The 72,089-nt window shown below is 45.2% G+C and overlaps 1 protein-coding gene and 1 long non-coding RNA gene across 9 annotated transcripts; both read left to right on the top strand.

Annotated features, from left to right (window-relative positions):
• The first annotated feature begins 3,176 nt into the window (after window positions 1-3,176).
• Window positions 3,177-32,589, top strand: LOC142590946 (uncharacterized). 4 transcript variants are annotated; one of them, XM_075703325.1, is made up of 4 exons: window positions 3,177-3,355; window positions 11,469-11,582; window positions 29,944-30,046; window positions 32,412-32,589. In XM_075703325.1, the coding sequence occupies exons 1-4, from the start codon at window positions 3,293-3,295 to the stop codon at window positions 32,444-32,446; spliced, it is 315 nt and encodes a 104-aa protein (XP_075559440.1). In that variant the 5' UTR covers window positions 3,177-3,292; the 3' UTR covers window positions 32,447-32,589. The 4 variants fall into 4 exon arrangements, 1 of the variants encoding a protein (XP_075559440.1); XR_012830283.1 differs by lacking the exon at window positions 29,944-30,046; XR_012830282.1 differs by lacking the exons at window positions 29,944-30,046; window positions 32,412-32,589 and adding an exon at window positions 14,353-14,664.
• Window positions 32,590-45,806: 13,217 nt separating this feature from the next.
• Window positions 45,807-70,365, top strand: LOC142589805 (uncharacterized). 5 transcript variants are annotated; one of them, XR_012829964.1, is made up of 3 exons: window positions 45,807-46,254; window positions 55,819-55,934; window positions 70,347-70,365. It is a non-coding gene; the product is annotated as an uncharacterized LOC142589805 (long non-coding RNA). The 5 variants fall into 5 exon arrangements; XR_012829963.1 differs by lacking the exon at window positions 70,347-70,365 and adding an exon at window positions 60,857-60,875; XR_012829962.1 differs by lacking the exon at window positions 70,347-70,365 and adding an exon at window positions 56,973-56,991.
• Window positions 70,366-72,089: the final 1,724 nt, after the last annotated feature.

Genomic DNA, 72,089 nt, shown 5'->3' on the forward strand with positions numbered 1-72,089 from the left:
TGGACATAAACATTGAGCATGTCCACTGGCACAGCGCTGTCTCCTTGTCCGTAGAGCGGGGATTGCGTCCATGGGCGGATTGTGTCACGAGCATGTCATTGGTGTAGAGCCGATGACTCAGCGCCGGTATCCACAAGCGCCAGCAGGTCGCCTATTCCTTGCACGAAGACCGGTAACACAGGAGATTGGTAGTCCTGGTAATGGATGCGGAATTTTGGCGGCTGGGGCCAATCCTTGGCATTGTAACCAATACCACCCCAAGAGAAGCAGCTGCGTCCTGTGGAAACTGTCAGCGAGGGTCCAGCCTCCGGCATACCTGGAGTAATACGACGACGAGTGCTATGCTCCAGTTCAGCAGCCTTTCAACAGAGGGGATGTTCCGGAGGCTGAGCAGGGAACATGGCAGCATGGGTAGTGTTGAGCAACCCGTCGATCTCACACAGGCGAGCGGCAGGAGATGGCCAGTTGATGCCCCAGTCCTCAAAAAGGTGGACCTTGTCAGACACGTAGAGTGCTCATCGGTTAGTGTATGCCGGCGGCCACGCATGCGCATGAAACGATCGTCATAGGTAAAAGAGAGCTGGCGGAAAACAGTCACTAAAACCGCTCTCCGTTCGGCCGAGGAAGCATACGCGCAGCTGCCATATCTGTGCCGCGTGTTGGTGGCATCACGAAGCCGGCTTTTGGCGAGTGGCATCTTCACGTCCTCCGGTTAGGATGTCGACGGGTCAATTAATTTACTGCCTTTACCCTCAACACTGGATCATGGTCGAAGCCATGGAACTCTAGAACTTCCATGGCAGATGGTACAGCGAGTGCGCTACGGGCAAGGGCGGTAGCGACGCAAGGCATGGCGTCTTCCAGGCACTTCGCCAGCACTGCTATTGCATGTGAGACCATAGCCAAGTCGCTAGATGCCGCAGTATAGTGGTTATGGACAGCGTCCACCGGCGATGCAGCAGGCGCTTGGGTCGTGGATGCAATATCCACGTCCTCGTCCAAGCGTGCCTGTATGGCGTCCATTGGCGGTAAAGCGTTATAGATAGAAACGGGAGGGGAATTCATGCCCTGAGGAGTTGGAATGCGTGAGCGATGTGGCTGGCGCTAGAGCACATGCTGCAGGATGCCGAAGGATGCGCCCGCTGCGCGACAGTCTGCGAGGCGAGGTCATCGAGCAAAGGTTCGTTTAGCGGCTGCGCCACGGTAATGAGATATTGAAGCAGACAATCGGCCGTCCACCAAACCACCTGGTTTATTTCTACCTCTGCCTATATGTATATATATATGCTAATGGCCTATCTCCTACCTGCGTCAGATGAGCAAATTTTTTAACACTTCCAGAAAAAGCATTTCACCACGCTGAGTGTAAATCCAGGTGCGGAGTGCTAGGCGGTAAAACGAAGCGTCGTTTGGGATGGATGTGGCAATGACGATATCTGCAACAACGCGGGTGAATATGATTGTCAGCATTTTGAGTTTAGAAATGGTTACTGTTATCATATGAAATAAAATGCTTAGTACAAGTAACTGGGCCATCAAAAATATCAATGGTGTAGTCGCATTAACACGCCTATTTCTTTTGAGTGAATACAAGCAATAAACGTGTCCAAAATTCATAGTATCGAAGTCTCGGAATTCACTGTAAATAATGTTTCAAGATTTTTTTCGGCTTAATAAAGGTTACCATAATGTTCATAACAATTAAAATAATAAAAAGTGGTCTTAAATTTGGTGCCGACTCTTCTATGAACAGTTATTTATTCATTGTTAAAGCACTGCTACAGGCTACACATTCCAATGCACTGAAATGAGTTCATCGACCACAGTTGCGGGCAAGTGCGCTCCCAAGCATACGTCACTAAACTGTCCCGTCTGGCCGTTAGCAAATGACACTGCCGCTCACACGCTCACGCTGGACGTGTCACTAAATTTGTCCGTCTAACTGGGGTCCTAGATGGGTTTTCAGAGCCACAACACAGAAGTTGGCAATGAATGGTGTATACTATTCGAGGAACATTGCCCTTAAGAATGTCCAAATGCAGCTGAATGGGACTGTTTTGAATGGCGTTAACTGGCATTGCTTGTGTTAATAGAATAATAAAGATTGCGGTGATCTTTTCTAAGCAATTATTTATTTCTTGAACATCTTTATTTTTTCGCTACTGAAGATTCATGAGACAACTCTCTCCTGCTGCAGACGTAAATAAACTGAACATATTTATGACAAATCGATCGATTTTGTAAGCACTAGTGGCCACAGGGAGTTCTGTGCTTCAATGGTGAGTCGCGAACCACCGTGAATTATCTGATGGTGGTGCCATTAGTGCAGAGGACGGCGACAAAACGCGAGTTACTTTTAGCATCAGCCAAAAATTGACTAAACTCTGCGAAATTCACACAACGCCTGGCACCCATGTGGAGCTCAAGTGCAAGCATGCAGTATCTTGCAGCGTACTGTAGACCTAAGGTGCAAGAAATACACAAAGGGAAGTAAATGCTTAAATTGGTGCGGCAAATAAGTACACACAGCCCAGGGAGGCGAGCAGTTTGATGAGGCTTACAGGAACCTTCGATGTATGGTTGCATGTCTCCTGAAAGAGTGAAATCGCGGTGCATTCGTATACTTCACATGAACAAGTTCGGTGAGATTAGCAGCTGTGTTGTACGTAATAGTTCTTTTTTATCTTGGTTAGCCACCTGGCATAACGCCATTATGAAGTTAAATAGAAGGATACAGGTCCGCTCCATAGAGACACTTCAAGAATGTGAAAAGCCAATACACCACTTTCATTTTTGTCGGCATAGCAAAAAGTATTTTCTATTATAATGCGCTGCACTATTGCAGTAAGCGCTTTTGTATTCTAAGGCGTTTGCAACACTATATGATGCTCAAGAAATTATGCCTGCTACGGCAAATATTCTTTTGCGAATATACTGCGTCATAACGATTTCTTCTCAGTTAGCGGTGCAAGCATACGGCCTTAGCGCTTAATGTATACATCATTCGACAATCTAGAAAAAGTAAATTATTCATCGTGGAGCTGTTTCGCTAGCGAAAATGACACAGAAAAAAGAAATACAAATATCAAAAGGAACCTTTTTTTATCAACGTGCATTGTAACACTAGGGTATAAATACGTGCTACTTATGCTTCTAAATATTAAGGTTCTCAACCTGTGAGCTGTGAAGATGGTCGGCCGCAAAAGCATTTTATTTATTCTAGTCGTATTTTGCGCTTTACTCGCGGTACAAATTGGCCCTCCAACATGTGGTTTTGCCAGTGCCAATCCATATGGGGGTCTCGAGAGACGAAATGCCGTTAAAAGACCTTCAACTACTAGACGAACTACTACAAGTACGTATTTTTGTACCATTCGAATGCATATATGACATCGCTCTGACTACAAGTCTCAATAGGCAAGCTTTGTTTAGAAGGAAGAAAACCGCTAATAAGGCACACAAGGACATTAAGAGTCCTTCTCGCTTTGCCACTGCAGTGTGTTTATCACCAGTGATAAGGCGTTTTCTAATAAAGTGGAAGTCGCTTTGGTTTTAGCTTCCGGCAGCTTGCGACCTTCCTTGACTAGGTGCAGGTGGCCCTGACTATATGCATATTGCTATTCTCATTTAGCATGTTCTTGCCTTTACGAGAATATTTCCATGTAAAAACACTAACTTCGAAAAGCAAGTGAACGAACATGAACTTGCGGGGATCAGGGTGCCTTCCCGCCCTCTTCCCCCAGCTCACGCGTTGTGCTTAGCTCGATCTCCATCTGGGAACTGCCGCCGTTAACGACAACATGGCGGACACGGCTAGCACGCGAGAGCTAATTTCTCGGGCAAACCGCGCTTATTAGTCCCGGTGTCCAATGGCCGCGCGAGCAAGTGTCACCGGGACGCGCCCTGATCGGCCTTTCGAGGGGCGGCCCCTGGGCGCCCTCTCCACCCGAGCTCTCTTGCACTAAGCGATTTATCGCCGCGGCAGACGCTCGCAGGCCCGCAAGGAGTTGGTTATGTAATACCTTTGCCCCCGCGACTTCTCGTTCTCGCGCTTGGTAGACCTAAGGTCCGTCAAGGTGGACCGCTTCCCAGTAGCCATAGCGCAGCGGGCGCGCGTACTCGATCAGTCTAGCGGTGAGCCTTTGCCCGCAAGCGCCGTGACTGTCGCAATGTCATGTACATTGGATGAAAAAACGCGTGTCTATTGGTGATCTGCCTATGGAGCCTCCTCTGCACCGTGTCGGAGAGTCGACGAACCTTACTGTAGGGCCTCTGTGCGTTGAGGAGTGGGGGAGCGCCGTGCCCTTTCCTGACCATCGCTCGTGGAGTAAGTCTAGTGCAAACCCATCTCCACAAACGTGTTGTTAAAACAAAATTAAATTCAAACCAAATAACTCAAACACATAACAGGCCGCATGAATACTGATGGATACTGAGAAGACGAAGTGTGCCACCGCCGGACGGAAGCTCCTCAAGGACCCGCGTTTTCATCTTAATTGGTGAGCTGCTTCCTTGAACTCGGCACTCCGTTGCCGAAATTTCGTCGAAGGCCTTCACGCCGTACCGGCGGCTCGCATGACAACCGAAGGAGTTCACGAAGAACGGACTCAGTTACTCCCAGTGCTTGCCTGATGAAGGTGGAGAGGTGAATGATGTCGCAGAACAGCAAACACCCGCTGTACCGGCGGCTGGCAATGGCCACTTCAAACCGACTGCGACGACGAATGCTGACTTCGAGATGAGCTCTTCTAAGAGGGCGCGTAGCGACGACCACGAGCCGTACAGTGATGCAGCAACATGGAAGTCGACGAATCTTTCATCATGGTGGCATACAAGAAATCATGCCCAGCGGGAATAACAGTGATTTTCAAGCTAAATAATGCGGAAGGGTCGTTCTGGCAAGTGAATTGGAAGACTTTGGCTAGGAAGATTATTACCACGGCAGGAGAGAAGGTACAATAATTTCTTGCAACAAGAGAAGGTTTTTTTTCCTCAAATGTGCCTTTTCTTGCGGCCTAGGCTATACGAGAGTGCTTGAGTTGACTACTGTTGCAGGCCTTGTAGTGGATCTGTACGTACCACCATCGTACACGAACAATCTAGAAAAAACAAGACATCTACCATGTCAAAATGCTGAAGACCAACTACTTTAGTACTTGCAAGATAACAGCGTCAATTCTCTCAAGAGGCAGACCAGATGGCCCCAGCAAGAAGATGGATCAGTGGAACTAGAGGCACTTGGGACCGTCATCCTACAATTTTTGCTGACAAACCCTTGCCAACACGCGTTCTACTTTTATTCACAATTCATTCAGTAGAAGAATATTTATTACCTGCAGTTCGGTGCTATAATTTTCATCAATTTGGCCATATTTCTAAGTTCTGCGATGACCAAGTTCGATGCAGAATGTTCGCTGGAGAGCATGATTATAAAGCCTACACCTCTAGCAGTCAATCAAAGAGCGCCAACTACAACAGAGACCATGGAACTGCATACGCTGGATGTTCCAAGCATCAAGCAGGTTCATTATTCAGGTAAGAAGAAATATTACGAGGTCAGACCCCGAAGCAATGGTCGGCTCCTCGGAACTTGGATGCTGTCAACCAAGTGAAAGCAGCTCCTCCATTACAATGAGCAGAGCGCAAGAAAACATATTCGATGGCGACTAATGGTATACAGGAGATTGAAGGCAGTCCGAGCGGGAAAGACAGCCAAGGAAGGAGGTCACCAAGTGTTCTTGGCCGCCAACAAGAGTCTCAGCAGGCATTGATCCTTTTGAGGACACAAGCACCCACTCATGTCTCACGGAATTATCTAAACAGCATATGGTTGTGCCTTTCGTCTTTGTTGCGTTAATAGCAATTTAGCGGGCGTTTCCTATGGCGGACAGCCTTTCAGTGAGCGCTGTTCTTTTCTTAGAACCGCTGCTGCTGCAGATGTAGCTTACAACACAGCATAGTGGCTCGCCAGCTGGACAACTGCATTCTAAACACAACCATATTTCAATGGACTGCATATTGCATTCGATGTAAGATTGCAGACTTCAGGAATCTTGTTTTGCAATAGAGGTACTCCGTTGTGTGCCGTAGCATAGCTGGTGCAGACCGCGATTTTCGACTATGGAACTATGTACTGTACTCATCTTCACGAACTCCGAGCTCTAAGCGAACTATGTTATGCGTCAGACGTGGTCTACCTTCATCTCTTGTCCTCACCTCGGACTCCGATGTGCCTCAATTCGTTGCTTGTAAGTTTTAGTTCACAAATCTCCTGGTGACGGTTGTTCGCGTTGATATGCAACCAGCATCGCGAATCAATTAGCCAAATTTCGCGCGTTTCTTTCAAATAATTCAATGACCGGTCCCATGGTGCGGTGACTTCAATATTCGTAACGTGAATTTGAGAGAGTAGGCACAGTCATTCAAGAGGCAGATTTTTTGAAAATGCTATAGACGCATGCGGCGTTGTTGTGTTAAATTATGAATAAATTACACTTTTAAGAGGCTACAATTATGCTAGTCATCTTGATCTTACTATAGCCTGCTCCGACCTTACGCGCAGTATTTTGTGGTGCACAGACTATCAGACACGATGAAGTGGCATTAACCAATTCTCATAACGTATCCCCTTATGCATCAGGCAAGATCCCCTAGAGTCACTAAACTTACTAATTGGCGACTATTTCGAGAATAAAATTCTACGTCCTGAATCAAATAAAAGAGTTGCGCACGTTCATGTCGTCGGTAATTAGCAATTACTCCAGGGCCACACGATACGCAACTCTTCCGGAAATCCATTGCATTGTCCACGTAGAGTCTGAATGACTCCGAGAAGTTCGGTGGACATCAGAGCAACGCTTTTGTATTTTCGGATGGCTTGAAGATTATCAATAGAGTCAAGCTGCATACCGAAAACGTAGTCGGGCCATGCGAAGACTGGGACCGCAGCGTTGGCGTGAATTCTACACATGACTTGGCTCCTTCACCCCCTTACCAAAAATGTCGAGGTTAATAAATGCACTTGGCCTTCCTGTATCACGATCTATTCCCCTTAAATGCCTTGCTACAGCTCCAAAATCATGCATGGGGTGACAGATGGAATGGCCAACTCTGGTGCAAAGGTTAGGAACAGGGATGAGGTGCCTCAAAAAGGCTGCCTGCAGCTCTTGGTACATCTGCACGCGAAATTGTGAACACATTCGGCGCAGCAATGGTAAATTTCGCACAGCCTGTCTCAGTTGAAGATGAATCTATCTTGTCGGTGCCGCAACAGATTGAAGATGATTGCAATTTAACCCATGTTCAGTTGGATAGTCGGTTCTCTCTAGAGGAACTGCTGAATGCTCTCTCGAAGATACGCCAATGAAGCGCGGCAGGCTCTCCCAACATACCGCATTGCACCTTGAAAAACCTAGGCCTAACAGGCATGCTACATATCTTCAAGAAGATGTGGGAAGAAGCTGATGTTCCTGTGAGTTCGAGGGTTGCCGGCATGATACCATTCCTGAAACATGGGAAATGCAGCTGTCTCTTCAGTCCTTCAGCCCTGTCAGTTTAATCGGTTGTTTCTGGGGTGATGGAAAAGGTGATCGATATTAGACTGCAATGCTTGATAGAATCCAGATGTCTACCAGACCAAATGATTGGTTTCAGGAAATACAAATGTTCGACTAACTGCATATTTGACTTGGTAATATTTGGTGACCCTAACATTAGGTGTGGAAATATTGCTGTTGCTTTGTTTATTGTTTATTGATGCTAAGAAGGCGTTCGACTTGGTCAGTCACCTTTATGTTGCACTTGAATTCTCAATGTTAAGAGTGCGTGGCTGCGTTCCCACATGAATGACAGATCGTGAAAGAGAGCAATATATATATATATACTTACACGAAAACAAAGGGGGTTAACCGAGGACCCCGATTTTTATTAGTCATATCAGAAGAAGCCAACAAACACTGACACCAAGGAGAACATAGGGAGAAATTGCTTAATTGTGCTTAATAAATGAAATAAAGAAACGATAAATTAATGGAAATGACAGCGGATGAGAAAAGCAGCTTGCCGCAGTTAGGGAACGATCCGACAACCTTCGCATGCAAAAGTTGTGGGATCAGCTGGATGTAGCATTTTCAAAAAGTACCAAGACACTATTTCACCGACTGCGCCTTGGGATAGACTAGACCAAACATTTCCCTAATCGCAGAAAACACGCTTCTTCTTCGGCTTCCTCCTGGCCACGACCTTAGGATATTCGCCATCTATTCCTCGAATGCCCCATATACGCCATGCAAAGACGGCAGCTAGAACGAGAGCTACACTAGCGAAATGACTGGGCCTATGGCCTTCGAAAATAGCACAGGGAGAAGCTGAGCGAGGTTGAAGACACTTACGAAGACACAGGCATCGTTACCAAGTACTAGATACTGCAAGGAATAGTCACACGATATAACTAGAACTTGCTTCTATTATTTGCAATTATTAGCGCTTGTATATTATGCGTTATACTTTTTTGTATTCTGTGCGCAAAATATTGAACTGCGCCTAATTCCTCATCTATCCATGTGCTCATCGCAGTTCTACATCACAGCCGCATTTGTGTGTTCATGACTGTTCACAAACTCATTGTGGTGCGACTTGTATCTGCCTTTTATATTGATATTTGCATGGGCGTATAGAACTGTGTGATGTGAATTTCTGGCCCTATGTCTCAGTTTCTCTTCATTTTCTTACCACATATATCTTTATATTGTTTTTTCTGCTATGAAAAAATGAATAGCCGTCACAAGTGTCAGTTAGCATCCGTTTCTTTTATTTTCATTTTAATGAATAAAATCTGAATACTTTTTGAATAATTTTAGTACTCTGTGCCCAAAAAGAAAACTAATTAAGTTCCCTGATCATTTTCTAACTTTAACCTATCTCTTTCTACTCACCGAGAGTGAACGCCAGGTTAACATATAGTACAGACTAATATAGCCTATCTCAGTAAGACAACTTCAGAGTAGGTGTGTATGGCGCAAAATACAACATACGACCTGGCCGCACTTGCGCATGATGCAACGGTTTACCAACAGGAAGAGAGGACTCAATAATCAGGACCTGAGGCTACTAGTGCAGGCTCTGATTGTGAGATGCATTGCGTACTCGCCACCATACTTAAATTTCAGAATAAGGAAGTGTACGTATTCGACCGGCTCATCAGCGAGGCGCGTAAGCAAGCACTCGGATTCCCACCCGGAACGGATACTTTTGGCCTCGAGCAGACAAGGGTGTACGACAATGCGCGAGAGCTTATAGAGGCCCACCTGGTAAGCCAGAAGGAAAGGCTAGAACACACAATAGCGTGACGCTGAGTCTTCAAGCGCCTTGGATATTCTGTACGGAAGACCAGCGCACTGACAAAGTCCCAACACAAATACAAGCACATATTCACGTCTGACCGGTCCCGAGGAACATGCACCCGAACAGCAAAGCACTTAAGGCCTTGAGTGCCGAAACCCGTCTGGACCACTGTTCTACAACTTTTTCTTCCACGAAAAGGCGATTGTCCATTTTTTCAAGCGTGGTCACGAGCACTTTTCTTGGCATATTGCAACGGGGATGTTCTCGATCGTCTCTCGTCAGCCGCAGGTGTCGCAAGTAGGGCTGTCGGTCATTTCAATGCGGGAGGAATACGAGTTCGTGAATGCCACGCCGAGCCCCAGGTGGCACAGAAGCGTTGCTTCCGCTCGTAGTAACCCTGGTGGAAGACACAGTTGCAAACAGGGATCCAATGTGTGGGGACGTGCGTTCGTGAATTCATCGGTGTACCACCGAGTCTGCGTAAGCTCGCGTGCGAGTGAGCGAAGACTTGCGGCTGTATCTGTTCTTGAGAGTGGTATTGGTGTAATATGGGCACCATCGTAGGTTAATCGGACAGTGTCATCTGCATTCTGATTTGCCAAAATGTCGCAGTGACCCGGTATCCACTGGTAGATGAGGTGCCCCTTGTCGCTTGCATGACGGTGCGGTGGTCGCATGTCCCCGACTAATTGAACATTTGGTCCGTGGTTGAAAGGGGCGATACTGGAGAGCTGACTTCGAGTCACAAAATATGTACGATGAATATGATGAGTTCCGATTTCCACACTGTGAGCAATGCGCGACGCTTTACCACAATGTATGAGCTTGCGCAAGCACACCACAGCTCACACCCATAACACACCCCACCTAACGGCAATGGCAGGCAGCGCTGTCCAGTTCCGATCCGGAGAATCAGCTGAACCTGGTCAACCGAGCGAGAACGGCATCTAAGGCCACTGGACTGAGCGGACCACCCGTTGCGAAGCCGAGGAGCTACCTAAGCTAGTGTGCTCTTTTTTTTATGAAGTTTCTGTCACTCTCAAAGTATGTATCCGTATTCCAGGGCGGGGAGGTTTCAGATATACAGGGTGTCCCACATAACTCTAGTCAAAGTTTTAAAAATGAAAACCACTCCGCACGTGAGTCAAACCGAATGCATAATGCTGGGACTGGCCTAGAGTTACTCAGGCTATTTTTCTTTTTCGCTTAACTAAAGCATTAGTTGTGGTTAAATAATGAAATTTTTAGGTATTGACTGCCGACCTCAGGTGTGATACCCAAAGTTGTACAGCACCTTTAGAAACCTCCCAATAAGTTGTTTCCAACAGGATATCCCTCACGTGATCCTTTTTTCCTCGCGAAAGCTCGCGAAATATGAAAAAGATGCCATGGGACGGGGCGCTTGCGCACTGTTAATGTGCTGCTTTCAAGCATCCGACTCATAAACAAGGTCGGCTGAAGCGAGACTGGCCCGCCACAGGGCGTTATGCCTGGCGTAGGTATCTGGGCATGTGGTTCTTATCGCAGCGGAGGAAGCGCATATACTGTCAATGTTATTCCGTTTAGTAATAAGAAGAATTTCCCAGGCCCAACGTTGTCATGACTTGGTTCCCTGCATCGGCCGCTCCGGATACAGAAGAATTAAGGTGACCGCTGGACAGTGCCAGTAATGAATCGGGAGTCGAAACTCTAAACGCATGCGAGCAGCCACATTTTTTTCGTTATGAAACCACTGAAGCGAAAGCTAACAATGACTTAGGCGACGTGAGGCATAGGAGAAAATAACAGTTTTTTATGGTCACCTTAAAGCGTCCGAAAACATGCAAATAAAAGTGTGCAAAACATGGCTGGCTTGCCAGCTGAGCCCTCATCTAGCCATCTCAAAACGTTATTTCATCACTGAAATATTGAGAGTTCATTTTTATATATTATGTAATGGGTTGTATAAAGTATATAAGGTCAAAATTACGAGTAAGCGCTCTCTTGATGTATTACAGTGTGTTGCCGTAATGTCATGATGAAAACCTCAGGTCTTTTAATTGCTAGTCCTTTTAGTGACAGATATGTTTCTTGTTACCAAAATACTTCGATAGAAGCCCTGACAACTAAATGTTTTTGTACCACAGCTGCCCGAAGGCAATACGGATGCTTGGGATAAGACAAGTCAACTACTCAAAATATTCGGTTGCGGAACGCTTGAAGTGTGGCTGTGGAAAATAAAGATATTTCGAACATTGCTGGTATGTATTTTATGTTCATTTCGTAGGTTATATCTCGGTTATAGCACGGGCACAGCGTTTATTGCGATGACGTCGCCGTGTGAGACCTCAACGCGCTAATGGCGCGTTATATTTACTAACACACCCGCCGTGGTTGCTCAGTGGCTATGGTTTTGGGCTACTGAGCACGAGGTCGCGGGATCGAATCTCGGCTATGGCGGCCGCATTTCGATACGGGCGAAATGCGAAAACACCCCTGTACTTGAATTTAGGTGCAGGTTAACGATCCCCAGGTGGTCGGAATTGCCGGGGTCATTCACTACGGCGTGCCTCATAATCAGAAAGGGGTTCTGGCACGTGAAACCGCATAATTTAATTTTTAATGCTATTAACAAAGCATGTTGTAACGGTTAAGTTTCAGCGAATGATGTTTCTGCTGGGTTCAATTTAGCATAATCACACCGAAAACAATGAATCCTGATGATACTGAAGTTTTCTATAGCTTGCTAAACTAATGATGCAACTTTGTCTGATGGTTCATATCTACATAAAGAATCTAAAACAGTTGGCATACAACTCCTTGTTACCCCGATATGGTTATTCGAACAATTCCGTTGGTATTGACGTTAAACTGCGTCTCGCCATCGTCCGAACAGAAGGGGCCCGAAATTTTCACTTAACCCTGCGTTCAGTCTGCACGGAATCCGTCTTACCTTTAGCGAATTTCACTCCTTTTTTTACTAAGAACGTTGAAAATTCTGCCACTCTCGGCATAGGCCCAGAGCGCTGCATTTTGTTATGTTAGTGTACACGTGCGATAGACACGTCGTTGCCCGATATATGGCTTGTCATATCAGGATGTTCTTGCAGCTCTAATTTTCCGATCATAAGTCAACACTGAAAAGCTGTTATATTACACACGTGAGAAACGATCAGTGTAGTAGGCTAAACAACGTGAGTGCTAATCTAGAACGTGCAATTTCACCACTTCAGTCAGGCATCAACATGACTCGTTTTTCATTGTATTGGACAACGGACGAAGGGCCCTGCCGATTACCCCAGTTTACGTATATAGTGAACACTGTGCTTCAACTCTGGGAAATGCTTTTTCAAATGCTCAGTAACTTTACAACAAAAAATACTGTATCGGTATCTTCCATCGGCAACATCGTACCAACAGGTCTTAAGTAATTGATTCACTTTAAAGCAGATGCTTCAAAAAAGGAATTACTTCTATAGAATTGCCAACTAGCACACCTACTCTACATTAAACTGCATACACCGCACGTTCTCTTCAGTTCACCGCTTTGAATATATATTTTATATTGTTACCAAGCACTGCCAGAGACCAAGTTGGGGACAGTATGGGAGACGACGGCGCTCACTGATGTCGCGCGCACTGCCTTCAAGCTTTCATGCCTTGTATGCCAGTGGACGCGTTGCAAATATCCCGTCAATCTATTTAAAACGTCACTTCTCCCCATAACAATATGCCACTGATCTTTTCGTATAAAGTTTTTCACTGCTTTTAATATAACCAGAATGTTTTACAAACACTTTTGTACTCTTTCTTATCCTGTTACTTGTGCTCAAGGTAACAATCGATTATATATTTTATCAGCGTATATTCTATCGCTTACACCGTTACAAGTTTACTTGCCTAACAATATTTATGTAACTTTTCAGTCTCGAAGTGTTTTATACTTATTCCGGTTTGTTCAATTCTTTTTCCGATTGCTGTTTTCACTTTGGGAACTGCTCTATTGTATTACTTTCGCCATGCATGTTGGAATGATTTGTAAATAAAATGGAAGTGAAATAATGAATGACATAGTGATACAGCGTAGTCCAATGATCAATACGACTCGCAATATGGCAGCCCGCGTGTCGTAATTTCGAACAATATAGAATATCCACGAATGGCCCGAAATTCCTGCAAGAAATATCGAAAAGCACGCCAGTCCCCTACACCTACGGCGTGTGGACGACGAGGCACTGGGGATAAACGAAGCGGCGCATACAAGCCGGGCATTCAAGCCGGGCATTCCTGCCATAGGGATTCCGAAAGCTGACGTGGTCCGATGATATTCTCAATTAGTATATGGATATCCTGCGGCATCACAAATCTGAAAGAAGGGTGTACGCCAAACTAGCCACAAAAGAGACAATCGGTCTGCGGCGTCTCCAAATGCCTATGTACACTCGGCCGCAAAATATTACGGACCATGAAATCTGAGAATAAGCTGAATATATCCGCAGCCTCGCAACGCAGCTTAGCATTTGGGTTTCAGGCCTCGACTAGAATATGTTAACAACAATGTCGTATACAGTTTGACTGGCTACTGCTACAGGCTGCTCTGGAATTGAACGTTTTCTGAGATCCCGTAGTCTGCAATGTTTTGTAGCCGGGTATACATGGTTTTATAATGAACAGAATGCACCCAACTCTATTCCGATACATCCCATACATTTTCCGGTTCTGTGGGGCACCGGGCAACCTTCGTCACATGGTGATGCAGCGTCCTAACCTGTCAAAACCAAATAACCAATGAAATGAATGCAAGCACGATGAACTGAAGATGCAATCGCAGATGAAGACCGCCACGAAGCGTGGGACACCATGCTCGCGGCACGGATGTGGAGTATCAGCGCAAGTTGGTGAAGCAAGCCAAGGAAGCAGCCAAGGTCAATTCCTGCCTCGACTCAGAAGACCAACCCCTCACGGTGAAGAAGAAGCCCTGTTTCTTACTGATTTGTACTAATAAATGTTTATTCTCTCTCTCTTTCTCAGACGAATGCCGGTCTCTTCGCCCAAGCGTCAGTAAAGTCATTTTGTTCACCAACGTGGTTCTAGTTAGTTCATCAATACTTTTTTGGGTATAGTTGGTTTATCTTGAAACATATGGGTAACAGCGCAAACAGACGACCACAAGGAGGGAAACACGTACATACAAGCGCAGACTAACAAGGTGTGAAAACGGGCTGGTTGGTATTCTTTGCTGATGTAATCAGTGCAAGAATGGACACGGGACAGTAGTAAGGCGACAAGGACAAGCGCTGACGGCCAATTGGCGTTTATTACCAAAAAAACATGCATATATAAGCTCGCGCCTGTTGGCGTGGATTAAGGGACCGTGCGGTTCCTACAATATAAACAGCCAATTTAGTGTTTTGGGGGTAATAGAATAATTTCGAACACACAATCAGCAATTCAATTATCTTTTGAATTATTGATGTCGAGAATTAACAGGGTGTCCTTCTTGTGTCACATAGTCGCAAATGGCCTCGCAGATTTTGCTTTGGTTAAAGCCCAATGAAGAAACCCCGATGGAGAGGATATTTTGATTACCCAATTTTTGGAATGATCACTCTAGTTCCTTTCTCTGATTTCTATACCGGCGGCATAATAGTAGAAGTTTTCGGGTTCCAGGGAGATAGGGCGCAGAGGGGACGGCGCGAGAATAGACCTGGATAGGTAAAAATTTATGGATAGCATGCGGCATCGCAATATTGTTATAGAGATTTCTAATGTACGAGTGGGACACCATTTATGGCTCCATGAAAAGGACAAATGATTAAATTCCGACCTTTGGATTTTCAGTTCTGTGAACTTTCCAAAAAAAAAAGAAAATTTTCTAAACCTAGCCGCCGTGACATAAGCCAAAGTATGCATAACGGACATTGATGATGGACCATCCCCGCAAGTGTGTCTGCCATTTCATTAAAGAATATACCAAGATGGCCTGGCCCCCATAGAAGCCGCACCATGTTTAAGTTTGGGGGGTTAACGATTTAAATATGTCGGATACAGTAGCATATGAAGATGAAGTGGAAGGCGCGGCACTTTTCTTCTTTGGCGGTGGCGTGGGCTCCACTTTACACGCACATACAAACACAGAAAAAAAACCGTCACTCGACCAACAAAAACAAAACGCTTCCTAGAGTGTCCACTGTGAAAATAAAAAGTTCTACAAAACATTTGAACATATTATACTAACGACGAATAAAAAGATGTAAGGCCAAATAAACACGCAGAAATGAAAAAGAAAAAGAAAATGAATAGGCTTTCAAATTATACAGAAAAAGAGCAGCGAGCAATATGGCGGTGACTCTAGCACTGCGACAGCGCCATGAACACAGGCGCGTTGCTGTTGTCGAAAATATGTGCAGTTCGCATGTTCCAAGTGGCAAAACTCTTCAATAAATAAATAGTAACACCCATATATACTACATTTTAGAGCAATTTGGTTTGATTTTTTCTGCCCAATCGTAAGTTTGATAACAGAACAGCTCGATTTTAACGAGAGCAGCTCGCTTTTAAACAATATGCGATTCCAAAGAATGCCACGCACAATATGACAATCTCTCCTCTTTCGTTGTTCTTGTAGTGCACTTTTACCCGAATAAAGGGCCCGCTGACACACTCATGTGCATGCCAGTGCCTCCTCTTCAGAATCTTTCTCTCTATCGTTGCTGAAACAATGGCTCGCTGCTTGCGTTTTCCACGCCTACCTTGTTTCGCCAAATAGTGGCAATATTAGTAGAAAAGTTTGTGTTGTTTTGTTTTGTAATGAACACGAGAGGGTGCAGCCCTCAGACCCGGGCCAAATTTGCTGCTGCTATCCAGCTGGCCTTATCGATCAGGTATCACTGGTCGTCCAAAGCTGTGCTGAAAAGAGCGGCTTGCCACTGGGATGCGGAGGCGTTGGGTATTCTAGGAAGGCCGGGTGGTTTCGAGCATTGCACCATACACGCTCTAGCCTGCGTCCCAACTGCGAATCCGTGAGGGCTACGTTTCGTCCGCCATAGTTCAGTGCACCGGTAATAAAAAAGTTGGGCCAGCAACTCCCCACTGGCGAAATGTCATACAGCGCTTAGCATTCTTTGTAACCCTTACTTAGAAATCTTAATAGTCTTCCCTACAAGCGAAGCGATTCGTATATTAAGCGATAAGCAATCAGAAAAATACTATTCTAATTGTGAAGATCTTCTTTCTTTCGTGAATGGTCCCTGTTGTTGTAGTGCTTTTTGTCTTGCATAATTGGTCGCCGTCCCTCCCCTCTGCGTTCTAACGCGTCCTATTCAGAAGGTGCTGGTGGCGAAAACTTTTATTCAACAAATAGGGTGGAGCTCATCAGCTTCACTAAACTAGGTGTCGTCCGTGTCCGGGACGTCATTGGTCGAAACCACCGCTCGTGTCCGATGGACCAGAGCTCGTTGATGCTCTAGTCCGGAGCTCCTAAGCAGGGTCGCCTCACAGTCCTCTCCAGTGGGGTGGAGAATAGTGCTTAGCTTGGGATTCTGTTGGCAGGCCCATACCATTTGATATATATCTGCCAAATTACTACAGTCCTGGAATTGTCCATTGACTTTTGTATCAAAATGTTTAACTATAGCTTGGCAGAGCGACGTATTAGTTTGTAGGCGCATAGGATGCGTTTTTTCTGTTTTCAATAGGTCTTTCGCCGGAGGGGGATACAGCCGGCGCCACTCGTTGAAGTAATCTCGGATAACACTATACCGCAGTAGAGGGGTAGGAAATTCAGGCTGTTTAGGGCACAGGGATGATTCCGGGGCTTGAGAGCGCAGGCCGCTTCATGTGCAGCTTCATTACCTCGGAGGCCCTGATTGCCTGGAGTCCAGATTATTTGTTTTGACGCGGGATCCCGGTCCCTGATGTAGAGTGTCGGAGTTTTGTTGACTAGCGGATAGATTTACCCTGCCAGGTAGAGTTCACAGGAACTTCGAGAGTATGTGAGTATGTCTTGGAATTGTGGGTCTGTAGCCACTGAGGCGATAGCGACTTCCTCTGCTTGGATTGTATTTGTGGCTCTAAATGAGAGTCCATGCGCCTGAATTCCCTGATGTACAACCGCCGCCGTGTAATATCTTCTGGACGATGGTGCGCCTGCATCAACATAGTAAACTCCAGAACGGCAGCCGAGCTCTCTTTCTCGCAACTTGGTACGCGCCTGTTTTCTTCCTTCATCTGTTTCCTTCGTCATAATACGAGCGAGGGGAGCATCCAGAGTTTAGTACGACAAAGCTCTCGGATGCGGTGCGTGTTCATGTTCGCAATCGTGTTGAATGCACAGGTGGCCCAGCAGGCAACGCCCCGGGGTGGTCTGCATAACACATGTGTAACGACGTAGCCCATCACGTTTTTTTTTTTGAGGCTCGGCGGATCATACTCCTACATGTTGCCCAACTTTGCGTAACTTGTACAACGTAGTTACGTTTTTGGTTCTGTTTTGTGTGAAAGACCCAAGATTCGGATCTCAGAGACCACCCGGATGGGCTCCCTGATGTAGTCAAATCCAGGGTTGTCCAGTTTTTTTTAAAGTTATCCGGCTGATGTTGGAGTTCGGATTTAGCTGGAGCACACTTCAATCCGCATACAGTTCCATACGCGTCCACAATGGAGGCGGCCTGCTGGAGATGGTCTTCTATTTCCCCTATACTGCCATAATTTGCCTCATTTGTGACGTTATCGACGTACAATGCACGATGTACCCGCTCCACCTCTCCCAAGGCCCGCGGGAACTTCATCATGGCTATGTTAAATAGTAGCGTGGAGAGGACTGCCCCTTGCGGCGTCCCTGGCGCGCCCTTATTTAATGGACCATGTTCCTCATCGTCTATGCAGAGGATCATCAGCCTATGTGAGAGGCAGTCTCTAATCTATGCAAAGGTTTTCCTACCGCAATGAGTGTCGCCTAAGTTGGACAGAATGCTCTCATGTTTAACATTATCGAACGCGCCTTTAAGGTCGACAGGAAGAATTGCCCTGTCATTCTGGCTCAAATAGATGGGATGGTTGATGTCACAATTTAGTTGAAGGAAGACGTCTTGTGCAGGCATATGCGACCTGAAACCAAACATGGTAACCGCGAAGTATCCCTTACTTTCGAGGTATGAAGAGAAGTGATCTCTAACCATGGTTTCCATGAGTTTCCTTACAAGCGAAGTGAGGGATATGAGTCTGAGTTTGGTCTGTGTTAATTTGCTTGCCGGGTTTTGGGATGAAGGAGTAATGGTGTTTTCCAATTGACTGGAAGCGGTTGGCCGTCCCAGATTGCGTTAATGTATATTGGCATCATCCGACAGATTTACTGGAAGGTTTACGATGACATGATTACGGCCAGGGGTGGTGCCCCTGGGCATCTTGGCCAGCGCCGCTTTCAGATCATGCATGGCTAATGGCGCATCGATCTGATAGTTTTGCCGGCCTGCCTATTCGTATAGAGTCATGTCTGGGTTCAGCGGGAGGCATATGTATTTATCACAAAGAGCATCAGCTAGCTAGGAGTTGGTTCTATGAAAGCCATGCGAGGCCCTGCAGAGCTGTTTTTGTGGTTCGCACTGGTTTGCGTGGGATTGATGAGATTGCGAAAGAGGCACCATGCTACCTTCGACTTCATCTGCCTATCTACCGCAGTGCATCGTTCTGTCCAGTTTGAGCCGTTGAGTTGCGCCGCGTATTCCGTCGCTTGCATACTCAGCTTAGCTATTCGAAGTTGGAGCTTGCGGTTGAGGTTGTTTTTCCGCCAGCGTTTGCTTTAGCTCCTGCGGCCCTGATAAAGGTGGAGGAAGTGGTTGTCTATTGCAGGAATGTCTGCCGCGGTCTGTACAATTCTGAGACACTTTCAATTTGTTGTAGTGAGCTGTTTCGACAATGCTGTGTATCCTCCCACTTCCAAAACGCAGTGGATTGTCTGACAGCAAAAAGTTCTCCAATCTGTGAGCTTGGCTTGGCTCTAGGTTCTGCGGGCTGCTTTAGCACAAGTAGGGATTTTGAGGAGACAGTGATGGACATCGAGCATCTCATCAAATTTTTTCCGCGTTGCATAAGATATATTTTTAACCAATATTAGATCCGGGCATGTATGTCGGTTACTGAATATCCAACTCCAGTAGGTTGCATCGGGTCTGCAAGGAGCGATAGATCGAGATTGTAGATGTGTTCTGTTAATTTGCGAACTTTGGGGATTTCGCGGGGGTAACTACAGTGGTAGCTGGGGGCCGTAAATCCAGCCACAGTCGCTAGTGCGTACTTAGCCGCTTCTTTAACTGCTTTGTGAAAGATTTTGTTGAAAACACTTCACTCGGATTTGGGGGGAACTGTAAATAATAAGAATGTATTGGCTATGGTCTCGCCTTCTATAAGGTAGAGTGTTGAGCATCGTGTTTTTATGCCGCTCCGAGAGATTGAGGTCTCTCTCACGAGCCGTACACTTCTTATGTACGAGAATACAGGTGGACGTTGCCCTCAAATGAGGCAGTTTCACCTGAAGTCCGGCTTCTTGTAACAATACCACCGCCGACATTGAATTTAGTGTCTCCAGATAGAAATGGAAAGTGGCCCTCTTTTCCCATCTTTAAAGAGCCTCTGCAGTGCCAGTGGATACTCTGTAATTTCTCTTGTTTTGACTTTTTATTATTGTCTTTAGAAATGCCTGCTATCATGACTTTATTGTTTAAGGGGTGGCATCATCACCACTGGGGCCTGTGTGGAAACCTGAGGGGGCATGGAGGTCTCGATTTAATATGCAATGGGTTGCTCCATAGTGCCTTCGGACTCAGAGTTTGGGGGTTACAATGAACAATGTTGTGTCGGCGTTGTACCGACATGCTAATGGTAGCTTTGATTTACTCCCATTGGAGAGTAAGACAATTTTTTACGGTCTCAAGTACGCTGGCCATGAATATCGGCAGGAGACTCTGCTTCAGGTCATGTATCGCCACCTGTACTGCACGGATTACGTTTCAGGGAATGTATTCCACTGTGAGTTCGCTTTGTTTATCAGATTGCTCGGTTCCTGAAATTCTGTTTCCAGCCTGCTAAGGCGTGTCTCTATGTCCTTTGAGGTGGCCACTATGTTTTGCAAGACGGTAGTAGAGCCTCATAGAATAATAATAATAATAATAATCTTTATTTCACTCATGAAGTGAGGGAGTGCGGGAAAAAAAGCTGACAAGTCAGCTTGACTAGTTCCCAGCTCCCCGGAGAACAAAATAGAAGAAACAGAAACACTTTTTCGCATGGCAACATAAAAATCACAAACAAATAAATACTAATGCAGCAATAACTTGTCGATAACATTGACAATAAGGTACTATAGAAATAAAAAGTTTGTTAACTGCGTGATAGACCAATGTTAAACAAAAACGTACAAACATAAAAACTGCAAGTAAAAAGCGCTACATAATGAAGGAAAAAACAAAAAATAAAACGGCACACATTGGTGTAGTATGAAACAGTACATTGCAATGCGTGTAGCGTACATGCGCAGAGATGAAAGAACCACATGAAATTCTGTCATGGGAAAGGAGCTTTGTCACAGAAGAACAATTTCAGTTTCTGGTTCGATGCTGTTTCGGGAGTGAAACCGTTTTTATGGCAGAAATTTAGCAAATGCGGTAGGGTTCTGTTTACCATTTGTTGTCCGTATCCGGTTCTGCACGTTTTGATTAGCCATGGCTGTGTATTTCGATTCTCATAAGGTGTGGTCCTTTTAGAAAGCGATGCCAACCGTAGTAGGGAATAGCTGTTATTTTTTACTTCAAGCTTATAACGTGAACACAGGCAATGCGGATATAGCTCGTCTATTTTCATTACACAGTACTTCAAGAACAGAGGGTGGGAAGGGTGACTCATGGGGACGTTTTCAATATTTCGTAACATTTTTTTCTGTAATATCATGATTCTTTGCAAATTACCTTTTGTTGTGTTCCCCCAAACTAATTGGCAATATTTCATATGTGAGTGGAATAACGCATTGTACAGCAGAAGCTTAACCTTTGACGGTAGAATGTATCTGTTGGCGTATGTCAATCCAACGATGCGAGACAGTTTTGACACAACGTGGTCGATATGAGTGTCCCAGGTCATATTTTCGCTGAAATACACTCCAAGTATTTTAAATGCGCTTACTAGTTCTACTTTTGAGTTTCGCAGCTTAATGTCTGAGGTAATGTTAATTTTCTTGTTTTTCGCACGGTATATGACAGCCTTCGTTTTACTAACGTTTATTTTCAATTTGTTAAGTTGCGCCCATGTGTCTAATTTCACAAGCGTTCTGTTTGCTCTCAGAATCAACTCATCCGTACTTTCTGCAGAGAATAACAGTGTCACATCATCAGCATATATAACAAATTTCACCATAGGATCGACGTTAACAATGTCATTCAAATATAAGTTAAACAAAAATGGGCCCAGAATACTCCCTTGAGGTACGCCGGCAGAAATTGGTAATATATTAGAAGAGCAGCCATTTAAATACACGTACTGCTTGCGCTCACTAAGGTAGGACGTCAGTAGTGACAGAACCGTCCCCCGGAATCCGTACATATCAAGTTTCTTTAGCAGGATAGAGTGATTTAAATAATCGAAAGCTTTCGTGAAATCTACGTATATTCCAAGGGCTACTTCTTTATCTTCAAGCGATTGCAGGATAAATTCTTTTTGTTCTAACAGTGCCATTTCTGTTGATCGATATTTCCGGAAGCCATACTGCGCGCCATAAATGATATTGCATTGTTCGCTAAAATTTGTCATTCTAGTAAGAACTATTTTTTCAAAGCCTTTTGAGAAAACGGGTAATATAGATACTGGTCGAAAATTTGTAAAATCATTCTTACTACCTTTTTTGTGCAGTACGCTCACTTTGGCGAGTTGCATTTGCCCCGGAAATGTTCCTTGAGATAAGCAAAGGTTATATATGTGAGCTAAGCACTCTGCTATGTCTCCTATCACAAACTTCACCGGTTTTATCACAATTCCGTCTGCGTCACAACATTTGCTATTTTTTAGCCCCATGAAAACAGACATGACCTCTGATACTGATGTTGGTGTTAGGAACATTGACTTCTCGTTTCTTACATGAAGAGTATTTGAACCAACGAATTCACTAGTTATCTCTGTGAAGTATCTGTTGAATGCGTTTGCTAAATCAGTGCCTGTGAGTTCTTTATCTTGAGTATGAATTTTTGTTACTGGGTTTGGGCCTGTAGATCTGTTTAGAAGCTCATTTAATTTCCTCCATAATTCATCCGACTTATTCATCGAGCAGCAGAACTGGTTACAGAGATATTGATCACGTGCTCTGCGTATATCCGCCGTCAGTTTATTTCTGAACATTTTAAAAGCCTTAAGCCTATCCGGGTCTCGAGTTTTTTCAAACTTCTTGTATAGCCTATCCTTTTTGTAAATTTTCTTCAGCAATTCAGGTGTGATCCATGGCTTCCTTATGTTCCCTCGTTCCTGTGCATGTTTATAAGGGAAGCACTCGCTGTATATACACAAAAAAGCCGTTAAAAACAAAACATAAGCCTTTTCGGCACTTGTTTCCTCAAGAACATTTCTCCAGTCATGATTACGAACTTTCTCTTTGAAATTGTTCAGGTTTTTTGTCGACATATCTTGACATAACTTTGGTATCTTTTTTGAATTTGGAAATTTGCTTTTCGGAACGCACATAAAAACGCCGCGGTGGTCACTGATATCAGTATTTATTACGCCTGCTTTCAGAATAGGCATGTGCATATTGGTTATAAGTAGATCAAGTAGTGATTCAGTCTGCAATGTAACACGTGTAGGATCGCATATCACGTTTAAGAGGGCAAAAGAATTTAATAGATTTTGGAATTCTTTTTTTGTGGGGTTATCTGCAAGGAGGTTAATATTGAAATCACCTCCTAAAATGACATCGTATTTGTTTTCACTTATGAAAGACAAAAAAAGGTCAAGAAAATCGAAGAAGGATTTCAAATTTCCGCTTGGAGGGCGATATACGACCGCCACGACCTTATTTTCGATAACAAGGGACAGAATTTCATAATCAGAGTTTATGACAGAAAATTCAGGTAACACATCACACTGAAAGTGCTTTTTTACCATCAATAGTACGCCACCACCGCGACTATTCGTGCGATTTAAAACAAATGTATCATACAAAGGAAGCTTGAATATACTGCTATGTTCACCATACCAGGTTTCGGTCAACATGACCACATCAAAAGCAAAACCCAGTTGCGTAAAAAGCAACTCGAGATCAGCTGTTTTAGATACCGCAGACCGAGCATTTAAATGAAATACGCTGAAAGATTGCACTGTCTGAGATCTAGAAAGATCCAAAAAATCACGTGGCATTACACAGCAAGAAGCATTTACCGCCATGTGCAACAAAGAAAGTGCACTTTCCATTGTAACTTGTGAAAAACTAACAAAACGAGACACAAGGAAAGAAAACTATACTATATTATTCAAATCCGCTGTGCAAGCAATGTGAACTGCATTTGTTCCGTCTCGCTGTCTCACAAAAATTCTCCCATTTCTGTGCCACACATACTTAAAGTTGCTGTTTTTCGCCCAGTTCTTTGCATCTTTGAGCAACTCCTTGTTCCTCTTTGTCAAATTTTCGAGCATAAAGCAGTTTGTTTTCAGTTTATTCAGTTCTCCCTTCTTGCTCAAGAACAGATCTTTCTGCGACTGTCTTGCGAATCGGACAATAATTGCTGGGACCTTATGTTTAGGCGCTGGCAGCCGATGCACAGCGGCCACATCATTCACAGTTAGCACGGGAAGGTTCACCCTGCTCGTTACAGCATTAAGCTTCGACAGCAGGTCCTCATCCTTGCTTTCCGGAATGCCATGGAATTCAAGGTTTAATTTCCTGCTTTGCCACTCCAGGTCATTGATATCCTTTGCTATCTGTTCAGAGTCAAGTGAACGTTCCCTACTCTCAATGATGTCCACTCGATTCCTTAGCTCGGCTATATCCTTATCTTGGCGGGTAATGTGCTTAAGAATTGTGTCGTACTGATCAGACATTGTCTGCACTGACTGTTCAATGCCTTCCACCGTGCTTTTTAGTGTCATCAGCTGTGCCAGCTTGTCATTTATGCTCAATATCAAGCTGGCATAATCAGTGTCTTGTTCAGAGTTCGACCTGCCACTCTGGCGGCTCTTTGTGCTTGCGGTCCGACATGTTGGACAGCACCATGCTTTACGCCATGTCTCGCCTTTTGACCTGAATGTCGATTCTGCAACTCCTGAACACTTTCCGAAGTGATATACGTAAGTACAACTCACACACGCAAAACCCTCCTCATCTTGACAATCCTTATTGCAGGCAGGACACACCTCCGGAGCCATAACAAGGTAAGGCTAGGCACAAGTTCACACGCGTTTCCCTCTCTTCCCTTTCCCTAGGAACGCACAATGAGAAAAAAAAAAAGAAACAGAGCGGCGGCAGCAGCAGCAGCAGCAAAGGTAACCAATTCAAGCAAAATATTCCAAGGAAATTTCCAACTGACCTGCAAAAAGTGCAGCAGAAATATTGTTCAGAGTCGGTCGATCAAGCTGCTGCCGCCGCTGCTGCCAAAATGCCTCCCCGAAGGCGGTTCCGTCTTCTTATACCCTTGGCGGCGACATGCTTCGTCACGTTGACGTCACGATGCCTTGAAGGATGCTGCGCAGATGCAAGGAACTGCTCGGACAGAGTCGGCGAAGTCGACTTCCGTCTTGTCAGCAGTTCAGAAGTTGATCACTGGCACATCGACGCACACTTCTGTTGGCCCTGCAAAAAGTGCAGCAGAAATATTGTTCAGAGTCGGTCGATCAAGCTGCTGCCGCCGCTGCTGCCAAAATGCCTCCCCGAAGGCGGTTCCGTCTTCTTATACCCTTGGCGGCGACATGCTTCGTCACGTTGACGTCACGATGCCTTGAAGGATGCTGCGCAGATGCAAGGAACTGCTCGGACAGAGTCGGCGAAGTCGACTTCCGTCTTGTCAGCAGTTCAGAAGTTGATCACTGGCACATCGACGCACACTTCTGTTGGCCCTGCAAAAAGTGCAGCAGAAATATTGTTCAGAGTCGGTCGATCAAGCTGCTGCCGCCGCTGCTGCCAAGGTCCGGCCCATACTAGTGCTCCTCGTCTAAGCTGGTCCAGGTCTGCATAGACTCCGGCTGCGTTCGTGGTGGAGCCTGCGTCACCTTCAGCGCCTGGTTGTCGCGTTCTGGAGTGGCAATTCGTTTTTTCATGGATTCTAGCTGTTTGGTAATTTCGATTTCTGAAGAGAAGGGGGAGGTGTAAATGGTAGACTGAGAGGCGACTCCTGATCAACTGCTCACCTGTTGCTGCTGGCTTTCTAGTGGGGGGAAATGCCGGGCCTGAAAGGTAGGGGGCTTAGACATTAGGCCGGCCTGTACGTTGATCAGTTTGGGCTGTCTAGCCCTTACACCAGCCTTGGGAGGTGTTGTGGGTCCTCATCGCTTGCGTTGTCTCGATGGTCTGTGTTTGAGGTGGCGTGGAGCGGGATTCCAAGCCGTTTTGTATTTTCCCACGGACTCGGCAGAGGCGATGAAGTGGTTTTCGTCGCGAATGAGGCACCTGGGTTGGTACACGTGCTCCGCTGCGCCACCCGGGCTGACGTCTACGTCGCACCGCAGTTAATTCACCTCTGATTGTCTAGGTTGGGGCATGCATCTGGTCTGTCGACCACCGTACCACACCGGCAGCATGCTGGAATCGTCTTCTTATAGTAACGCATTCGCACGATTCTGAACAGTAGTGAATGAACCTTGGAACGCGACGTTCCTTGAAAGTCATCCCTGTAACGTTAGATGTTCCTAGTTTCTGCACGTACAGGATTTCGCCGTCGATCCATTCGAGCGTGTGCTGAAGGTATTGCGAAGTTTCATTGTCTGCAACGTTGACGACGCCTTTGCAGGTTTCTCCAGCCAATTTTAAATGTGCGTCAGAGCGATCGTCTGCGTGACGTCACCGATCAGCGTTGAACCAAGGTTTCTGTCTTCACACCCACGACAACGATATTCTGAGCTCATACCGGCCGCACCGAGACACCGGCGCCCACGGTACTGCTGGTGAGGCCTTGACCACCGTGCCGATACCACCTGGGTCGAATGCAGCGCGGTCATCTATGGTAATTCTTGGCTTGAGCAGAATCACCAACTCATCCCGCTGGATCCGAGGTGTGTGTGGCGGCTTCTACAGCGCCAGCTGCCCTCATCACATCGGGGAGTCAGACGCGGTGCCAGCGGAACTAGCAAATCCTCGTTTGTGAGTCGGTTGCTGGGAGGCGGGCGCCAAGCCTCCTCAATTCGTCCTAGCGAGCTTCCCTCGCATTTGGAAAACCATGATCTGAAGGTATTCATCTTCTTTGGGTATAGGCTCCCGCCGTGCTTCTGCGGCTTCAAGTTTCGTCCACTGCATCGTGCTGGGGCCATCGTCTGCCTTCGCAGCCACGCCACGGCTGAGGAGCCTCGCCGTTCGCCTCGCCGGCGCCTTGCCGGCAATAGGCTTAGTTGGGATCGGCCGTGGCGTGAGGTCACTCAGTTGTAAATTACCGAAAAAAGACCCCACCTGGACAATTCCCGTATCCAGAGGTTCCTGACGACTGGACGGAGACACTTAGACAGGTATCCGTTGGATATCGGACGAATTTCCGACAGAGATGCCGTAACATGCGTCTGACCACCGTGTCCTCTCAAGATCCTGCTTCACTCTTCTCTCTATTTTGCAGAAGTAATTGTCTTATTGCTGGCGTTTTTAGATCCTACCTTGCCCGCGCAAGCTCTCGCCAGCGCTCTAACTGCGTCTGCCTAAGGACTACGTTTTGTCCTCCGATGTTGAGTGGCCGGGTGTCGGGGTCGAAGAAATTCTAACAATAGTTTGGGCTTTGGCTTACAGTTCATTAAACTAATAACTAGAGGAGAATTTCGTGCTACGATTGTTCAGCCACCATGGGAATCTTGATTATACGTGGATGGGTCTAGTAGGCAGCTTGCGTGCTTGTCGCTTCACACATTAGGTCGGCTTTGTTCATTATACTTTGTCGGTCTCCATCACCATGAATTTCAAAGCAATCTATACTTATCTAAGTGCGGAAGGCTCCGCGAACACACATAATTGCTACTACTTGCAACGGTCCAACCTGTCGAGATCGCCAAATTGAAATCGCGCCAAGCGTCCTAACGTGCTAACTTGCCCGCAATAAATTCATGAGGGTGGTCCGTGACGCCTGTCATTGCATGCGTTCGGGGCGTAATGGTTTCAACATCGGTCTTCTTTGCTGGAGATCCTGTGTTCGAAACGTGTCATCGGCCTAAATTTCATAGCACAGTACTCCGTTGAAAATGATGAGTTTACAAAGTCATGAGGCCATTTGAAGCCGGAAGGACGAAGTTTAAGCAAATTCATGTACTAATTAATCACAACACTGGACTATGTATGACGTCATGAAACATAGACGCAAGCAATTAATCAGTGAAGTCATAATGCTTTTGCATTCAGATCACATAAGGACACATAGGTGACTGTCAATTTCGCATGAAACTGTTTGGGTAGATATTTACGGGCGCTTGACGACTTTCTTACAAAATATCGCGTTGGAGGTTCCTGCGCCAACAAGTAGTGGCGGTAAGCGCACAAATATTGCTGTATTCATGGAAATTCACCTATTGAAGCCTAGATGGCGCTATGGGTGTTTTTGGACACGTAAGGGAGGCACGAACAGATCAGAAAATGATCCCGGGCACCTAGCAAGAATGCTGCGTATTGACAGACGTGCATATCTGCCTGAGGAATAGAACCTCTGCCTTTGATTGCAGTAGCCCGATGCTCTACCCACAACGCCGCGATTGCAGGCATACTATCGTATCAAAGCCAACTGCTGTTCGAGACTTCTGACGCTTTCGTCACGCGCCAGTTTCTCGTATTCTTTCTTCATGACACCTTGCGCTTTCATAAGCTTTCTCACACTGCACCGTCTCCAAGATCGACAAGTATGGCCTAGCATTACCCGCTTCGTACATAAAACTGCGTAGAATCTGTGCAACGCTGTGCCCTCGTCCTGATTAGCCAAGGCAAAGCAGGTGTTAAGGTTTCGTCGCTTGAGCGCAAATGCCGTTGATGCCACATAATGCACCGCGTAACGGGGTCATAAAGGTGTGCGATTGCATATAACGCGTAGTCACCAGTCACGTCACAACCCGTGCTTGTCTCTATTAGGCTCTTATAGCATCCATCTATATCCTAACAATTCGTGTGTGAAGTCACGTCATACGGACGGTGAAATCATCTTTATGACGTCACACAATGTCATCACTGCTGTTTTGCTCCTGTCCTTTAACAGATGCTGGCTTCCGACTTACAGATGTTCATCTGATGCAAACAGATTTCTCTACCTAGTGACAATTTGAGCACCCGCAAATGATGTTTGGTTTTAGTATGAAGTTACCATCACAATGTTTTGCTAAACATCCATTTTCATAGCGCATTGGTTCTGCTTTGTTTTTAGCTCGTTGTAATATGTGCTTTTTGTTTATCTTTTATTGGGGTTGCGTTGGGTATTTTTTATTTGGTTTTATTGCTCATTTTTGTCGGTCTCTTGTCCGGTGCTCTATTACTTCGCACTACCGTTTTCGCCGAGTAAATGGAGAAGAAAAGCAGCGAAACACTGGCATGTGTTAGAGTTCATGTAACCTCGAAAGCCAGTCCGCTTGCGTTTCTTGTATTTTTTTTTTACGCTGAAAGCATATTCTTATGGCGCGTTCAAACCAACAAAGTTTCTATCGCGCGTGGAGCCTCGCGATTGTCGGCGTATAAATTGGCCTGTTCACATTGAATGTCTCGTCGTGCTCGATGAAATGGTCGCCATGCCCGCCAACTCACACGAGTAGCGATTGAACTCGCCAGGCCACTACTCACTGGTCGGCTCCAAACTCACGGTTAGTGCAAGCGTATTTTGTATGCACCTGAAAAAAAAAATAACGAAATACTGTGCACATGCAACAATCGCCGGCATTGCATTACATGGGCAAATACGGCGACGAACATTCATATGAATATGAATATAAATAGCGTCTCGTTTCGCCAAGTGCTGCATTAGCATCGCGAAAACTCGCAAGGTAGCTACAACGATGATATGCTAGCCAGAGATCCAGCGCATGTCCGGTTATTCGGTATGTAGGGCAAGACTTCGTTCCTGCTCACCAGATGAATTGCACTATACGTACACATACACACAGTGCAGGATAAATCATGTTCCTAATCACAGACGAATGAATGTTGCAACGGGCTTGAATAATCACGTTTTGTGCATCGAAACAGCCCAGGGAAGAATAGTAGACAGCCACTAATGTACCCTTACGTGATTTGAAGGGAAAAGCACTTAAATAAAAACTCCACCTTAACCCACTTTGCTCTAATATGCGCCAACCTTAATTCACCTCGCTCTCATTTGTGCGGACCTTCATTTACCTCCGTCAACTTTCATCCGCCTTAATCTACATGACCCCACTTTAATCAAACCTGATTAATTCGCCTTCATTCACTTTACATCCTTTGAGATTTCGCAGTGGGAGGCGCAGCAGGTTCAGCACAAGGAACGCGACGCTCATCTGTATTTTCGTATCATGGGACGAGAACACCGGATGGACACCGGGTTTTTCGCTTCATGGGGTAAGGTTCTTGCCATAAATATAACGTACTCCGGGCACAAGCCCGATTCAATTCGTACCAGCATGAGAAGCATTTAAACGCGCTTATTCCACAGTTCTTTTAGTGCAGATCACATCCATATATTACACAAAACACTTATCTTGGAGGCTTCACCTCAGACGAGGCACGACACAAATGCACAAAATACCAGCAAACATGCTTTCAAGAAACGATGTGACAGGCTATCACAACACCACTTGTAACATTGCTAACCGAATGCACGGTGTAGGAAGGTCGGTGCTTCGACACCGCGCCATGTCGATTGGCACTTCTCATAGTGATCTGCGGCTTTGTTGCTTTTCTTGGAGTTCCCCGCAAAAACGGCGGAGTAAAAGACCAAAATATGTAATGCCGCATACAGCAAGCTTTCACATAATCAAGCATTTCTTAGACCGGCCGCCCACGCTCGCCGGAGCACTTGCATGTTTTCCACAGGGACCGTTATCCGCGCCTATCCCATCCGTTCGATAGCAATCTCGCGTTCTAATTTGCTTGCGACAGGCGGTGCTTGTTTTTCTCAGCGAGAAAAAATCGGCAGCGTAATCGGCAGCACAAATCGGTATTGGACCGATTAGTGCGACGATGGCCTTTTTCTGTCGCACGACAAAAAATCGCTATCAGACCGATCAGTGGAACGATGGCCTTCTCCTGTGGCACAAAACGTAGCGTGGTATTTATTTCCGGTTGCCCTTGTTGTCGCCCAAAAGAAATTTTCGCGTGTTACCAGGATATTACAGCTTCGCGAAAATAACTGCTCCTTTGCCTCTACTCAAGATACACTTGAAGAGGTCCCATTCCAACTACTAACCAACTATACCATACTAGACATACTATAGTAGACCAACTATGTAGGCCAGGAAGTATTATCATGTGTATTGGCATGGCTTGGTGTTGCTGATATTGGTCACATTGATGGGCTTGTATGCCAGCTGTGCTGACAGTATAAGGTTCCGTTCATTGCCTAACGGTGAAACCCCACCAGAGGGGCAACAGGAATGGACGGCCTACACAAGGGATCTGGCTTCTCCGACTGTCCCTTCACTGATATCGGGAACTATCTGCAACGAGTCAAACCAAACCAATGCAACTCGCCGAGACAGCATCGATTGATGCTTGCCCCTACCAGTGAATCTAGTTTTGGCGTATGTATCGGACTTCGGAAACCACAAGTGGCTCCCAGCCCACTAACCCTCGGACGAGGAAATGTCCTGAAACTTTCGTAGCTATTCTGTAGCACTCGCGCCGACGCACTACAGAAGAAATACTACAGCGACCAATCCAACACTCTGTACTCGGACGCCTCCGCTCACACCCGTTCATCGCGAAGAGATAGCGATCATTATCGACTGCAGCCTCCGAGAAATGGCTTCGGTCTTGTTTGCTCACATTTACGTCACAGAGGGCGAAGGCGCTGTCATTGCCCTAACCATTGTTTGGCGCACAAATCAAGACTACACTACCGTCATCTGAAATTTGCAGGCCAGTGAGATTGGCCTGCAATTTCGTAAGAGGTCCCATCAGTGCCAATGCCCACCGCATAATCTACCGTGCTCCCTCCCTTTCCACGGAAACAGACTTATCCTGGGCTCCTGGTCAGCAGTGTTTTTCGTGGGAATCAGCATGCTCATGATGCCACCCGAGCAGATAAAATCGGGGTGACGTACCGAGAAGAACATAATCCTGAGGAGAAGTCGATAAGATCCGGTGCAAAGCACTCCTCCAACGCTGCATCGTCGCTCCCGCCAGCCATACCCCCTTCCCCGGAATGCCCTCAGTAGGGATGAAGCTGTTGCCTGGCGCCAGCTTCAGGCCAACACCTTTCCGCATCTAAGTATTTACCAACAATTTGATTTGGGCAAGCTCATTGATCTCAAGTAAAACTTGAAGCAGCGCAAAAAAGAAAAAAAATTGTAGAACCTTACTACATTGCCAAAGCAGGAGATAACTGCGTCAGTACAGCGTCACTCAGGCAAACAAAAGTTGAGATAAATTTGCTAGATAAGCAACTATACTTGTAGGCAGTATACATGCCTCTCAACCTTTTGGTTTTTGTTTGTGTTCAGACAAGTTATAAAAGCTGGTTGACCTTTCTATAACATTTCTAGTAGGCAGTACCGCGCCCTTCCTGTTGCGTGTGTTTTAAATTTTTCTCCTCGTCTTGTTCGCACTGCTTCAAGTTTTACTCAAATATATATCATGCAATGTATACTTACCTGTAAAGGTACAAATGTCTCCTTGGTGGTGAGTAGGCGTTGCTGTACAACTCCGCTAGGGCATGCCTTCGCACAATTAATATCGCCCTCTCCCCAATCCCACCCCTCAACAGTGGAAGACCGTACTGTCCCCTTCGGATTCGCGTGACCTAAGGCAACTTGGATGCGGAGCCCAACAGGCAGCTAGGCCGTACGTATCCTAAACTAAGGACTTCACCCGCTGGCTCAAGCCCCAGGAGTGGAGAAGATGACTACCATTGCCCGTCCTTTTCTTTAATAAAGTTTATTCCTCCTCTTCGTCGTTGTCTAGCCATGCCAAAAATGACTTTTGTTTCACAAGAAATACACAATTTATTTCTAAATACTCGATAATCTATCGGAAACTCTGATAACTTTCTGCGGTTGCAGCTACTTTGGTAACCTTATTGGATTCCTAAATCAAACACTGTGTCCTTTTTTTAATTTTACACAGTCGTTATATAAAGCAGCTAGCCGTCTTCGTTTAGAGAATTACCCATCCTATGAGCCATGAAATCTATGTGTAATCTACGTGTTCAGGAACTCGTCGAGCATTTGTTATTCATTGAAAAATTTATTGGCTGATGTGGCGAATGTCACTATTAACAAAAGAACTCCTTCAGCATTTGTTCCAGCAGTACCATTAACCAAATAAAACAACAATATTTGCCTCATTGGCGTCTATACGAAGTTCAGTAGTTTAAGCTGACACTACAGCCAACTGAATTCCGCTGCTCTAGTGATTTCTATGCACAAGTGCAAATGCTCATAGGAATTATTCTGAGTTCTTGGAAAAATTATTTGCACAGTCGACTTATACAGGACTTAAGAAATAGGGCACCTTTTCGCAGCCGGCCAATGTCATATGCTACTGAGTTTGTCGACCTTATGTCGACTAGGACTGTAATCACAATTGTTCATGAAAAGTCGGTTGGGTCTTGCGATTCGTCACGTTTGTTTCCGACACATTCGCAGGCCTGTTGACAATAGCATAGTAAAATAAAGAAAACATGGAGGATATCCAACGAACACTTTTATTGTCTCTTTTCGATTGCCTCCGTGCTCTGTCCTATTGTGTGGAATGCCAATTCCCCGGTAGAAGTGAAATGCTAACGTCCCTTCATTTTAGTCTTACTTAAGACGGCTCTAACATCTGTGGCATTGCAAGCGTAGCAATACAGGTTTCACGCTAGAATTGGAATAATTTACGATGTTATTATTACGTTGCCCCCTATCTAGATACACGTGGATGAATGCACATTTCGCAAATGTTTTCATTACTCATGTCAAATACAGCTACGTAAGAGCTAAGCATATTACAGAATGTGGTTCGAAACGTACCTTAGTCATTCGTGAAGGTTCAGCTTAATTCTACTGTGAAATAGCACTTGACATTTCTTTCCTGCAGACTGCACTTTTCCCGTGGGGTACCAGCATCACTTAACAACGTTTCCACAAACACACGTGTTAAAATGTCAGATTCATCAGGAATTCTTTCAGAACCAAAATTTATGCATTGACATATATGGACACAATTTGTGTCCACAGAGCATGACAGCAGGGGAAAGGCAGCACAGTGGAACTGCTCGCAGAATAGGTTTAATTGCTTTCTCTAATTACCAGGAATATTCTTTTTACTGCAATGCAATTTGAGAAGTATGTTCCTGCTGAATACTCAATTTGCAAGATCACTTATTCTGAAGCTGTATATACATCGGGCCCTACTCTCTTTATAAGCTCATCATTTGGAGAAAAAAAGAAATGTAGACATGGGTGATATTGAAGAAAACTGGCGGTTATGTAAAATTAGTTCATTCTTAAAGAAACACAAAAGTGCAAAGGGGGACTGGGGTGCAACTTTAATTTTTTACTGAGCACGAAGGGAAGTTAGTACCGATAACTGTTACTATAGAGACAACGCTTCATGGTCTGCAAGGCCATGACTTCAACATGCCTTGCGAATGCCGCTTTCTCCGATTTTGCATTCAAAATTAAGGAACCTATAAAATTGGGACAGTACCAATGTGGTCTACATGCTCCAGTGTGACGTCGGTGACCAGTAGTTTATATGCCAGACTGGGCTGCGTTCAGACTCCGTCTAAGTAGCCACACAACTCACGTCCGCGCGCTAACACATCTCCCAGTTTCAAAAGATCTGAGTCTGCCAGGGCAGTCATTTGACAAAACACGTGTCACCATTCTCCAGTCAGGCTTCTGGTCTTTTTGTGAACGTGTACAGAAGAGTCGTAGTTTTTTCATTAATTTCGAACAATCACGAACGCTATAAATGAACACATTGGAAACCTCTCATTTCTGAGTTCAAGTATTTCTTTTCTTTCTTTTTCTACAATGCCTTTTCGCGCGTATTTCTTTGTTTTTCGCCTTTTTTTCCCTCCACCAATTCTTAGCATTCTCCATAACTTACTCTGCTCCTTGCCTCTTTTGTCCTGTTTTCGTATTATTGAATTATTTGATTATTTTAACATAGAGAAAATGAAAAATTGTATTTATTATTAATAGTATTTTACTCATTCTACTCCTTTAGCAACGCCCTTGTTCGATCAGAACACCACAAATTGACTTGCGTGTTCGTCTACAATGTATAAGCAAGCGTAGATAATTGATTGTCTTATGCCTCTCACCCCCGACCCATTGATAGCCATCATATTAAATGTGTCAAATACCTGAACACTACCAATGACAAGGGGAGTGAACTCAAGAATGCACCGTCAATAACCCCGTTACCATCGAGTAAGCCCTTTAGCCGTCGCGTTTTTTTCTTTTTTATTTTTAACATTCTTCTCAATTTGATAAGCACACCACAATATGGCTGAGTGTTCGTCGATCATGTTGAAGCACGCTTAACGGGGATCGTGTAAATGACCACTGCCAATGATGAGGGGAGTTACGAATTCGCCATGAAAACCTGCTAGCTTCGTGCCGGGGACGCTTGGAGCGCTCGTTGGTACGTGTCCAGAAACGCTGTATATGAACGTTCCACAAGCTAACCCTCTAGAGTGAACTGAGCTTAGCAGGACTATTCGAGGAACTATCAAACATTGGTGGGATATTATTCACCCTAATTAGTTCGAAAGAACTGGTGAGGCTTCTACAGTGCTGACTAACGGCCAAGTCCTCTGGTACAGAAGACCAGAGTGGATAATTGGGCTAGTTGGAAACTGCAAAAGCGCACAAAGACGAGAACGAAGAGAGGCGCTTCTTCATGTCTTCTCGCCTCGTTCTAGCCTTTGTGCACATTTTTACTCTCAACTAGAGAGCACTCAGTGTACTGTAGTTACGGGCGACTTCAATGCAAAAATGGGGAAAAGCTAAGCCAGTGAACAAGCAATTGGCAACTGCGGCACCGCCTCTATGACTAATAGAGGAGAGTCGTTGTTAGAATTCGCAGGAAAGAATAAGCTTTGAATAATGAATACCTTCCTGAGGAAGTGTAACAACAGGAAGGGGAACAGCAAGAGGTCTAATGGAGAAACAAGAAATGAAATAGAATTTGTACTCTCTGCCAATCCCCGTATGGTGCAGCTTGTAGAGTGGTGGGTAGGGTAATATACAATGATCATAGGTTGGTGAGGTCTAGGACTACCCTTAATAAGAAGAGAGGAGTAAAATTTCCCAAGAACAAACAGCCCAACTTAGACGCAGTAACGGCAAACGCAGACCAATTCAGCCCTGTGCTTGCAAACAAATATGCAGCCTTAGAACCGAGAGATGAATAAGATTTAGTGGTTGGTGGAACTAGGCTGATTTCAGGAGCAGCAATTAAAGCTCCAAGGCAACCGGAAGTTGAGGTCTCTCAAGTAACGAAGGACCTAATTAAGAAACCGCAAATCACGAAATTGTCCTACTCAATAGATCAGATATAATTCGCGGGACTGTAGAAACTAATCAACAAGAAAAAAACAAGCGTTATTCAAAATCATCACGTCATAAAGATTGAGGACGCAGTAAAAATGGTTGCACCATGAAATCAGTGAGAAGAAAACTTGTCATAAAACAAGCCAAGATATATTCACTGAAATATAGGCAGGGCAATATGAGAAATTTCGAAGATATAGTAAAAGCAGCCGAAGAGTTCTACGCTGCCCAGTACAGTACCCAGAGCCTTCATTCGAATTACGAATCGACAGGTTACAGAAGCTCCTTCTATAACTAGCGACCAGGTTAGACGGACCTTCCAAGATATGAGCCTGGGAAAATCAGCAGAAGTTCGGTTTATTACAGTCGATTTATTGAAAGATGGAAGGAGATATTTATTTGTTTAGTTATTTATTTATTGAAATGCTCTCAATGCCATTACGCCTTTACAAGGAGGAGCGGTGTACAAGTTAAAAATGGCAGTTTTGAATCATGCATGCACACAGTTACTGGCGATGGAGGCCGAGAGGTGATTCCAATCGGATGATGTCTTCGGCACGTAGGAGTGCAAGTACAAGTTTGTCTGGCAGAACGGCACTTCAACTTTGGTTTTATGATCGACGCGGGATGAAAGGTAACAAGGTGGCGACAACAATGTGCGTTTCAGTTCAGGATTCATAAAAAAGATTTAATGAAAGAGTGATAGGCGGGCCTGCTTCCATTGATAGAAAGGTCAGGAAGGTGCAGATAAATTTTATTGAAGTAATAGTGGCACTGCGAAAATATTTAGCAACAACGCATCGAGCTGAGCGATTTTGGATACCTTATAGTGTGTTTACAACTGCAGAAGAGTGAGGATCCCAGATTGAAGAAGCGTACTCGTGTTCAGACTTGAGCAAAATTTTATAAATAAGGTTGAAGGAAACGGGAGCCAAATCAAGTTACGACGCAAAAAAAAGTTCGGTTCACATTGTTCATGGCGTATTTAATATTAGGATATATGCAGGCGGAAGTTGGAATCTGTTGGCGCAGGAAAGGGACAATTGAATATCGCCTTCGTCCTGCAGTGGGCATAAAAATAGGGGGATGATGAGGTTTTCTAACCTCTACAGGTGCAAATGCCTCCACTGTATTCTTTAAGCGTTGCTGTACAACTCCGCTGTGGTATGCCTTTGCGCACAATTATCCCAGTAGCTCCAACTCCACCCCTGAAGATTGGAAGACAGTGTTTATTAGTTTGGACCAGCGTGACCGGAAAGAGCTGGTGTGCTGGGCCCTACAAGCAACTAAACCCGTTGGGGTCCTCTACTAAGACCTCGCCCGCTGGCGCAAGCCTCACGAACGGAGAAGATCACTAAGGCTGGCGTTGTTTTCTATTGTTAATTCAAGCTTAGCCCTCTCCTTTGTCCTTTTGCAGTGGCGCTAAAATGTACTGTTTTTTTCACAAGCAATACACATTTGAATAGTAAAGGCTTGATAACCTATTGACGACTGTTTCTATCGCCTTCAGCGGTCGCAGCTGCTTCGCTAACTTTGTTGGAGTCATGAATCAAATATCGCGTACACATTCTATTTTTTTTTCATTTTACTCAATCTTTATATAAAGGAGCCAGCCGTCTTCTTTAGAGACTTAGATGCACTTGGAGACGTAAAGTCTTTGTGTAATCTGTTTATGAACTGGTCGACTATTTTTAATCATTCGAATATTTTTTGGATGATTTCAGGAACCTCCCTTTTAACAAAGCAAAGCTTTTAGCATTTGCCCCAGAGGTACCATGAACTAAATAAAACAGGAAAAGTAGCGTGACTGGCGCAGGAATAGTGGTTTAGGCCGCCACATCAGCTCACTGAATTCAGCTGCTCGAATGAGTTAGAATTCAATTCTTAGGTACAAATGCATGAGCTCATGAAGAATTGTTCTGGGTTCTTGGAAAAGCTCTTCGCGCAGCCTACTTGCATGGTTTAAGACGTAACAGAGCTTTTCGGAGCGGGGTAATGTCATATGTTATTTATTTTGCCAAACCTATGCTACAGAAAAGAACTGTAATCACAGTTGTTCATGAAAAACTTAAGAGAGTACTGTGCTTCATCACCTTTATCTGCGATATATTCGCAGGCCTCTTGAGAACAGCATAGTAATAAGAAGAAAAAATGGAGTATACGAAACGAACACTTTCTTGTTCTCATTTTGTTTCCATTGTCGTCGTGCTCTGTACAATTGTGTGAAATGCCAACGGCCCGGTACAAGGGAAATGCAAACTCCATGTCGTTTTAGTCGTACGTAAGACCACTCCAACATCTGTGGTAATCAAAGTGCATGAATAGAGGTTTACCTCAAGAAATAGAAAGTAAGGAAAGGAATATAACAATACAGAAATTTAATTCTATATTGCCAGCATGTCTAGATATTCGTAGATGATTTCATATTCGGCGAGCATTTATAGTGGTCAAGCTAAATGCGCCTATGGTAGAGCTAAGCGCATTACTGAACTTCGTAATTACTATCGGTAATGCTAGTAATTTGTAAAGATTAAGCTTGTTTCCATTAGGATATAGCACGTGACCTTTTTCATGCAGATTAAAATTTTCTCGCAGTGGTACCAGTATCACATGACTACACTCCCACGAACACTCGTAGTTTTACTTAAAAAAACATCAGATTCATCAGGAATTCTTGCACGAACTGAAATCTATGCATTGACATATACAGAGACAATTTGTGTCTACTGATCATGACAGGAGTGCGAACTCAGCTCAGTGGAACTCCTTGCAGAATAAGTTTGATTCCTCTAAATACCAGGAATATTCTTTCTACTCCAACATTCTTCAGGAAGAAATTTCCTTCTGAATGCTACAGTTATTTATTTTGTTGATCTCCTGTTCTCCAGCGGTATATACATCCGGTCTCACTATTTACACCACCTATGCTTTTGTAATAAAACAGAGACACACTCATTGGGGGTATAAGCAAAAAAGAGGCGGTTAAGTACAATTTTTGCGTTCTTGGAAGAGTAGAAATGTACAAAGGGGTCTAGGATGTCACACATTTTACTGAGCACGAAGGGAAGGTATTTCCGACGATTGTCACTGTAGACACGCGCAGCATATTCCGTGTTCTCTTCTATATCAGTGGCCGAAGCAACGTTTTTTTGTAAAGTTTCATCTACTCATTGCATTGCTTTTTTGGCATCTGTTGCCATCTGTGCGATTTTTCAGATGGTTCAAATGATCGAGCTTGGTTTCATAAATGTATTGCGATTTCAGACAGTCTACCAAAATTTTCACATTTTTGTAGCGAAGCAGCTCTGGGTGCAGTTTAAGCATAGCGCTCTGATTAGTGAAGCTCAGGCACGTTACAAATGCATGAGTACGACATTCGCGCTGGCACGAATCTGAGCGTACAGAAAATTCTAACACAGAGAGGGCGACACTACTGCCTCAGTTTTCACTAGCTACTATTATTTTGCCCTTTGCATACACAAAAGTTTAAAAGTGTCCTTAAAGCAGGACGTTTCTACAATGTTCAATAGGTAAAGAATATCCGAATAGAATCATTGTCGTGCCTCACCCTGCAGGAGTCACTGAGCTGTTGTGAACAATTCATACAGCTGTGAGGAAAATACATTGCTGCTAGAGGTAGAGCACTATAAATGTGAAATACGTTTCGTAATATAAGATCACAATATATCATTTGAAATATAAAACCACTCGTCTTTACTTTCCGTCCCCCTCGGTAAAACTCGAAACGTCGGTCCACAACTGCAGTGCCGACACTTAGTGGTGTCGAACTATACACGCCTTGTCGGACTAGACAAGTGAGAAACTATGGGCACTCTACCGTTAAGCCTACCATACTTTCCTACTGCAATTCGGCAATGAACTCTTCACGATTGCTCTAAAAATGTTCGGACCGCCCGCACTTCGCTTTTCTGTCAAGTCAAGTCACGAAAACTGCGATAGCTCCCCAACTGATGGGACACGTATACACTGATTATGCATGATTAGGCCGAAGAAAAAGTAGTAATTATTTTTGATTTGACGTTTTTCGCATTAGCCCTCTGCTATTGGTCAAAAGCTTTTGGGCTGCGCCAACTTCACCTGTGTCGTTCAAGGTCACAAAACTGCCAAAGCTCACCGCGTCAAACGGTCGCGTATTAGTCAAAGATGCATTGATATACCGAATAAAACTGACCGTTCTTTCTTTTGTGATTAGCCGTAGGCTGCCACCTCCAAGAAAAAATAGAAGATGGCTGCCCACCGATCTCTCAGGCACTGTCTTCTTGCAACTGCTGGAGAGCGTGGACTTATTTGCGTATAATAAGGGTTATCGCGCCAATAGACGCAGGTCAACAAAAAAACCGCAGTGCGGACACGTGGCTTGTCTATAATCCACGTCATTTAACAGTAAACAAGAGAGAATTCACTTGTTTACAAGAGAGCGAGTAGTCAGTGCGATATACATAATATATATATATATAAACGAGAAGAAAGGGGGTTAACCGAGCGGCCCGATTTTTATTAGTCATAAGAAGCCAACATACACTGACACCAAAGACAACATAGGGGAAATTACTTGTGCTCAATAAATCAAATAATGCAACGATAAATTAATGGAAATTAAAGTGGATGAAAAAACAACTTGCCGCAGGTGGGAACCGAACCCACAGCCGAAATGCGAAGGCTGTGGGTTCGCTTCCCACCTGCGGCAAGTTGTTTTTTCATCCACTTTGATTTCCATTAATTTATCGTTTCATCATTTCGTTTATTGAGCACAAGTAATTTCCCCTATGTTGTCTTTGGTGTCAGTGTTTGTTGGCTTCTTATGACTAATAAAAATCGGGCCGGTCGGTTAACCCCCTGTCTTCTCGATTATTACATAACGAGGGTCTTGAATCCGGCTACATTGATGCCTTCAGGTAGCATATGTGGGTTTATTGACCAGTTGCCTTCACCCAAAAAGATCATGTTGTCGTGACGCTTGCGGCAAAAAAGAACGTTCCACGTCCGCCGCCAAGGTCTGTGAGTGGTGGCGCTGGCTAACACTCTCAGGGTTCTACTAGGACACATAAATACCCAAGAAAGTGGATGGGGAAACAGCGCCGCGGTAGCTCAATTCGTAGAGCATCGCACGTGAAGTGCGAAGGCTGTGGGTTCTGCTCCCATTCTGCTCCGATTGACTGTTCCGCCGGCGTTGTACAACTTGACCTACCACTACCTGTCTCCGTTGACCTTCCTGCTCATGCTCCAACTCAGCTTTGTTCCGCGGATTTTATACGCCTGCCATCTCTTGCAGCAACCTGCATCCCTGTCTTAGCCTGCCCACCTGTACCTGACGGAGACTATGTACTTATTCCCGCGACTTCAGTCCTGCTTTCTCACAATGTCTCCTTCCCGCACACTATCGTTTCTGTTGCGGACAATCAGATATGTCTACCCATCCTAAATTTTGGACAGTGCCCACAAGTACTTCCTCGAGGCACGTCTCTAGCCACGTTGTCACCGACGCACGAGTGCCACATTTCCGCTCAATCTGTTGCGCCGTCTTCGACTAATGCTCATTCTGCGCCTTCTGCATCAGCCCCGACCGACGACTTTACAAAAATGATTGCACCAGACCTCTCAACCCAACAAGCCGCAGAGCTCCGTGGCCTCCTCGAGTCGTACTCCGACATTTTCGACCTGAACGATCGCCCTTTGTGTCAAACTACGGTCGTGAAGCATCGTATAAATACTTGCGATGCAGCACCTGTTCGCCGACGCCCATACCGGGTGTCGCCTTCTGAGCGACAAGTTATCCAGCGAGGTTGAGAAGTTGCTTGCCAAATGGATTATTGAACACTCTTCATGTCCATGGGCGTCCCCTGTTGTTCTCGTCAAAAAGAAGGTTAACAGCTGGCGATTCTGCGTTGACTATCGTCATCTAAACACGATCACCAAGAAAGATGTATATCCACTTCCCCGCATTGACGATGCTCTGGATTGTCTCTACGGTGCCACTTATTGTTCATGTATAGACCTTCGCGCTGGATATTGGCAAATTGCCGTGGATGAAATGGACCCTGAAAAGACCGCATTCGTCACGCCAGACGGCCTATATCAGTTCCGGGTAATGCCTTTTGGCTTGTTGCCCCGGCGACCTTTGAACGGATAACGGACATGCTCTTACGTGGTTTGAAATGGTCCATCTGTTTGTGCTACTTCGATGGCGTCATCGTATTCTCTTCAACTTTTGCGACGCATCTTGAAAGACTTTCATCGGCTCTTTCTGTTTTTCGCACCGCTGGCTTACAGCTCAACTCGTCCAAGTGCCACTTCGGTCACCGCCAAATAACCATGCTCGGACACCTCGTCGGTTCGTCAGGCATTCACCCCGACCCCGCTAAAGTTCATGCTGTGCAGAATTTCCCCGTACCAACTTGTGTCAAAGATGTTCGCAGCTTCATTGGCCTTTGCTCCTACTTCCGCAGGTATGTGGAAAATTTCGCCCATGTTGCCCATCCCCTGACTGACCTCCTGAAGAAAGACGTTCCTTTCTGTTGGGGCTCTGAACAGGCGTCTGCTTTCATGCAGCTCATCACGCTGCTCACCACACTTCCTGTTCTGGCCCATTTTGACACCTCCGCTCCGACAGAAATCCGCACTGACGCCAGTGGCTACGGCATAGGCGCAGTTTAGCTCAACGCCAATGTGGGCACGACCGCGTCATCGCCTACGCCAGCCGCCTCCTCTCTCCCGCAGAGCGCACTTACTCGATTACTGAGCGCGAGCGTCTCGCCCTCATTTGGGCGGTGGGCAAGTTCTGACCCTACATATATGGTCGACCATTTACAGTTACAACCGATCACCGCGCCCTTTGTTGGCTTTCCTCCCTCAAGGATCCCACCGGACGCCTCGGTCGCTGGGCCCTACGGCTACAGGAATACACATACACTGTGGTCTACAAGTCGGGTCGTCTACATCAGGACGCCGACTGCCTGTCTCGTCATCCTGTTGATGTACCGGGCGGTTGTGCATGTCCCACCGATCTGCGTTCTTTCGCTCTCTGTCTTGTAAGACATTGGCGCTGAACAGTGACGCGATGAATCGTTACGCCCCATTATCGAACGCCTGCTCTCTGATCCATCTGACCCATCCCTTCACATGTTCGTACTACAAAATGGCATCCTGTATCGCCGCAACGTGCACCCCGACGGGCCCGAGCTCCTAACCATCACTCCGTCTCATCTGCGACAGATTGTACTGCAGCAACTGCACGACGTTCCCACTGCTGGACACCTTGGCGTCACGCGGACCTATGACCGAATTTGGCGACGGTTTTTCTGGCCCCGTCTCAACCGCTCCGTGCGGCGCTATGTTGCCGCGTGTGAGTCGTGTCAACGCCGGAAAAGACCAGCTGTGCCTCCCGTCGGACTGCTGCAGTCTTTGGATATACCCGCCGACCCTTTTTTTCGCGTTGGCGTTGATCTTCTCGGACCATTCCCTATATCAAATGACGGAAATACGCGGATTGCCGTGGCTACGGACTATACAACTCGCTATGCCATTACTAGAGCCCTACCGACCAGCTGTGCCACAGACGTCGCTGATTTCTTACTTCACGACGTTATCTTGCATCACGGTGCACCTCGTCAACTTCTCACCGATCGTGGCAGATACTTTCTTGCCAAAGTCATAGACGACCTATTTCGATCATGTGCTACTAAACACAAACTTACTGCCGGTTACCATCCTCAAAACTAACGGTCTTACCGAACGCCTTAACCGAACATTAACTGACATGTTAGCAATGTATGTTTCTTCCGATCATTGCGACTGGGACATTGCTCTACCACTTGTCATGTTCGCCTACAATTCCTCGCGCCCCGACATAGCTGGATATTCCCCCTTCTATCTCCTCTTCGACCGTGAGCTGACTTTGCCTTTCGAGACTCGCCTTTCGACCACACTCGACTCGACGACAGAGTACACTCGGGATGTCATAGCCACCGGGACCCAAGCCCGCCAGATTGCCCGCATTCGTCTTTCTGCTTCACAGACACGCCAGAAGTGCCGTTACGACCAGCGCCATCATGACGTGCACTACGAACCAGGTGCTCTTCTGCTAGTCTGGTATCCAACTCGGCGTGTTGGTCTTTCGGAGAAATTCCTCTCGCGGTGCTATGGCGATTACCGCATCCTTCGCCAGGTGACCCCTGTCACATATGAAGTGTCTCCGCTGGATGCCACGGTGCCTTCACCTCTCTCTGACATCATCCATGTCAGCCACCTCAAACCCTACCTTTCTCAAACCGAAAAGCCGCACCAATAAGGTGCCTTTTCCGACGGGGGTGATGTCACAGTCGGTAATGAGGGAAAAGGAGGACGATGATGGTGGCCTTGGAGACGACGACGAAGAGTGTAGCATTATCGGTTCTCTACGCTTGCTGGCTTAGCCATTAAAAGCCATCTGTAAATAGACGCATGCTTCTTTCTTCCCGTAACAATATATATATATATATATATATATATATATATACATATATATATATGCATACACCCACAACTGGGGGCCAGACGTCTTGACCGGCTTATAAAGTCGGTCTCCAGACACCGCATCGACCATAAACTCGTTTTGACGAAGTCCACCAAGTTTTCAGATGTTAGTGTGAGCGCAACACATGCCTGATTTTTATGGTTATCAACTCTGCAAGGTACCATCCATTGTACACCATGATGAATTAATATGGTAAGAGAGTAATGATGGTCTATGCAATGGTCATACCCGCGAACTGCATTGCTGTAATGTAGACTTTTATTGCTCAGCTGCCGCAAGGGGTACAATTTTAGGGCACATAGACGAGGACACAAGAACGGACATGAAAGACACAGACACGGCACTCTGCAAACGTATTCCTACAGCCCACCTTGCGGCACTAGTGGCCACAAGGAGTTCTCTGCTGCAATCGTGAACTGCAAACCACCGTCAATTCCCAGATAGTGGGAAAAATACAATGCCGTGGGTGCAGAGGACGACGAGAAAAGGCGAGTAAAACTCTCGGTATCGCCAAATAAATTGGGTAATGATTGTGAAATCCACCTAAACCTCTAGCACACAAGCAGGGCTCTAAGTCAAGCATGCTGTATTTCGCAGTGTGCTGTACACAGAAGCTGCAGAAAACCATCAAGCGTAATAAAAGCATACATTGATGTAGTAAACAAGTACACACAGCTTAGGGAGACGAGAAATTTGATGAGCCCTACAGGATATTTCAATGTATGGCTGCATGTCACCTGTATTAGTGAAATTGCGGTGCATTCGTGTACGTCGTACGAATAAGTTTGGTGGCTCTAGCAGCTGTGGTGTACACTTTAGTTGTTTTTTCCCTCACCTGGGGGTCATGCGTCATGACATCATAATAGACCTAAATGTAAGCATGCAGGCCCGTTTCATAAAGACACTGCAAAAGTGCGACCACCAATATAGAATTTCATTTTTGTCGTTATAGCAAAACCTATTGTCTATTGTAATGCGCTAGACACGTATGTAAGCGCTTGTGCATTCTACGGAGTCTGTAATAGTAGACGAAGCTGTAATGATTATTCTTACTATGATAAATATTGTTTTTCCAATATAATGCCTCCCAACGATTTTTTCTGAATGGCCAGTATAAGCCCACAGCCATGGCGCTTTATGTAGATATCCTTTTAAAAGCCAGAGAAAGTACGTCCATTCTACAGTGACCTGTTTCCTCAGTGAACATGAGAAAGAGGAGTGTAATACACCACATCGAAATGGACCTTTATATTTTTCAAGCTGCATAATAACACTAGGGTATAAATGTGTGCTACTTGTGCTTCTGACTTTTAAGTTTCCACACCTTCTAACTATGAAGAAAGCCGGCCGCAGCAACATTTTGGTTATTCTGCTCGCATTTTGCATCTTGTACGCGGTGCAAATTGGCGCTCCGAGATGCGTCTTTGCCGGTAACCAGCCATGGAAAAATGCGGTATATGGGGGTTTACAAAGGCGAAATGCCGTGAGAAGACCGCCTCCTACAACTACCACTAGACGAACAACTACAGGTACGTATTTTCAGAGCATTCATATGAATAGCTAACATCGCTCTGACTACAAGCCTAGACAGTCAAGCTTTGTTTAGAACGAAGAAAATTGCTAATAAGGCTCTCAGGGAGATTAAGAGCCCTTCTTGTTTTGTCACTGCAGCGTGTCGTTCAATAAAATATCTAATGAATAAAAGAGTTCCAGCAAGTAGTTATTCTCAGTTGACGATTTTCTTCCGGGTCTACTTTTGTTTTTCTATATAATCAGTTCTGCTAGGCTATTATGAACGCATAGGGCCTTCGCCGACTTCAGCACCAGTGAGGCGGAAAAGCTTTTCAAAAGAAGGGCAATGCGTTTTGCTTGAAGCATCGGGCTCCTTGCGGACTTCCTTAATTGGGTACAGGTGTTCAGGACTAAGCTCGATACTCACTGCTATTTTCAATTGAGCATGGCTTCACTTTATCGTGCGCAGTAATGTTTCAGGAACCCTCAAAAAGAGTTAGCAAAATTTATCTTCCACGAATAAACAACAACCAAACATATATGCCTCCTTTCCTTCATCGTATTTTAATTGGCGTCATTGGCAGTGGCCGAGGAGCACAGCTAATTATGTTGAGGTGACGTGGAGATTACATTGCAAGAACTGTAACTTTCAAAAGCAAGCAAACGAAACTCCACTTGTTGCAACATTCAGTTGAAACCAAATACTACGCACATGAATAATGGTCGTATCGGTAATGATGGATACTGTTTGCATAGCTTTAGTAATGGGTACCAACAAATCTAAATAAATTCCTGGAAAATTTTTTTTAGTATCAGGAACCCATCTCCTCTTACTCCCCCAAGTGATAGCTGCGTTAAGATATATATCAGGAAAATATAGGCTAGATCTCAAAGGCAACTTCAAAATATGCGGTTCTCGGGGCCGTTAAGCTTCAGATATCTAGAACCAAATGTTGAGCTTACGAAGAACCTAGATTGAAGAAAGGTAAGAATGCAAGGAACTTCATCTCGGTCAGTCACCTTCGAGTAACAAGGTTGGGTATTTTCTCTTTTAATGATGGTTCATGTTGTTCTTTGAGCCCTTGCTTTCTCGGTATAAGAATGTAATTGCAGTACGATTAGGTTATACAACAAATAAATATTCCTTTAATGAGCGTCCAATGTCTTATTTTTACCGACCCCCGTGTGAAAACAGACAGCGCATAAAGCGAACTCAGGTGCCTTCGTAAAAAATGAAACGGGAGCTTTTCTTTACGTTTAAAATAAATCAAATGAGCTCTTAGACCTCTCGCACAACCTTCGTGCACCAACTGTCTATTCGCTCAGCATTGAATGCAGATCACACCTGGCCATATCTTCTTTCAGAACCCCGTGGGGACAAGGCACTTCCATTAGCTTTGCGAACGTTTCGAGTTTTCTGGCTAGGATGACGTGACTCCATTTTTGCAGCTGTCAGCTTTCTTACGCTTTTTGGTTCCCTTACCAATCACCCTACCGCGTCTGCGGTAGGGTGATTGGTCGCCTTAAACACACTCCGCTTCTTGTCATGGGTTAGATTATTGCAATGTTAATTTGAGATCAGATTATTCTCGTTTTTGGATGGCTTTCAGGCGTACAATGTGGCCTACAGAAATTTTTTCTTTTCTCCAACAAGTCGTCGCTTAGATACAATCTGAATCTTGTGAACAGGTTCGGTACTGCAATAATGTAGCGTGTTGCTGGTCTTTGCGGCGCTGTTTAGGCACATGGAAACGCTGAGAAGAAGTGTGCGAAAAATAAATATATTGCGCATTGTTTCTCAGTGCTTCTTCATGTATACGACAGGCCAACCAGCTCTCTGCGTCTTCTTTCCTGTATGTTGGGTATGTCTCAGACAAAAGAACAGAAATGCACCTAAAGTGTCTGTACAACATTCACGCACATGAATTTAAACTTTCAAGAAAATGTGCGTTTTACGTGTCCCCCAGTATAGACGTCATCTAATGTTATTATTTGGCAAGAAATTAAATTCAGGCGTTTTACGTTCCAAAGCCTCACAGACACTCACAGACAATAACGCCGTTAATTGCTAAAAAGAATTGCTTCCAATTTTCATTTTTTTTCTAGAACTATTGTTGAATGAAATAATCTTACTGATGACGTTGTAACCTAATGCCCACTGCCATTATTTGAGTCGCACTTATGTTTATGTAGCGAGTGATTTACTGTGTATGGCTCAGTAACTGCTTGCATTTGCACATCGCGAGTGAACTATGTTATGTATCGCTGTATTTTGTGCTTAGATTTTTTCAATTTCACTTTGTATGCACCCTGCTAAGGTCCTGGAAACAGAACCGCAGTATTAATAAATAAAATAAATAAAAAGCCATGTTCTAGTTAAGAGGCATGTCGTAGTTGGATGTCCGGACCACATGGGGTTCTTTAGCGTGTGTCCAATGCAGGCTACACAGATGTTCTTGTATTTCGCTCCCATTCAAAAGCGGCCGCCTTGGCATGCATTTGATCCCGCGAACTCGTGCTTAGCAGCGCACCGCAAAAGCTACCACGAGGTTTTTTTCTTGCCGAAGGAAGAACAGCAAAAAGCTGCAACTATTGGAGAACTCTGCGTAATGCACCAAAATACAGATTTGTCAATGACGTTGATAATCTGAGCTTTCATATTGCTAGTGCAATAGCCGAACAAAAGCCGAACAAAAGATTTAGCAAAATTTAGCAAAAAGTACTAATTTTGTAGTGCTTTCAGTCACTGCACAGGTCACGTGGAGCCGCTGATGTTTTATTCGTGTAGATTCGTTAGGCCAATGATGACAATTTTTACTTCGCTTAACTCGATGATGTGGCGACACTCCTTGATCATAGGCTGTATATGTTCTCGTGAAGGGTCTTTCTGAGGGATAATGTCCGCAAAAGTTGTAATAATTTTCCTGATGTCTCATTTTGTGCCATCTTCCGCATATGCCCACATTTATACGTTCACCACATCCCGAATTAACTGTTTCGGATTCATAGGCTAAACTTGAAAACTTCTGAACTTGCGTACACGGGCTTTACGAAAGTACAGTTGTCACTGTCTTTCAAACTGTTCTAGCCAGGAGAGAAGAGTGAGACGGCCAGACGCGGAGTTATGTAACCACACGTTTTTAGTGTCAGACGTGTTCTATGTCAAGAAGCAGAAACACCCGCTGCCAGATCGCCCTCCACACGCCATCACGAGAAGGTATTGCGCGCACTCCGCTTTCATTAGAAGGCAGTATCTACAATTTATCCCCAACAGTGCAAGCGAAGTTTGCTGCAACAGGCGGTTTCGCGCACTTCACACTTTGGTATGCATGTGCAAGTATCCTGGCAACGACAAAAAGCGTCTGCAGCACCTTCAAGGATATTGGGACTTTCTGTGTTGGTGCTAGCAGGGGCATACTCAACTAGCTGGGTCCTGTTCTCCCGTATAGCACCAGTATCGGTGTTAACCAAGTGAGACCGAGGCTTAATGTCTTGGACTTGTACTGGCGCTTTGCACTTGAGCTCTTTATAGAAAAGCGCTGGCAGGTCGCGGACTCCATGACGTTCGCTGAAGCCTTTCCTTTGACGGTTCCGGTATTGTTCTCCGAAGTTCCGAAAGATCTCTTGATCCGGCTTTTGGGGTGTCAGTTTGGTAGAACTAACACGAAGATTGGTTCTTAGCCGACGACCCATGAGTACGCATTCTTCAAAGGAGTACACCCTATACGCATTCTTCAAAGGAGTCAACCTGTAAACTAAAAGCGTCCGATAAGTGTCTTTCCGCTTTGCCATGAAAGTCTTGAAGATTTTTACCGCAGCCTCAGCAAGTCTATCACTCTTAGGATAGTGAGCACTAGATGTATTATGCTTGAAACCATAGTCTGGAGGGAAGAGTAAAGACTCAGTCGACGCAAATTGCGGGCCGTTCTCGGAAACCACTTCCTCAGGTATACCATGGCGTGCAAAAAATGACTTGCAGTGGTTGACTACAGCTACAGGGGTGAGTTTATTCAGCCGAACTAGTTCAGGGTATCTTGAATAATAATCAGGAGCTATCAACCACCAATGACTCCTAAAGTGAAACAAGTCCACTGCAATACGTTTGCAGGGTCTTCCTGGAAATTCGCACATTATTAGTCGCATTTTCCTGTTGACCCTTGTGTCGACGCATTACTGACATTTCTTCATCAGGTACGTGACGTCAGCTGCTATAGTGGGCCACCAGGAAATATCTCTGGCTCGAGCAAGTGTCTCTGTTATGCTGAAGTGTCCTTCATGTAAGAATCACAGGACTTCCCTTTGACGAGAAACAGGGGCGACAACTCGAGCAGCATAGACGAGTAATTCTTTCTCCAGAGTGAGCGGGTGTCGATGCTCGTCGAAAGGATCTAGGTCCACTGGGAAATCTTGCGTGGACGGCCATTCTTTCTTGCTCAACCGGCGAAGTTGTGCACAAAGAGGGTCGGTTTGTTGAGATGCCTTTAACCATTGAAAGCAGTGTTCCTGTACGGGAATAGAGATTTACAAACAGCATACAAAACTTCCTCGTTTTCTTCAAGCTCCGTGTCTTCAGTTTTTCTCAGGGGCGCTCTGGAAAGAATGTATGCGGTTAGAAGGTCTTTGCCTGGAACGTATGCAATCTCATACTGGTATTGCATTATACTCATCCTCAGCCTCTGCAGACGCATTCCCGTTTGAAGTAGAAACGCCCAAATGGTGAGGTGAATGTGGTAAGTTCTTTTGTAATCTCCCCAAAGCGGCATTTGCAAAATCCAGAGTTAGCGTCCAATTTTGACAACACTTTGGCCCCGTGAGGAAATCCGAGAGTGTGCTCCACGAATGAAATAGGATGACGTTCTCTCACAGCGTGGCGCTTCAGTTCTGTAAAGTCCACGCAGATTCTCACGTCTCCAGAGCGCTTTGGGACGACTACTATTAGTGCACACCACTTGGTCGGCTCCTCAACAGGTGATATGACACCAATTTTCTACATTCTCTCTAGTTCCAACTTTGTCTTTTTGTATAAAGAAATCCGGATGCGCCTCGGAGAGCTGAGCGCGGAAAGTTTCGCTCCGGCTTGCAGGTGAATCTGGTGTTCCCTGTGCAGCTTGCCGAATCCCTGGAACATCGCTGGAAATTCTTTGGGGTTTACTTTCCCAGCAATGGCGTTTACAAATGTCCACATCCGTTGTTCTTTCATCGTTGGCTTGCCTACCAACTGAGTGCGGACCTCATCTAGAACGTAGACAGCCTGAGTAGTGGTACGTCGTGGTAGATGAGCTGGAGTTGTGCCACTCGTGCGGCTGCAAGAAGTTTTCCATCTGGACCATGTAGCTGAAGAGGAGGAGGCCAAAGAAAAGGTATGTTCTTGAGTGTGGAATATTTGCTTTGGGAGGACGGCTTAGTCGGGGCCAGCGTCAAATTTGAAGTCTAGTGGCAAGCCTTGAACAAAGACTGTTGGCTCCCATCTTCCAGCATCCGACGTCTTGATTGCCCCGAATAATCCTGCTTCTAAAGTTACTTGTTGAGTTTCAACACAATTGAGGTTTGTCTACATGCACACGGATGCGTAATGACCTTTTTTAGCAGTTAATGTGGGCTTCGGAGAGTGCTGGACAGAGAGTGCAAGGGTTAAGCTCTTGACTGCACGAGCCGCATGCTTTCTGTAAGCAGTTTTTACCGGGGGATGAAGATGGCTCTCGATAGGTGCTGTTTTTATCCTTCTTCGAAGGGTGCCCTCTGGTTTGGAGAACGGACGCCACTTTGTTCACAGATGACACTTCCTTGTGAAGCTCGGCTTGTTGCTGATGAACGCTCTCGATCTGGCGGAGGGACTCAAGTGCCTTTGAAGTACGAGGTCTGCGTGAAGCGTTAGCCTGGCGGACAACTGCTTATCTTTTATCCGAACAGGTGGTCGCGTATGAACTCTTCTCGAAGAAAGCCGAACTCGCAATGTTTTGAAAGTGTTAGAAGTGCAGTATCGAAATCTTCGGCCGACTCACCGTCTTGCAGCACTCTGTTGTTGAATCTGGCTCGTTCAAAGATTACGTTGCGTCGCGGGATAAAGTATTTGTCGAACTGCTCTATAACTGCGTCGAATTTCTTTGAGCCCGCTTCCCAGGGAGCAAAGGTGGCGTTAGTTTCCTCGGCTTGCTCGCCCATGATGTAAAGTAACGCGTCTACTTGATGTTCCTCAGGTTAATAAGGGAACCCTGAAGAGGTTGGGAAACGATCAAATCTTGGTTTCAACTTCGCCACTCGATCGACGACGGAAAATTGTCGGCGTCCGGCGGTTTCATTACGAACGACACCGTGGCCTCGAACGTTAGGGGATCGGAATGCTTAAGTTCCGAGACGTGCGCATCGGGATCAGCTCACCGGCGTTTCCTTGCTGTCGGCGCTGTCTGCGTCCTTCGCAAGGAGAATGACTAGGAGCCGATGTCCACTGGTAGCACCTGTTCTTCTGACACCGTGTTGTCAGGAGGGAAGAGCGAGACGGCCAGACGAGGAGTCACATAACCAGACGTTCAATAGTATCTCGGACGTGTTCTATCTAAAGAAGAAGCAAGCACTGCCAGATCGCCGTCCACGCACCATCACGGGGAACTATCGCGCCCCGCTTTCACTTGATGACAGCATCTGCAACACAACTCAGTGTATTGAAATATCAAGAGTAGAAATGAGACCGTTATATCCGGCTTTTTAGACATTACAGGAGCGCATGACAACGTATACCGCAACATCTTGTGGGATATTCTGGAACGAGAAGGCTTAGAAAACCATTGTCTACGGCTTTTGAGAAAGATTTACGTATAAAATTCCGTATGCGTTGAATGCAAGAAGATGAGGAGCGAGGAGAAAGTTAATGTCAACAAGGGACTGAGGCTCTTTATCCCCACTGCTGGTTATGAAGTTTATGATGACGTACATTCACAACCATTTCCACAAAATATTCATACACAGATCAGCCTTTAACATCACAATGTCGATGTGCCAACAGACTACGCCAGGCTGGGAGCAGCCCCCCCAAAAATATAACATCAATGTGTTCAAAATCGCGTTGAGGTGCTAAAAAACGAATACCATGTTAATTGAGGGGCACGTCTATCTTTAAAGTTCTGTGTAATATATTACAAAAGAATATGGCATTAATTGAATAAATGAAAACATGTTCGATCATTTCAGCTTTGTTGCACTGAAAGCATCTGCTTCCCCAAGACAAGACGAATGACTGTGATGAAGCTGTCGGGCCAATGCTTGATACTTGAACACATTTAAAACTAGTGGGCTCTGTGACCCCAAACTTTTTTGAGGCTCGTGGCGAAGCTGGAAATAAAGGAAGAAATGATGTACATGGTGAGGATGGAAAAGGCGCTAGAGGAAATATAGGGTTTAATCTCTAACACAAACTGTTAGGTACCGTAGTAGACCAGCGGCTTCCAGGTTGCTTTTATGTGGACGACATTGTATTGCTAGCTAACAAACAAAATGATAAGCAACGTCTGGCTAATATCTGCGGACAGGAAGGCGATACGTTAGGTCTGAAATTTAGCTTTAATAAATCAGGTCTTATGGCATTCATTGAAAAGAGCAAAGAGACAGTGACAATACAGGGCCAGCAAACACCTCGCGTAAAGAAATGTAGATACCTTGGTATATGGATAAACAAAGGCAATCGATAGACGAAAACACAGGGAAAAATAATAACAGTAAATGAAACACAGAGTGCTATGGAGATACAGTAGGTGCGATGTGCTCCGGGGTATGTGGAAAGGTGTAATGGTTCCAGGGTTTACATTTGGAAATGCGTTTTTTTGCTTGAAATCAGGGGTACAATCAGGACTCGATGTCAAACAAACGTTAGTGGGACACCTCGCACTCGGCACTCATGGGAATACTACAAATCAATCTGCGGGGTGATATAGGCTGGACAAGATTTGAAGCCAGGGAAGCTCAAAGAAAAATCTATTATGAAGACCGACTGAAAAACATGGAAGAAAGTAAGTGGGCTGGGAGAGTGTTCACGTATTCGCACAGCAATATATTTATTCACTATGCAGGAAAAGAACTATGAAGCTTACCTGCAAGTATGGGGCCTGTATAGTGAGCAACACAGCAACAAAGAACGTCGAGCGGCAAATCAGAGGGGCTGAGATAATCTCACGGGTGGCGGCAATGGAAAAGAAGCCACCTATGAGTAACTAATTAGGAGGGAAAAACGAAATAGCATAGAAACAATTTATAACAACTAAAATGGAAGCTAATTACCTCTCTAAGCGATATCAGAATGCCTTAGAACACGTGCTTATAAAGCAAGTTATCAGAAGGAAGAAGAAGCATGTGCTTGCTGCGCTAAAGCTAGGGAAACGATGGTGCATGTTGTATTGGAATGCGAAGATTTCTGCCCAGCGGTCGATTTAGGAAGCACTGAAATCCTTGATAACCTTGGGATTAGCGAGAGCAGGGGTTAAAGTAAACATGACCACAATAGAGATTAGTAACACGTGGTTGGAAGAGTGGTGCAAGTAAAGTAGGGAAACGACAAACAACGGACGGAGTACAAAAACGAGTTTCATAATAGGGGTTTGGAAACTTTAGTTATGGGAATTCATCGTGCTTTTTCTTTTCTTGTTTCTTTCTTTTTTAACACACGTAGGCCTTTAGGCAATGAGATACCAAGAGCTTCGTGGCACAACCCACCATCCTGTTCCAAACGGGACGGTCATAACATCCATGCAAAAAAATAGAATATTCTTGACTTCCCCCGCACATAACGCATCTAGGCTTTCGTTAATTCTAGCGTCTGCATATTCTTGGATGGGGCGGAAGTGCTCTCCTTTTCTCGTGCAGACGTTCTAAAGTTTTAACTTTAGCTGGCTGCTGCTTTTACAAACGTAAAAAATGTCCAACTCGGCACAACGGAGTGAGGGCAGCCGATGAAGCTCTTACAGCGTCAATTTCGTTCAGATTAGTAATAAGATTTCTCCACGTCAGACGTTGTCGTTACTTTATTCACTGCATCGGAAGCTTTATATACAGGACGATTAAGGGGGCCAATGGACAGTGCAAGTAAGGAATCAGTCGCCGAAAGTGTACACGAAAGTGAGCAGCCTAATTTTTTGGATTGAAGTCAATAAAACTAATAAATCCAGCAAACAATTATGCGACGTAAGGCTTACGAGAAAATAGCAATTTTTTTATGAGCGCTGTAAAGAGTTCAGGACCATGCAAATAAAAGTGCAGAAAACGTGGTTTGCTTGCGAGGACAGCCATCATTTGCCATCCTGAAACTGTTATTTAGTCATTGAAATGCTGAGAGTTCTGTTTAATACATTATTTAAAGTGTTGTAAATTGTACATAAGTACATCTAAAAAATAACAAATCATTCGTATCCAATATACTTCTTCCACTGTTTATTTACTAGTGAGTGCTCTCCTAATGTATTACATGGTGTTGCCATATAATTTCCTGCTGAAAACCTAAGCTCTTTTAATTACTAGACATTTTATTGCCGTATATGTTTCTTGTTACCAAAGCACTTCAATAGAAACACTAACTACTAAACCTTATATTAACACAGCTTCACGCAGGTCACCTGGATTGTGGGGATAAGACAAGTCAACTACATAAAATATTCGGCTGCAGAACACTCCAAGTGAGAATGAAGAAGAAAATAAAATATTTCGAATATTTCTGGTATGTATGTTCTGGTAATTTCTCCAGTTATAGCTTGACACAATGTTTATTGCCATAACGTACCGGCTTGAGGCCTGAACGCATGAATTCTACGTTATAGTTATTGCAACATTATGGTATTACTGGTAAATTTCAGAAACTGTAGTTGCTACTGTGTTCATGTTAGCGTGATCACACCGTAAAAAAATGACTCCTAATAATACTGAGGTTTTCTATCGCTTGATAAATTAATGATGCACCTGTGTTTAAACGTTGACATGTACATAAGAAAGGCCAAACGATGTGTATAGAGCTCCGTATATATAGAGCTATAGTTATTTGAGCAGTTCCATTCAGACTGACGTCAAACTGCGTCTATGCCATCGTCTGAACACAAGGTGGCCGCAATTTCAATTAAACCCTGCATTACCCGTGAACATTATTTTTTACAACAATGGAAAAACCCTGTACGTTATCTATATTATATTCAGCGAATTTCCTTCCATTTTATTACTACGTACATTGAAAATTATGTCACTATCGGCAGAGTCTCGGTGTGCGGCATTTTCTTAGATTACTGTACGGCTGTGATAGGCGTGCCGTCTCTAGATATATAGCTTAAGATATGAGAGTGTTCTTGCAGCTCTAATTCTCCGACTAAAAGTCAATATTGAACAGCTGTAATATTGAACACGTGAGAACCGATCAGTGTAGTAGGCTAAACAACGTGTGCGCAAATCTAGAGTGCACAATTTCACCCCTTGAGTAAGGCAATAATATGATTGCTTTTTAATTGTATTGCACAACCGACGAATGCGCCTGCTGATCTCCCTACTGTGTGTTTATGGCTAGCACTGTGTTTGAACTGCGGGAAATGTTCCTTTTAAAATGCTTAGTAGCTTTACTATGGAACTACTGTATCGGTACCATCACTCAACAAAATCTTACCAACAGCCTAATGTAACTGACTCACTTTTAAGGTAAGGCTTCAAAAATGAATTCCTTTACTAGAATTACCAACTGAAATAACTACTCTACATTACACTGCATACATTACAGGTTCTGCTATGTTCACCACTTTGCATATGTTTTTTTGTTGGCAAGCACTACCAGAAATGAAGATAAGGACAGTGCAGAAGACGAGGACAATCGCTGATGTCGCGCGGACTGTCTTCCATCTTTTATGCCCTACATACCAGCGCTCCAGTTGTAAATACCCTTTAAATATATATTAAGCGGTAATCGTAGATCACACCCAAAAACCCCTTACAAGCGTATCAGTTAATACCAAACATTTCCAGACCGCAGAGGAGGTAGCCATTGCACTAACATTGGTCTCCACGAATGCTCAGTACATCATTAGCGATTCTCAAGCAGCCATTAGAAATTATGCAAACGGTAGGATCTCTCCTGAGGCATGGCACATCATCAGAGTCAATGAAGCAAAGTTCTCCAATGCAGAGAAGAACGGCAGGCAATTGATCTGGTTCCCAGCGCATACGACTCCAGACATTCCCGCAGTCAACCCCAACGAGGTAGCACACCGCGAAGCTCGAGGTCTTACTCGCCGAGCTGAGCAAAGAGTGACTTCCATCGGTCAGGAGAACGCGGAGGAGGAAATCTGGAGAGAAAAAGATGTATTAACAAGATTTAGTGATATTACCAAATTCTATCAAAATCGGAGGCGGGTATTACCACCGCCTCACACTAAACTTAAAAGAGCTGAGTCCGTTACTTGGAGGCGACTACAAACAGAAACTTATACGAGTCCCGTGCAAATAAAAACTTTCTACCCCGATATATACGAGAGCGATATGTGCAAGCTATGCAAGTCTGTTAGAGCCACCCTTCAACACATGTTGTGGGGATGTGAAATATACCAAAATAAAGTGGTAGTCTCCCCAGAAAATCTACGGGCGCGGTGGTCGGCCGTGCTGCTCAGCTCAGAACTCCAAGACCAACTTTGGGCCGTCCAGCGAGCCAAGGAAGCCGCACGGGAGCAGCAGCTCCCAGTGGCCATCTAGGCGGCCCCAGGACCGGGCCTCCCAATCACCGGATTCCAAATAAAGTTATCACACACACACGCCTCTCTTCTCCCACTAACATTTGGCTGGAGGTTGCGGGCACTCTCAGGCGCACGATGGGCTTATGTAGCGGGCGCTTCATGACTCCATCGGTAATATGTGCTCCAGGCGAGAATGGTTCGGACACGTCACCAACCATACCCACTGTCCTACCGGCACAACCGCGCTACCCTTCCGCCTTTTCCGGAAAGGAAAACACCAACGTAATAAACTGGCTTCCACTATATGCACAGGTTGGTGCACGCAATCTCTGGGACCACGCCCTCATGCTTGCTAACCTGATTTTTGACTTCACGGGAACGACACGCGTCTGGTTTGAAACCCACAAGGAGGAACACACTTGTGAAAAAAAAGCTTACTGATTTGTTATGCAAGCCTCTTGGCCACCGGTGTGGCGCGCAAAAAAAAAAAAGAAAAAGAAAGACCCTGTGTGCCGAGTTCAGACTTGCACTGAGTCCTATGTGACATATACTGAGGACGTGCTTGCGCTTTGTCGGATGGTTGACGGCAGCGGAAAAGGTTGCGCATGTCCTCAAAGGTATCACGGTCGACGCGTTTACGCTCCTGGTCTTCAAGAATTCTTCGACAGTGCAAATCATTATTGCTGAATGCTGCCGCTTCGAAAAAACCAAAGGCCATAGCATCGACCATCACTTTTCTCGACTTGCTAGCACGGCTGCCATATCTACCTACGAGGGCCTCCGTCTGCTACCCATGCAGCCTGCCTCAGACAGTATAGCGTGCATCTTCGGACGAGAGATTAAAGCTGCCTCTCCGGTTGCTTCCAAGCTTGGCGCTGCAGGTGATTCCTACACAAAAATATCCCTCGTACAGACTATTGTACAGTAATAATTGGGCATGTCGGGCTCCAGTCACTCTGCCCTGTCAACAGACCCAGCTGCCACTTACCCCGCATCCCTGGTCTACAACAATGTTCGTACGCTCGTCCTCGTTATCTAATCCCGGAGGAATGGCACAGTTCTAATGCAGGCTTCTGTGCTTCTGCTGTGGTCATGTTGGACATATTTCTCACCATTGCCGCAGTTCTTGGAACTCGGTGTCTTTGTCGAGCTATCAAAATACCCAGCGCCTACCTTGTAGTCCTCACCCACCAATACACATAGATGACACCGTTCCAACATCTCGGCCCGCACGACCCATTTCCCGCTCGTCTCCGCCTCGTCGCTATCTGCCTCCTCCTTGTTTTCGTCGCTGCTCGGAAGACTGACGGGCGCAGCTCCGACAGGTGAGCCTGCCATGATCACCCGACCCTAAATTCCTCTGATTACACAGCCTCGGCATCCCAACCCCGTCAACGTGGACGTCAATGGTATACCTGGAACAGCACTGATTCACACAAGAACACACATATCGGTTATGAACTCTGGGTAATACCACGCATACGCATCATACGTTCCTCGCACAGCCACACAACTTTCCTAATGCGAGTCACCTCGAGGTTTTTAGAACGTATGACTATGTTCGGAATCGCGTCTTTTGACCCGATGTTTACCGCTCCGCAGAACAGCGACGTGATTGTGTTCATCGTGTTGTCGCAGTGCTAGAGTCGCGGCCAATAGCTCGCGGCTGTTTTTATACGTACTTTCTTGCTTGTTACCTCTTATATTTTTGATTTCCGAGTGTTTATCTTGCCTTGGTGCTTTTTCTTTATCGTTAATATACTAAGTTGTGTGTAACTTTATTTTTTTCTCAATGTGCACACCCAAAGACGGTTTCTTTTTTTTTCGGTGGAGTGACTGTTTTTGATGTGTGTATATGTTTGCGTTAATTGGAGCACGCGCCGCCGCCAAAGAAGAAAACAATCGCGCCTTCGCAGCCACACTAGCTCTTGGGTGAATGAGAAAAAGTGGCCTTCATAGATTTCTGCGACAACCGCCTCAGGAATTTTCGCTGTAGGAAGCTAAACGGCCGCATGTACGACGATATCGCCGCGGCCGTGCGACAGGCGAGCTGTGAAAGAACAGTTACAAGTGAAACACAGAATTAAACATTTTGCGCAGACTATTGCTACGCAGCCTTCATAAGTTTGTCCGATGAGCTTACGATTAACCCTTTCAGTCTCACCAGGGCTTAGCCGTAGGAGACGGAATCAGAGGGGTTGTTTATCAAGAAAATAAACTACCTGGTGGATCTGTGTAGAATTTTATTTGTAGTGGCAATTTGGCTCCGCGTTGTTTAATTGGATAAATAGTTGCGCTGCCTCATAACCGTTTTAATGAGCTTTAACATAGTTGCCCCTATTTCTTGTTGCGTGATTCAGTTGGTCGGTGTCTGAACACAAGTCAATTATTATGTAAATGCCGGGTCTAAGGTGAAAAATTTTCAGGCAGCACACTGTGCAAAAAGTACCGCCGCGTGACGAGGATTTTATAAACAATTTGTTGAGGTTCGAATGAAATTTAATAATACTGCCTCGTGTTGCTGTTTCACTTCTCCCTTCATTAGGCGAATGTTATAAGTATCTTCTATAAGTGCACGCGGACGGGCCTTCATAGTTTATGAAACCTTCTCGTTTATAAACTTTCAGATTTTGTCTGAAGAATCAAAAGACTGGAGCTGGGGCCATAATCTTGATTCATTTATGGCGCATGCGCTGTTATTATTTATTTTTTTGGTATGCTCTCGCCAAATGAACCTTCAAGGACTCAAGAGAGCCAAGTGACTGTTCAGGAAGTATAATATTTTTGAAACGGATTCAGTGAGCGCAGAAGAACCTCCTGTGAATCCATTCGCTTGCAGGATAACACAACTGAAGTTGCACAACTCCCTACATTATATGCTATTTTGTAGCATCAAAGTGCAACGTTGTCTAAATCGGGCTCATACTGCTTGTTGCAGGTACTAGATTGCCGTGCATGTACAGTCCCCAGAGCAGCATAGGGGCGTGGAAAGAAAATTGCTATTTGCTGGTACCCAATCTGTGCGACGACGTAATACAGAGACGAGGTGTATTCTTTGCTACCATTCCCTGCTCAACAATAGCACTTACAATAGAGCATGCATTGACTTGCGTATAACCGAATCACAGTGTTGAGACACATGATGGAATGTCATCTTCCGCAATATTCTGATATTATGAAAGAAGCAAGGAACATTCTTCGATCATTATGCAAATCATCATTGGGATGAGAAATATAAACGCTATGGCAGCTGTCAAAAATAAGAACGGTCTGATGACTCTATGCACCTACAGTGTCAATCGTCCTCTTCTGCATATCAAGATCGCGCAGCACATCAATGCCTCTGATTTCTCGTCCTACCGACCTGTTTGGAATACACCTGGATTATCTTCTTGCGCGGTCTAGTTGTGGAAGCTCATCTTCCGATTTCGTTTGGCAGCAGCGGTTGCTGCTAACTGAACGCTTATACGCAATTTTTTTTTGCACCCGCAGGCCAGTTCTTTGTTCATTACCTAACAGAAATAGCTTCTTTCTTCTTCCTGCTGCTTAAAGCGCTTCCACTTCTTATTGCTCACGATGCCTACTCATGCAGGGTTGGCCAAGAGATTAGAAAAAGTGGAGCCTTTTTCTGAAATAAACTTGCTTGAGGCAGCTGAAAGGCTGCTTGAAATATTCCAGCCGAAGCTTCGTGCTTCAGAACCGGATGTCATTACTTTAAAAGCTGATCGAGAGCCTTATCTTAGTTTCGCCCTGCTGAATTTTGTGACCTGGGCATTGAAAGTAGGAAATTACAATCTTGTTACTACCAACAAGGAAAACCTGGAAGAAAAAATCACAAACAATTACAATACTCCTTAATGCGAAATCTGAGCGCAGCTCTTTGCGTGTTTTCATTTCGGGATACATTTATTAGTGCGGATAATGTCTCATGCGGCACGAAGCGAAGTGCGACGCGACTGCCTCGCTAACCGAGAGCCGCGAGAGGCAGCGCGCCAGTGATGTGTGGGTGCGATTCAGAGCAGCTGCTGCAGGCAGATCTCCGCTCATGCAGCGCTTTGTTTTTACACTCTCGCTGCATGCCTTATCGATGGCGTCATCGGTAAACATACGAGGTGCGCCACTCTGGCGCTAACTTGGATTTATTGTCGCCGTAGAAAGCCGCATACGCCGCAGTGGTAAAGCACCAGCAGCGCGCCACTGGCGTTAAAACGCAGCTGCGGCAGAGCCACCACACCACCTGGCGGCTAGCCGCTGCGGCAGTCACGTGACAGCATGGCAATCTCGACCCCTCTCTTTAAGCGCGAAATTCGAAGTGTCTTTTCCTTCGTCTGCTGAAAGGTCGGCGTGGTGTTTACGTTCTTCATCCTTCGTTTTTAAGGCAAGTCATGTCTTAAGGAGACGACCATGTCGTTGCCACCGATCATAATCATGTTGTTGGTGTGCCTTGCCAAGTTGTGGCGTCGCCGCGTTCCAAAGGGGAATGAGCTGAAGTACTGAGTGTCGCTTCCATTTTATCATGTTTTAGTGCCCTTCTTGCCGTGCAGAATTAGATATGGCGCACTGTCTCCAATAACCTTTCCCTCTGGATGTCTCGGTTTAAACTGAGCGCGAATGATACCAAACCAAGCAAACCAAACAAGCGCGAGCGAGGGCTGGCCCGAGCCGAAGATAGTACGAAACGAGCGGTCCGGTTGAGACCTGATACGAGCACGTATCGAGCGGCTGGGCGGGTCCGCATGACACCAGTTTTCCGCGCGCACGTCACCGAACTGGAAGCTCTCGTTGGTCTCCGCGGTTCGCGGTTCGCGTCTTTCATCTCAGGCTCCGTGTTCCCTCTTTCATCATTTGCTGCTGTGCTCAATCCCTCAATTACGCCGAAGCCGATGCCGACGCTTGCGGCAGGAATGTGACCTAATAGCTGCGCTCTAAAATTCCCGATACAGCTTTCAGTAGCTCAATATGGGCTACATAAGTGCGTTTTATTGAGCTTGAAAGAATTCTGCGAATACACGCAAAATTCCCGTGCACCTGGCGCTCGAGGCACTTTGCTTGTATTCACGGGCTTCTTTCACACTCGCAAAATCACTTTTAACGTAGCCCGCGGTGAGCAACAGAAAGCGTTTCGAAAATAGTTCACGTTGGTTTCCAGTTTCCATTTTGCCCTTTTTCATGTAATTGTAATATTTGAGAAGTGTTAGTGAATTGATCATAAATAGGTATTTAGGTGTAATGAAAAAATAATCTGAGGATCTGCAAGCGACGGCAAAAAACATTAGCTTGGTTTCATCCAGCTACATGGTATTTGCATATGTCTTAGTCTTCGTGCATGATAGTTGGGGCACCGTGTAACACACACACATACACACACACACACACACACACACACACATATATATATATATATATATATATATATATATATATATATATATATATATATATATATATATATATATATAGACATATATATGTTATGGCACTATTCTACCTTCATCGTGTCAAGCAGCCATATAGATACATATATATATATATATATATATATATATATATATATATATATATATATATATATATATATATATATATATATATATATAAATATATATATAGATTTACTTCTGATCGGTTCAGGAACAAGGATTTCAAATGGAAACAAACAATTTTGTCTCTTCGTACGACAATGCATCTTCTCATATTTATCAGTTATCAGTCTTCTCAAGAGCACTCAAGAATCCACTTATTGCTGTAAACAAAAACTGCAATTGTGTATATATAGGGCTATCAATTATTGGGTCCCTTCTTTATAGCACGCACTTTGTTTTTAAGCCCTGTGCCAGCGTACGATTGGTCACAGAAACTTACATAAGTGTTCTACGTGAGCAAGTTATCATTTGATAAATCTGCTACTTTATCAGTATCAACGGCTTGAAAACTCGGTAGGTGTTACTTGGTATAGTATGGTATAATTTTATTCCGATCTACCTAAACGCGCGTAAGCGCATTCAAGAGTATAACTTATGGCTCTCATCACGTAACACTGAAATAGGAAAAAAAACTGCAAACAGTTTATATAGGCATGCGACTAACTCTCTCTCTACTCGCTACACGAAAACGGCGGCACTTCCATCATCCACTGCAAGAGATGTATCTTCCTTTTTGTTGCATAACATCATACTCCGTCACGGCCCTCCACGGTTTGTCATAGTGACCGTGGACGGCAATTCACCGCCGACGTCGTTGAAGAACTTTTCCGGCTTTGTGGTTCTGCAAATCGTCATTCCACTCCTTGCTACCCGCAAACCAATGGCCTCATGGAGCGGACGAATCGAACCATTACCAAAATGCTATCAATGTATGTCGCTGCTGACCACAAAAATTAGGACGTCGCTTTACCTTTTGTAACATAGGCGTACAATAGTGCCAAGCATGACGTTACTGTACATGCAGTGTTCTGTTTTCTCTACGCACATGCTCAACAGAGCTTTCTGGACGCTATTCTACCTTCATCGTGTCAAGAAGATCCTTCAAGTGCCCAAACACGGTGTCGTGCTGAAGAAGCACGTCGACTGGCGCATCTTAGGACGTTGTCCTCACAAGGCAACAAGCTTCGCTACGATGCGCGGACTATCCCCGTCAGCTTTACTCCCGGTGACAGTGTTTGGTTGTGGATACCTGTTCACATAAAGGGATTGAACCGCAAGTTTCTCGCCACTTATAGTGGACCACTCCTTATACTCACTCGCTTGAATGAGGTGAACAATATCGTCGCCAAAGTGACGGCAAGTAATCAGCGTTCACGTGCGACGCAAGTTGTTCACGTGGCCAGACGCAAGCAGTACCATCACAGGTTCCTTTAACTCGCTCAGCGAGCTTAGTCTGCACTCAGGAAAATGTAGCACCACTGCGCGACTGAAGCAGAGAAATAGGAAGTAGGGTGTGCATGCTTTGTCTCGGAGTAACGTCTTCTTTTAAACTCCAATGTTCAAATTGTTAACTCCCTTATTATTATCTTTTGCACCTGACTTAACCACCCGATTCATGGCCAATCCCCAACTGTGGGTATGTGCCACGGCCACACAGGACAACAACAAGAACAACTCTGCGCCGGCTGAGCCTTGCGTGTGGCTTCCTCCTGCACCTCGTTTCACCCTGTCAATAAACATATTTCGTAATCATGTATGTATGTATGTATGTATGTATGTATGTATGTATGTATGTATGTATGTATGTATGTATGTATGTATGTATGTATGTATGTATGTATGTATGTATGTATGTATGTATGTATGTATGTATGTGGAATAATGTTTTTACTGCCGGCATACTTTCTTATTTATTGAATATCATTGCTTGTTGGCTATAGGCGTGAATCTCGGCAACAAGCGTTTTTATGCACGCATAAGGACGCTAGGAAGCAAAATATGATAGCAACTGGAAAGGTTTGCAAGAAATTATGGATTTGTCGTTCTAACTGGCAGTATGCCAATATTAGGAATACACATGACAACCGACAATGGCTATAAGAACAGCGTTTCCACGGAACATTACCTAGTGGCGCCGCCAACGTCGGGTCATTAAGTGCCCCCGCATGGAATGAACACACTGGCCCAATGCAGTCTCACAGCAGTGTTCCCTAGGGGGCCAATACTTTTTCTGCCAGGTTTCGCCAAGGTTAGGCAATAGTTGACCCAATTGCGGAGTTCTTATGTTCTACATCAATGTACGCGCACGGGTGTACCTTATTAAAGTAAACACGCCAGCGCTGGACTGCTTTCTGCGGAGTCTGGTTAGATCGCCAGCAAATCGCAGCAAGACTACTAACGTCCACTTGTGACGTCATCTATTGACGTATATTGACAAGGCACACAGGACACGCGCTAGCACGTTCCGTTTCAGGAAGGATCACTGAGCGCATACAAAGCAATTGCACTTGTACGTTATCGCGCCGCTCCGCCACGCCATACATGGGTGGATGGTACGTCATCCTTCGCCGGTGTGCTGTGCCACTGAAGCTTAAACTTTGACTTGTAGATCTGTTATGAAAGCGGTTCCACTGTCAAACATCACTGCTCCTAGAGCGGAACGCCTGAAGATTATTAACGCGACAGCATCAAAGGCCCCTTGCAGCAGAGAATCCGGCTCGGCGTCCCGCGTCTAGCATCATTTCGGCACAAATAATTTGGATCCTTGCAGACCCAACCACGCCTACCCACCCACGCAGGCCCTTCGTCCAGCGCAAAAAAGTTACTAAACTAATTTATAAAAGTAAAATATGCGAGAAAAGAAGTGAAATACGACTTATACAAAACCTACAGACATGACAGCATCAGATTCTAATTTGAATATACGAGAAAAGATTCTGTCACCGCAATCTCGCGCACAAACCCCTTTTCCAACGTTTCTACCATATATAGACCGGACACAGCGTTCGAGATTTGTGTGTGCCGCAAGCGCAAATCTCGGAGGCCACAAAGCGGAAAGCCCAGTTCGTTGCCCCACCTCCAAATGGCGTTCGCCTCCGCCGCAATTGGGAAGCTCTTGGGTTTTGCGGGAACAGTGGTAAAGCAATTATGTCCGCTATAGGCATTAGTAAGAGGCGATTGGAGGATTGGTGAACAAAAAGTAGGGAAACGACAAATGACGAAGCCGTAGAAAAGCACAGTTCGCAATAGGGGTTCAGAAAATTTGGGCTTGGTAGTTCGTAGTGTCCTTTTTCTTTCTTTTTTCATTGTTTAACCTAGGTAGGACACTAGGCAGTATAATAGCAAGAGCTTGGTGGCGCAACCCACCGCTCTGTTCCAAACGCTCATAACATCCATCCATCCATTCATAAGCAGTGTATTGCTCATTGGCCGACACAGTGCCTTGAATAATGAAGAGTAGTAAGCACACCGTTGTATGTGGCCTTTCTAGACATTGCAGGAGCGTATGACAACGTAGACTGCAACATCTTGTGGGATATTCTGGAACTGGAAGGCTTAGGTGGCGATTGTACACAGCTTTTGAAAGAGGTTTACCTAGAGAATACCATTTGCGTTGAATGGGAAGGGATGGGGAGCGAGGAGAAAGTTGACATCAACAAGGAACTGAGGCAAGGGTGCCCTTTATCCCACTGCTGTTTATGATATAGATGGTGAGGATGGAAAGGGCGCTAGAAGGAAGTAATATGGGGTTTAATATCTCATACAGACAGGCGGGTACAGTAGTAGAGCAGCAGCTTCCAGGTTTACTTTATGCGGACAACATTGTGTTACTAGCTAACGTGCAAAGTGATTTGCAACGTCCACCTAATATCTGTGGAAAGGAAGGCAAGAATTCAGGTTTGAAATTTAGTGTTCGAAAATCAGGTGTTATGGGACTCATTTAAAATAATAACAAGACAGGGGAAATACAGGGCCACGAGATGGCTCGGGTAGGAGAACATAAATACATTGGTATATGGGTAAAGGAAGGCAACAAATATATAGTAACAAGGAAAAAAAAAACTAAAACAGTTAAGAGGAAGAGAAATGCAGCCATACTAATGCACAGACCTCTATGGGGATACCATAAGCACGAAGTGCTCCGAGATATGTGGAAAGGTGTAATGGTTCCCGGACTTACTTTTGGAAATGCGGTTGTTTGCTGGAAATCAGGGACCGCGAGAAGACGGCCTTCATCACGTCGGATAGCTTATATCAGTTCGAAGGCATGCCCTTTGGCCTGTTAAATTGTCCTTCGAAATTTGAACGTGCGATGGACTCTCTTCTGCGGGGCTACAAATGGACCACTTGTCTTTGTTACCTTAACGGCATTATGGTTCTTTCTCCCACGTTCGGGAGCCACCTTACCGCTTCGTGAGCCTGTGTTCTTACTTTCACTGTTTCGTTAAAAACTTCGCCGACGTTGCTCGACCTTTGACAGATCTAAAGGAGAACACGCCATTCTCATGGGGCCGCAGCAGGCTAATGCCTTCGCCGCTCTCATCGACTTTCTTACCACCGCTCCCATACTTGCCTACTTTGATCCGTCTGCACCGACCGAAGTCCACATTGACGAAAGTGGCTGTGGCATCGGCGCTGTTCACGTCCAACACCAGAATGGTACCGAGTGCCTGATAGCTTACGCCAGCCGCCCGCTGTCACCTGCCGAGAAAAATTACTCCATCACCGAGTGGGAGTACGTGGCTTTACTTTGGGCTGTCAAGGCGATCCTCCATTCTGTGCCACTAGTTGCTACTAAGTACGCTCGTGAAGTCATCGATCGCGCTCGCATGGTACGTCAAGTCGCCCAATCTCGTTTATTAGCCTTATAAAGCCCCACTCCATATTAACGACGTAAATTACGAGATTTCGCCGCTACACGTTGCTGCATCCTCAAGTCAGAGGCCTGCCGACGTCGCGCACGTTTCGCGGCTGAAGCTTCGCTCGCAATGCTTCGCCTGCCATGCGCCGAGACGGCGCTTCGCCACCCGGGGGTCCTGTTACAGAATGATGAGAGAAGAGAGATGAAGAAGATCGGAGACGCTGGCTGCTGCGTGTTGTTGCTGGTCAGCCATCCTAGCCATAGAGTTTCTGACTATAGCACCTAGAGGGAAATCTGGCGCCACCGTCTGTGGCAGTTTCCTAAGGGGGCACCGCGCCGTCATGGGAATGACGGTGTATGTGTCTGCGAGGCCGGTGTTGGCTGGTGTTGTAAGAGGCTTCGTCTGAAACGTGGATTTGGCTACACAGATAACGCGCTCTCAAATTAAAATCTTCATAATATGTTTCCATTCACGCATATTAATTACATCTTTACTCACCTACAATGCATTACCAAGCGAAGAAAAGCAAGCACAGACGACAAACTGTTTCAAATCGAGCGCAAACCTTGTCGTCTGTCCTCCAACTTTAGCGGCCTGTTGATACATTTTACGTAACATATAATCGTACACGCAATAACAAGTTCTCATAGTTAAACAAGACACGATTTTGCGTAATAATAAAACCAAAACACGTGCTGTTTTAGTAGAAAATGAATCATTGTAACAGACGGCACCTTGCTTGCCAAGCGCGTCTTCAAGGTGTCCTGTCTCTCCGAGAACTCAAAAAAGTTACAACACACAAAAGTTTACTTTTTGAGCTCCCGTGTTCTTATACAACGATTTGTCCCACCGAATTCATGGCCAACCCCGCAGTGTGGGTATGTGCCACAGTCACTCAGGACAACCACAAGCCTGCGCGGACAGTGCCCCAGGCCCAGAAGTGAAGTTGTCTGGTGTCAGGCCCGTGCTTCGTGCCTTCTGCTGGACTAGGGCGGACTTGTAGAGGCGGGGTCATCGTGTTGTCCTGATCGCCTGCACGAAGGTTCCGCTCCACGTGGGAGAAACTAAGTCCATGCACCTGGAGCAGAGATTAAGCCATTCGACTTGTCCGGAATCGAGATTTTCCCCGTGCCAAGGCCACCTGCCCATGTTGCCAACGTTGCAACAGGAATTACTCCTGCATCACTGGATCCAGGTTGTTCTCCTGAGAGTGACCAGGATTTTTCTTCAGCAGTGCCTGTCTCCAGCAACAATTCCACGCTTCGAGCTCTGTCTCCGTCGCCACCTCTAGTTAATCTTGCAGGTCCACGGCAGACCATGAAACTGTAGGCCCCTTCTGACTTTGATACTTCCTTTAGATGCGTAATTCTTTTTTTGATGTTTAATTAGTTTGTAGAAGTTCTTTTTCTCTTTCGGATGGATTTCTTTCATAAATGGCTTCCGGTGTGGTAACAAATGACTTCGTCACTTCATGCGGGGAGGTATGCCTCATCAACGATTTTATAATTGAAAGAACCTCATGATAGTGCCCCGAACACTAAGAACCAGAGCTGTAAGGATTTGCAGAGCGTAGGCAGATTTACAGCGGCATTTCTTCGCAGTGTTGATCCTTTAAATTCACAGATAACCAACCTCTGAGTTCACAATCTACGTCGGAGCAAAATATTAGCGAATATAATAGCGTTCTTGGAGAAAACGCTGTTGATCTCTAAAATAACCACTGTACAGGTAATCTGTACACGTGAAAATAATAATCATATAAACATTGCAGATGTAGAAGTAATCTACCCTGACTAAATGAGGGCCCCTCTGCGTATTTCATGGACACCACTTTTCACAGGGTCCTTCTCCGTGCACTGTGTTAATGTTCTTGTGTAGCAACCGAGAAGACACGCGCTTACGATGTTTCCTTTGCACCTTGTACATGACCACGGGAACTAGGTGGATGAACCCAGTGCGTTCTCGTCTTTAGCATCCAATTTAGAAAATTTTGACTGCTGCATGCAACTATGCATTTTTTGCAACCTTCGAGGAATATAGAACGAGAAAAAGGTTTCGTTCAAAAGGTTGTAGCGAAAAATTTCGTTGGTCAGATCCCACTAAATTTCTCAGTTTTCTTTTTATTGCACAATCTGCTTTCCAGAAGGTGGCCCGGAGACTTGACGTTTACAGAAGCTACGTCATCACCGAACATGCATGAATTTGCATTTTATTTGCGAAATTCAATTGAGACAGAGATACATTGTACGCACACACCAGACCAGCTTGTGCTTAGAAGAAAGGTAATAGAATAGGTAAGCTTGAAAGCATGATAAAATTGCACATATGCATGGATTGCTGCACCCGCATTAGCATTATTGTAGACACTGTGCTGATGGTAACGGAGCAATACTTGTGCGTCAGCAAGCCACCACTGTTCCTATGAAATTTATGAATATACATTTCCAACAGATTTGAGGAGACAGGGAAGAAAAGCCGCAATTGCAGCTTGAAAATACGCCCTGCCCCCTATGAAATGAGTTTCCAGCGAACTGCTGCCACGCGCAGATAAGGTAGACTTCCCTTGCTTCTTTACAGTTAGGTATTTTTCATCCTAAAGAAAGCTTTAATGTGAAGTATTACTTGTTTTGTTCGAGGGACGTTGCGGTAGCCCCGTAGCTAGGCAAGTATTTTCTTTCGCTATACATCGGGCCGCTGTAATAAAAACTGGAACAGTATCTCCCCACTTGCCAACTATCATATACTGCGTGACATTCTTTGTAATCGTTACTTATAAATATTGCACGGTACACCTGAAACGAAAATTGGCCTATATTAGGCAATAAGCGATTCGAAGGAATACCTCGCACAATATGACGTCTCCCCTCTTTCGTGAAGAGCCTCGGTTGCGCAGTTGTATTTCTTGCATAATTGGCCCGCTGACGCACTCGCGTGCGCTTCAACGCGTCCTCTTCGAAAGCGTCTCTGTATTGTTGCATGCCCAATTGTCTCGCTGCTTGCGTTTTCCGGGCCTACCTTGCGCCATGCAATATTAGCAGCAGAAGTAAAAAACTTTATTTGTTCTTTCGTAACGAAGCCCCAGAATGTGGAGCCCTCAGAGCAGGGCCTCAATTTGCTGCTGATATCCGGTTGGCCCGGTCAATCAAACATCACTGGTCGTCCTAGGCTGTGCTGGAAAGAGCTGCTTCCCATTGGGACAGGGAGGTGCTGGGTATTCCAGGGAGGTCTGGTGGTTTGGAGCATTCCCTCGTGCCATTCCTCGCCTCCGTTTGAACTGTGTATCCGAAAGGGCTACGTTTCTTCCGCTGATGTTGAGTGCACCGGTAATAAAAATTGGGGCAGAAATTCCCCACGGCGTATTCTCATATAGGGATTAGTATTTTTTGTATTCCTTACTTATATATCTTCGTACTGTACCCTTGAAACGGAGACGGCCGTATTTTAGGAGAAACTCCGCACGTGCTTATTCCAGAGTTTAGTGCACATAATGTCCATGTACTACACATTACACTTATCCTGGAGGCCTCACCTCAAAGAAGGCATGGTGCAAATGCACAAAATAGTAGCAAATATACAAGCAAGAAACGACGTCACAGGGCGTGGTAGTGCCATTTGTAAAGTAGCCAACGGGATGCACGGCGAAGGAAGGCCGGTGCTCCGACGCAGCGCAGCCATCAGACTTTGAATAAATTTTCAGAGCTGCCAAGGAACGGCACTTATAGTGATCTGCCGCTTCGCTGGTTTCGTTCGAGTCCCCAGCTTGAATGGTGGAGCAAAAAGCCAGCAACATAAATGCTACTGCACGCCATAATCATGCCTTGACATAGTCAAACATTTTTTAAGTGAACCGCCCACGCTCATCAGACCTGCTGTCCTTCTCGCGCTT

This window comes from Dermacentor variabilis, chromosome 8 (assembly GCF_050947875.1).
Source record: "Dermacentor variabilis isolate Ectoservices chromosome 8, ASM5094787v1, whole genome shotgun sequence".
Lineage (NCBI taxonomy): Eukaryota > Metazoa > Arthropoda > Arachnida > Ixodida > Ixodidae > Dermacentor > Dermacentor variabilis.

Coding starts and splice junctions, on each gene's coding strand:
- LOC142590946 (XM_075703325.1), top strand. CDS start 3,293: ATGGGGGTCTCGAGAGACGAAATGCCGTTAAAAGACCTTCAACTACTA. Junction 3,356..11,468: donor TACTAGACGAACTACTACAA/GTACGTATTTTT, acceptor TTTGTACCACAG/CTGCCCGAAGGCAATACGGA. Junction 30,047..32,411: donor CGGGTTTTTCGCTTCATGGG/GTAAGGTTCTTG, acceptor ACCCCTCAACAG/TGGAAGACCGTACTGTCCCC.